Below are 72089 nucleotides of genomic sequence, written 5' to 3'. Positions count from 1 at the left end.
GGCATCATAATTAATGTGATTTGAACCAATTAAATTTTGAAAAGATATTTCGACCCTCTCGATATTCATTAGGTTTAGATTTACATCCATGTAGTAACATCCAAAATGTGATAAGTTTTATAGGTTAAATTAAGAAAATTTTCGACTAAATCATGCAATAACTTTGGTTAGGTTAAAAGGGTGCCTTAAATCAAATCTTTGCCTTCTCTTTTTTCAACCGTGGCTCCCGAACTCTTTTCTCGTGTTTTCAAAGATCTGGAGTTGTCTAAAAAGGGTTTTACCTATTTTTATTAAAAATATATTTTTAGGTGATTTGATACACCTTAACTCAATACCAAGTGGCGACTTCTATTTTTCTTAAAAACCCTTTTTGGACTATTATTTTGGGCCAAAACCGTCGCACTTTTTAAGTCCCATTTTAGGCCCTTTTTCTTTATTTATTCTCTAAAAATCAAAAACTCATTTTTCAAAATAAAAAATCCATTATTCTAGCACCTAAATACTATAGATTTTATTTTTATTTTTTCAAAAAAAGGGGCGTGACAATGCCTACCACCTATTTGAAAAAAAAAATGCCAAAATGAGAAATCAAATTAAATGGGGTTGTTTCTTGTTCATTTAAAGTCATAGTTGTAGTGTAGAAATCGCAAGCAATGTTTTGGTATAACTTTTATAATGGATTAAAAATAAAAAATCTCCCTATGGTATAGCTATCATACAGAAAAGTCCCTTGTGATTTCATATCATACAAATCGGTACCCCTGGTTTGAAGTAAAGTGAATTTTTGATAGAAATCGTCAAATGTAACACGTTTGTATTAAACGCGCTGGAAGGGCGCGTGTTTCTTTCGAAAAATAATTTTGTAACACAAACTTTCACCAGAAATACCTATTGTGCCCTTCACACCTTAATAAAAAGCCATGTTATGGGACTTCGGCCAAAATTGCAGGAAACAGCATTTGCAAGCGGGCAAAGCATTTGCAGGAAACAAAATTGTACTTCTTCAACCTGAGGTTCCAAGCTGCCAAAGGTAAAACTTTAACCATTTGCAATTTGTACATACAATATATTCTTATAGGGTCTATTATAAGGATTTAAAGTAAAAATGTGAACTCTCTATATTTTTTTGTGTAAATATTGAAGGGAAATTAAGGAACCATACCACGATGTCTTCCTCAAGCTCTTGGCCAACCAGTGCGGGAAACGAAGCTAGAGGTTTTCGATACCAGTACAAGATGTGTAATTGTCGAAGGAAGACGAAGGTAAAAATTGTTGAGTCGGAAAATCCATCGAAGGGAATGTTATATTTTGTGTGTGAAAAAGATGAATGTGGATTCTTTTCATGGTGTAATCTAATTTACAGAGATGAGCTAGATCGAGATAACTATATTGTGAGCCAACTTGTTCAAGAACATTCATATTTGGATGGCGTGTTCTCTAAACTAGAAAATTTGGACAATGAGATGTAGAACTTGAAATTGCTAGTTGGAGGTTGTGTGAGGACCCACAAAATTTCCTTCTTTTATATTATTTTATTTTAATTCTTCGAATGCATTTTCATTACTTTATTTTCTTATAAGTATTTTTCAGAGACTTTTATAAGTAAGTACAGTATAAAAATCATTTTTCTAGTATAAGTTCGTTTATGTGACATTAGTAGTGTATATTGGATGTGGGACCCACTAGTGCGTTAAGTACGATATATTTTGACGAATGAGTGAACGTTGCATAAAGGGATATTATTTTTACAAGGTGTTAGGAGATAATTAGAGGCTAGATAGATAAAATGAATCATTGGTAGACAAAAGGATGAGAATGAACTTTAAAGAGCCAAGTGTCACTACACTATTGGAGGGTGGACTTTGACCAAGCTTATTTAACTTTCATAAACTCCAATTTTGACCCAATTTTCTTCCAATCTAAGCTTCCCTTGGCCGGCCCTCTTGAGGAGAAAAACAAGAGAGAGAGCTTTCACCTTGTCTTTCAATTTCTTGCTCAAATCTTGAATTCTAACCATTAGTTTTGTAAATCACTCCATAAAAGTACTAGTCAAGGTAGTTTCCAAAGTAGTTGTGGAGTAAATTTGGGAGGAAGAAGCCTAAGCTACCATCTTTCTTGAGATTTCAAGGTATCTTGCTTAAAAATCTCTCTTTATTCTTACTAATGACAAATTATTGGCTTGTAGTTGTTGAATATGTTGTTTTGTGGAGGATTTCATGGTTTGAGGTAGGGTTATAGTAAATTTCAGATTTATTGGTGATTTTTCTGCCCTTATATGATGATTAATGGTTGGCTATGATCTATTAGCTTTGACATGTGAGAAATCTAGTGTTTAAGTGCTAGGTTATTTTACCTAAAGAAATTTCCAGCTTGTGTTTGAAAATTTCAGATTTAGGGTTTCTAATTTGGCTTTGTTTGTGGTTGGTTTTGGAGCTCTCATTTGGTGAGATATGAAAGGTATTGTGGCCCTAATTATGGGTGTTTGATAGCTTGTGAATTATGGATGCAATTGTGGTCGAATTGAGAAGTGATTGGTGTTGATGTGTGGTTGGAAAAGTAAAGAAAAAAACAAAGGGGAGGTGCTGTCAAAATTTTTATAGGAACTCCTGTGCAGTCTCGGGAAATCTGTTATAACTTGATGTAGAAATATCATAATCGAGTTCTGTTTGTTGTGTTTGAAACTAGATTCATAGGGCTGTTAAAATTTTAGATGCTGGTTCTGTCTGTGTGATTTATGGTGATTTTTCAAAGTTAACTGAAATTGCATACTTGTTCTGTCTTTTACTGGATGAAATAGCAATTTGAGGCTCGGATTTGACTGACTTGTGTTCTGAATCTTATAAATGTGTCTTCTGAGAAATTGTATCCCTTTGAGTCTATTTTTTGACAGTATAAATTTTATCAATTTTGGACTTAAGAATCTTGAGATATGATTTTTCGAATAGTGTTGTGCAAAACTGAAAAAAATCTGTTTTTCTAGGATTGTTCTTACTTTCAATTCCCACTTTAAGTTCGGAGTTGGTAAATCATTTTTAGTATGGTGTTGAGTGGAAGTAAGGTTTGAATGAGAGGACATGGAGTCTTAGAAACCTTCCTTTCTTCATGCATTTTGGCTTGGTATCACTAGCCTTGTAATATAATGTGTGATCACAGGACTCGAGTGAGTTCATGGGGACGAATCAAGGAAAGTGAAGTGTTGCCATTGATGGTGAGTGTACCACTCCCTCCTTTGTTGCTTAACTTGGTTTATTTGTACTTGAAATCTGTGACTGAAATGACTGTGAACTTTGTTTATTCTGAATGAGACGAGAGTGTAGTTTATCACACTCGTTCTCTTGCCTGTGTAACTGATTACTGTGTAAATTTGAATCCGTTATCTGCGCCTGATCTGATGTCGTTTGGAGGTTCTCTAGCGAGGTATAGCCGTTGTGCTAGTTTATTGTGTTGTCCAGCACTGCCAGAGACAAAATCCTGAACTAAGGCTCCCTGCTGAAGTATAGCCGTTGTGCTAGCTTGTTATGTTGTCCAGCACCATCAGGGATAACATTTTTGACTTGGGGCTAAGCTATACCCTGAATTTCTGGTATACTCAAGTATTATCACCCACTGTTACTGTTGAGGTGTTCGGGCCCAATAAAGGGTATGTTTGGTGGATGGAATTTGGTGTAAAGTGGGGTCTACGGACATGTTTGTTCAATGTACGCTGACAAAGAGTCAACGGGTTTGGATCAAATACTACAATGGAAATTTTGGCTCCTGAGAACCACTTGTATTCTTTCCATTTGAGGTGTTTGTTCATTTCCTGATATGTTGGGTATATGTGCCTTGAAAGTGAAATGCCATGATTCGTGACTACTTGTATTTTGGTACCTCATTGAGCGTAAGTTCACTCTCTTCCCGTTATCTTTATTTTTCTTACAGGGAACAACACTTTTGAACCGTGATTTTGAAGAAAGGGTCGAGCTAGTATAAACGTTCTCTTGTTAAGCTCTTTTGTAATCAAAACCCTAATTTGTCTTTTAATCAAGTATCCTGTTTTGATTTGTAAAGTTTTCAGTTGAGATGGTACCTTTGGATTTGTTTGAGATGCTACTTGTAACCGTTGAACGATCGGACGAGCGTGGCGTTTGAACAAGGAAAAAAAATTTCTGGCGGGAACTGTTCATCGAATCCGGCCGTGTATTCGGCCAGTTCTTGGCCGGATATCTGGCCGGATTAGTAGAGAATTTTGAAAAATTTTTGGGTTACTCACTGCCTCGAATCCTGCCAGATCTTGGCCGGATTGTGACGTGACCGCTTTTCATTTGCGTTTTTGTTATCATTTTCGATTCCGTTGAGGCGTTTAATCGAAATACCATTGTACCTTACGGTTTAGAAATTATGTTTTCGACTTAGTAGTCTTCGATTGGTTGTTTGCTTGGGGTTCGATTGTGCGCTATGTAGGGTTTTTGGGATTTGACTCCGTAGTCCCGATGAGAGTTGGGCAGGCGGTCCGCCGAATCCTTTGGTTCGCCTTAGGGGAAGGTGGGACTGTCACAGGTTGTGTTATGGTATCTATATTCTCTATTTTACTGTTGTTGATATCTACCAAATAAGACAATGGAAATTGGTAGGCTGTTGTATGGAGTTTTGTTGCAATGAAATGGAACTGCCCGTTGGTAATATGCATTTTCATAAATCTTAGTATTGTTTTGGTGTTTCCACTAGTTGTAAGAAAAATAAAGTGCTGAAAATTGAATAGCAAGTGGTACACCAGACAAAAAAAAATGGTTTATCACTTGATGAAAAATTTCACATAACATTACCATTAACCTGATTGCCAAGAACTTCATTCAGTAACTACAAAAATAGTAATACATAAGCCAAGTGTATGGAAAAGTAGACAGATATTTCCATCGACAACCAATCATTCTACAATAAAGATAGTTGCAGGCATCATTACAACTAGATGTAATATTCCAAAACGAAGGTCTAACTATGGCTAGGCAAATATTAGGCAGGTAATTAAACTTGGATAGCTTTTGATCTCTTTGGCCTTAACATCAATAACAGTTGGAGCTCTAGCTCTTTTTGCAGGTGCAGTGGTGCCATCAGCCCTGTTACCCCTATTTGTATTTGTACCATCCACAGGCTGCAATTAAAATAAAAAGAGAACTTAGATGTTGACCAACTCAATTATGTTTTTATGTAACTCAATAAATCCAATGTAAAAGTCATACTTGCGATATAGATTGTTTACTATGTGTAGCTTTGGCCAAACTAGCAACTGTTGGTTGAGTGTACACCTTCCTAGCCTTTTTGCTGGTCTTTGTAATACTTCGGGTAGTAGCAGCTCCTTCACAAGTTGGCTGTGGTTCAGTAGATGACTCACCAATTGGTTGTGATTGAATAGATTTAGCTGTACTTGCTTCAGGTGCCTGCAAATGCCATTTAACATTATTAATACATATAGATGCTGTAACAATGACATTTAAGTGTACCAAGGAAATATTACCGTATAAAATTTGGAGTTAGGGTGAATGGGATTCTTGCACGTCCATGGTTATGATTTGGTTGAAAACATCTCTTGCAATGTACTACAAGACCCTTTCAAGTTCATACTTGACCCTTCTTAGGCTCATCCTGTGCTTTTTGACGCAGTTTCTTTGGTCCACCAGGCATTCTCCTAACTGCATGGGGTTTAGGGTCTCTTCTTCGCATGTTATCCAGTAAATATCACTTGGAACAGGTGTGATAGTATGTGCATATGTTTTCAGATATTCTGTTCTAATGTAGCAAGTATGCACATAATCTTTTATAGGTAATCTACACACTCTTATCACAGCACATGCATGGGCACAAGGATAACCTGTTAATTGAAAATATCCACAGGTACATGTCCATTCATGCAAATCTACTACTACACATTTTCTCGAACCACAGTCAACCTCATACTTGTGACCACCGTCCCAGGTCGCAACAAATGTCCTACTCAACCTCTGATTCTTGTCAATCTTTTTTGCTATATTAGGATAGATTTCTCCTTGAAATTTTTGCATTCCAGATCTCTTCGTTTGAATTCTCTGCATCAATCTCCTCCTTATCCATTCAAGCATCCCAATGATAGATAACTCTCTGACTTCTAATATGTAGTTGTTGAATGACTCATTTAGGTTGTTTACCAGAATGTCACATTTACTACTTCCCCTAAAATGTGATTACTCCAAAGAGTTGGTGGAATTTTGCTCAACCATTCAGCAACATCTTTGTTTGCCTTTTCTAGGTCATTTATTGGCACTTTCCATTCCCTTTCATTGCCAGCACTTGCAGCAGCCCAAAACATGTCTTTCATTTCCTTTCCTTTGAACTTTTGATGAAAATTCTGGTATATATGTCTCAAGCAAAATCTATGTTCTGAATCTGGAAGTAATTCATTTGTCTATCTGAGATAAAGGTCCAAGGAATGTTATTCTTTCCCATGACTAAATCAGCCATTAGCAATTCCAAAAATCATTTCCAGGAGTCATACCGCTCTACCTCTACCACTGCAATTGCTATTGGCACCATGTTGTCGTTGCCATCTTTACCAAGTGCTGACAATAATTGACCACCAAATGCTGTCTTAAGAAAACAGCCATCTAGACCAATTATTGGTCTACAACCATCAAGGAAATCCTGCTTGCATGCATGTAAGCAATAATATAACCTTTCAAATGTCCCTCTTGAACCATCAGCTGGTTTGTCAATCTAACTTTTTACAGTACTTCCAGCATTTGTGTCTTGGACAGTGGTTGCATAGTTCTAGAGTTTTTGATACTACTCTATGTTCGTGTCAAGCATCATATCCTTTGCCTTACGCTTAGCTCTACCAACCTTAGCAATTGATACATTGATCATTAAATCTCTTCTGATGTCATTCTTTAACCCTATCAAATCAACTTTTGGGTTATCCCTGATCTTATCAAATCAACTTCTGATGTTCAAATATGTGGCTGTTGCATGCTTGTTTATATATTCTCGAGCACACACGTGCTCACCCTTCAATGACTTTATTTGGAAGGTTTATTCATCTTGAATTGGTGTTGCACGAATCCTCTAAGTACAACCTTTTGCATACTTGGCAATAGTTTTCTTGGAGTAGTTTTTTACCCAAGTAGCTTCATAACCCTCTCTAACTAGCCATTCACACAACACAAATCTAAACACTCTAAAATTAGTAAACTTCTGCCTCACTTTCAACTCAAAGTGTGGCTTCCTAAACTCAACTTCAGGATTAAAGTAAAGACAGTCATCCTTTTCTCCACCACTAGATCTAAATTTCTCCAGTAACTCTTCATCCAGAACTACAGGTTCTTGCCAATTCTCTTCGGTCAGCTCAGTATTCACTACCCTTTCATCTTGTGTTCTCAAATCTGAATCTCCAACTTTTGTTGTGTCTTTTTCAATGTTTATAGCTTCATCTTCTTATGGAATATGTGCTAGCCTTTGAGATGAAACAGGTGGTGAAATTTGCTGAATCACATCAGGCCCTCTAGATTGTGAGGTTTTACAAGCCCTTTTCTACCTCGTAGCCCCGCTTTTAGCAGAACTTTTTTCATCTGTCTGTCCAACAAATGAGAATACGTGCACAGGCAATATGAGGAAGCAATGGTGCCATCACCTTTCTCCTTGTCTCCATCACATTTTTTTAGTATAAAAATGTCTTCATCTTCTATTGTTTTCCACCCATCTTTTAACCATCCCGGCTCTTCATCATCTTCACATGCACCTGTCCCCGTAGTGTTAGTGACCTCACCATCTTCACATGCAATTGTATCAGGGCCTTTATTTTTTATTCCATCACTGACTTTACCATCTTCAGGATCTTTTTCAAATGGCTCATCTCCACTGTAGGCATAAATTATCCTTTCCTTTGGCAAGTTCTAATATGCTTGGTTTATTAATTTAATATCATTATTGTCTCTAATTGGGTGTCGGCCACCTTCCAAATCAACATCTGGGACACAAAACCAAAACGTTACTCTAGTTGCCCCGTCATCTATTTTTTTAAACATTCTGCACAGGCTCACTCTGGATAACTTTTCTTCAGCTCTTTCTTTGAAAATGGCCATGTGGGTTCCTGTGTAGTGGAGCCTTGGTTTTTCTCTAAATCTCCCACTAAAATACATATGTATGTCAACTTTGTGCTCAGATTTCTTCTCTGTTGCTGCATAAGAAGCAATAAAGTTCTCACTTTTTAGTAATTTGTCTACCACAATGACACAAAAAACACATAACAGAACTAGCACAAACAATCTACTTTCACAACCAGCCTGGGATTGGGGACCACATTTGACTACAACATTCATGAACCCATATTAAGATAACGACAGATTATCTACCAACATCAATCTACTTTTTCTTGTGATAATGATACAAATAGAACAGCAAGACAGTAGTTTCATGACACTTCTACTCAAACACAAACATTTAAGAGGTTGAGTTTAGATTAGTGAACCAAATAGCAGATTCTAAAGTTTTCCATTTCCGTACTCAACCAAACACAAAACCCTAACAAATTTGACCTTCAACAATTAAAATAGCAAATTGAGGGCATACATCAAAAACCTTATCTTCACTAACAACATCCATAAAAACATCAAAAATCTTATCTTTGTTAAATAATGGCCTCCCAATTTAATTTAAAATCAATAAATCACAATTTCCCTTCCACAAAATACCCCAAAACCCGAACCGAAATATATGAGGGATGATATACGAACCCATTTTATTTTTTCAATTTTTTACCACAAATCTTCACGTCCTCATATTTTCCATCGATCTTGTTGTTTGATTGAGATAACAATAAAAAATTTTGCTAAAAAATGGCTGCAAAAAGGTTGCTTTCTCTCTCTAGGGTTTGTATCTTCTCCCTCTCTCTCTTCGTTCGTTTCAATAGAGTGAAAGTGCTACATTACTTCAACTATTTTCGCTTATATCATTAGGGTATTTTCGTCTTTTCACTTAGTTCAGTCTATTTTAACAATTTCCATCGAAGATTCACCTTACTTCAAACCATGGGGTACCGACTTGTATGATATGAAACCACAGGGGACTTTTCTATATGATAGTTATACCATTTCTGTATGATAGCTATACCACATGGGATTTTTCTGTATGATAGCCATTCCCTCGATTCCTCACTAGTCTAACGCTAGTGAAGACTTGTAGAAATGAGTTAGTCCTATGCTAGACCTTTTAGACCGTCTCGCGATAGAAATATATTTTTACGTGACATTCATCGCATTTCATACATATTTTTCATTTTCAGAGTCTTTTCTCATCTTGCATGATATTTCCTCTATATATTATCTCCCTTACCCCTATATGTGTGAAACATGACATTTAGACTTGCCTTCCATTTAGAAAATTAGAAATAGACTAGTTCATTTGCTTGATTAGATTAGCGGAATCATCCTTCAAATATGAAAAATGAACGAGTATAACTTTTTAGTCTTAGCACGCTCGTATCTCCTCTATAAAAAGAAAAAATTGAGTCACGAATCTTAGTCCCCCGTACCCGTTATGTTGCATTCCTCTCCTTTAGGTCGCGTAGATTTACTATAATTCTTCTTTTTTTCAAGTCTCATCTTTGCATATTCGTGACCTCTTCTAATGATCATATTAGGCATCACAATTAATGTGATTTGCACCAATTAAATTTTGAAGAGATATTTTGACCCTCTTGATATTCATTAGGTTTAGATTTGCATCCATGTAGTAACATCCAAAATGTGATAAGTTTTATTGTTTAGATTAAGAAAATTTTTGAGTAAATCATGCAACTAGTCTTAACTAGGTTGAAAGAGTGTCTTAGATCAAATCTTTGTCTTCCCTTTTTTCAACTGTGACTCCCGAACTCTTTTATCTTATTTTCAAAGATCTGAAGTCGTCTAAAAGGGGTTATACCTATTTTTATTAAAAATATATTTTTAGGTGATTTGGTACACCTTAACTCAATACCAAGTGGCGATTTTTATTTTTCTTAAAAATCCTTTTTGGATTATTATTTTGGAACAAAACCGTCGCACTTTTTAAGTCCCATTTTAGGCCCTTTTTCTTTATTTATTTTCTAAAAATCAAAAAATTATTTTTCAAAATCAAAAATCCATTTTTCTAGCACCTAAATACTATAGATTTTATTTTTATTTTTTCAAAAAAAAAAAAATGGAGCGCAACAATGCCTACCACCTATTTGAAAAAAATGCTAAAATGAGAAATCGAATTAAATGGTGTTGTTTCTTGTTCATTTAAAGTCATAGTTGTAGTGTAGAAATCACAAGAAGTGTTTTGGTATAACTATTATAATTTTTGGAGAAGGTTTGAATGATTTTAGAAAAGATAATAACTAGCTATAATTTGCTCTTTTGAGCATTTTCCATGCACTTTTTTTTGAAAAATCAAGCCCGGAAATGGATTCTACGTGAAAAATCGAGTGAAGAGATGTATTTTGGTGAGTTTTTGTGAATGGAAATATTGCCGATGACCAACGCCGGGGTTCCAGCGTTTGCCATGGCCGCTTGTGGCTGAAGCTTTTGGTCCACCAGAGAAGAAGAAGAGGGAAGGGAAGAAGAAGAAGAAAAAGAAAAGAAAGAAAGAAAAGGAAAAAGAATGGGTATGCTTCTTTTATTTTCGTATGGACTGAAATTCTTTTTTGTTGGTTTGGCTTGTGTTATTTTGTCTTGGGTTTGCAACATTGGATTTTGAGACTTAAGCCCATTTTTTTTATTAGGTTTGAATTGTAAAAATGGTTTGGGTCGGGATGTCTTTTAAATAAGATGATTTTGCTTAATTTTCTTAGGCTGAAATGACACGGCCCAAATACCTAAAAATAGCCCAATATATGTTAATGTAATCAGAATCCAAATTTTGCAACTTGGTCCCTGATCTTTTGAGTACTTTTATTGTGATCTTAAAATTTTTTATTTTTCTTTTCACTTAAGTTCTTCATTTAATTGCATTGTGATCCATAAACTTTATTTTCTTTTGATTTTGACCCCTAATCTCTTTAAAAATTATGATTTGACCCAAAATTTCTCAATTTTTGTAATTAGGTCCCTAATTTTTATTATATCATAATTATAATTATTTATCTTCTTTAAATTGCAAATCATGGTTCATTTAAAATGCACATAATTTGTAATTTTTAGAGATTTTATATTTATTCACATTTTCTTTTCAAAATAATAAGTTGAATTTGCTATATGTTTACATTTTTCTTTTAAAGTGTTATCAATTAAATTGGTACCTCGACTATTTTGTTGATTTTAGAATATAAATAGAGCAAACTCTACCTCATTTAACCACTAATTCAAGGAAGGTATTCTCTATTATTCTTTAAATTCTTTTTACATGCTCATATGATTTTTTATTATGTGTGATTGCATGTTTTATGTGCCTTTCCTTTTGTTTTATTCATTTTTTTAGCTTTCATTTATTTTATTTATTTAAATTTTGATGATTATTTGGAAGGCATTTATATGCCAAGTTGTAATAGATAGGTTTTCTTTTGCTCAAGAAAAATGTATTTAGATAGATAAATGTAATAGATAGGTTTATTATTTCTAAAAATTTTCCTTCTAGATTGTAGTTAGAACCTCCAATATAATAGTTAGTTTTTATTTGCTTGCATGTTTGTGTGCTTAATTATATGTTTTATTCGTTTTCTTTAAGATTTTTGAATCTAGATATTATACTTACGTATTATGTGCTCTATATGTTTTATGTGTTTACCTATTTTAATTATACTTTGTATGCTTTATTTATTTATAATGAGTGCATGACGTCACCACACTAGTCCAATGCTAATTGTGGTCTTTTTTTTCGATTTCTCACTAATCCAATGCTAGTGAGAACTTTTAGAAATGGCTTAATCCAATACTAGACCCTTTAAGTCGTTTCGCGCTAGATTCATACTTTGTATGACATTTATTATATCTCATACGTTTTTTTCTATTTTTAAGTTATTTTCATTTTTACATGATATTTCCCATACTATTATTCCCTTACTCCCTATATGCGCAAATCATATCATTTGGACTTGCATTTCAATTAGATAATTAAAAAAATAGGCTAATTTATTTGCTTGTCTAAATTAGAAGAGCCACCATTCGAATATGAAAAATGGGCTAGTATGATTTTTTAGTCTCAGCATGCCATTACCCCTCTATAAAAAGGAAAATTGAGTCACGAATCTTGATCTCCCGTACCCGTTATATTATATTCTCTCTTCTAGGTTATGTATATTGATTTATATTATAATTTCTTTTTTTTGAGTCTCATCTTTTGCATTTTTTGTGATCCCTTCAAAGAATCATTCTTGATCATCACAATTAATGTGATTGGTACTAATTAAATTTTGAAGAGACATTTCGACTCTCGCGATATTTCTTAGGTCTAGACTTACAACTATAGAGTAACATTCAAAATATGATAAGTTTTATAGATTAGATTAGGAAAATTTTCGACTAAGTCTCGTAACTTGTTTTGACTAGGTTGAAAGGATGCCGTGGATCAAATTTTTCCCTTCCCTATCTTCAAACGTGATTTCTGAATTCTTTTCTCTTATTTTCAAAAATCTAGAGTCACCTAAAAGGGTTTTATACGTTTTCATTTTAAAATATATTTTGGGTGATTTGGTACACCTAAATTCAATACCAAGTGGCGACTCCTATTTTTCTTAAAAATCTATTTTAGACTTTTATTTTGGATCCAAATCGTCATATTTTCTAAATTTTATTTCTAAAATAAAAATCAAAAACACATTTTTAAACGTTCCTTCCTCTTTTATTTTCAAAAATAGGGCGCGATAGTTTTGGCGACTCTACTAGGAATTTCTAGTGAGTCTAAACACTTGATTTAGTTGATTTTTTTTCTAACCTTTTTACATATCACATTGGAATTTTTTTGTTGCATTTTTCTTTTTCTTTTTTTTTTGTTTTTTAGGATTTTTTATATTTTACACGCGTAATCGTCTCTCGCTCTTTGTGTATGTGATAGATGATTTGTTTACTTTCATTTATATTATTGCGCTTTTGCATTTGGGGTAGGGAAATGTCACTTTAGAGCCTTCAAGTGTGCTTAATAATATTAATCTCTCCCCTTAAAGAAGTACTTCGTACATGCATACAGTATTCCTTTTAACCCTTCATTTTATTTTCTTTTAGTGGTTGTCACACCATTCTTCCCTCTTAGGATTAGGATAGATACACTTGGACATGTGACCGTGGCACGACGTACGCTTAACAATGTCTGAGGAATCTCTCCAACCATCGACTAAGGGTCTTGGGATTGATAACTCTTTGCCAATTGGTTTGAAGATTTGGGAGTTTAAAATCTTATCAAATTTAGATGCATTAGTGAGTTTAATCTTATACATCTATATTAGTAAATCACCTAAAATAGAGTTTATCTTATTCTATTAGGAACACTAAACACGAGTGGAGAGATTCTACCCCTCTCTTTTCTTTATCTTATCATTTTTGCTCCAATGTGTTTGTGCTATTTATCAACTAAACTAACCTTTCTTTGTCTTCTCTTTTCTTACATTCATGAGCTCTAGAAATAAGAGTCCTGATATGGCACTATTTTAAGAACCTACCTTAGTAGATAGATTATTACACGTGTAAATTATAGTTTATTGCATTAATGTCTTAATAATTGCATCTCATTTTAGACCTATTCCGACATATTAAGGGGGCTCCTTTAGGTCATATTTAATTTTTGTTATTGCATATTTATATATTTTAATAAATTGGCATTATGCATTAACCTTAGAGAGAATGCCACATAGGAAATCTTGCATTAGGAATAAACTATCTTTTTGTCTTGGATATGTAATCCAATGAGACTTGCATATTTATATTCTTTGTATCATTCAAAAGGGTAACGCATAAGATAAGGTAGGATCCATTCCTTTTCATGATGATGGAATTGAAGGTGATGGAGTAGTTTTTTCGCCTTAGAATATGAGCCTCCAATATTCACTTTTTGGCCATTTTGTCAAAATTGGTAAAATCGCTTGGATAAAGGACAGTAAATTGAAAAAATTCATAAATAATTACTCATTGTTGAGATAATAAATATAGTGAGGCCAAATCTTGATTTTAAAAGGTTTATATATTAATACATCGCAACGAAAATTGTGAGATTTGAAATTATAAATTGGTGAGCAATCCAGTCAATTTTTGAACAAATCATCAATTTCATCCAATCCATTTGATCAGTTTACTCTCTTTTAGGGTTTTAATCTATGGTTCATTGAAAAAACTAGTCGAAACATTGTAATCCTTTTAAGAGTAGGTTCTTTCACACTAAATTGACATTTAGCATCATTTTATGTGTCAATCAAAGTAATCAATCTATTCGAACTTTGTCCTCATCTTACTAGGTTAAATGTCTCTGCCATTCCAATTAGTTAAATTTTCAAATTGGTTTTTACTCGAATGTCAGTAAAATGATCGGATCCATCAGGTGTTGTATGGTGTTTACCCTAAAGAGTTGCATTTTTCATACTAGACCAACTCTTGGCATAAAAGGGCTCCTCCCAGAGGACATACATATTGAATTTGCAGTTTTGTTTATTAACTCTGGTTATTTTTTCTTTTTCTTTTTCCCTCTCACCTGCATTCATAAAAGATATTTTAGTAAAGCAAAAATGATTTTCTCAAAAAATTTTAAGTATTACTTGATTCTTGGAATGATCCTACAATGTAAAAATATGGAGAATCCATCTGGAAATACTAGTTTAAGGCATCTAAGAGATTTCATGATATAGTTGTTCGTAAAAAAAAAAAATGGAATCGTTGTTTCTAAAGAAAGGAGAGAGAGTGTATATGTGAAAGTGTGTTCTTTAGAAATTTTTCTTTTTCTCATTTGTATTATAGTTGAGCAAAAAATTTGTTTCAAATATTTGCAATAATAAAATTTTTTATTTAAACAATTATTATTTTGTATATATTCATATACATTTCATTCTTTATTTGTTCGTTGGGAGATTTCGTGATGGACTTTAAGAAATAACATTAAGTTGAGATTCTCAATCTCTTGCATGAGATCCCACAGCTGTCACCAAAGATGTCATGCCCCATTTTTGAAAATAAAAGAGGAAGGAGTGTTTAAAACTGTGTTTTTGATTTATTTTAGAAAATAAAGAAAAAGGGTTTTAAATGGGATTTAGAAAATGCAACGATTTGACCCCAAAATAATAGTTTAAAAAGAATTTTTAAAAAAAATAAGAGTTACCACTCGGTATTGAGTTCAAGTGTACCAAATCAACCAAAACATATTTTAAAATGAAAACATATAAAAACATTTTACACGGCTTCAGATCTTTAAAAGTAAGAGAAAAGAATTTGAGAGTTACATTTGAAGAAAGGAAAGACAAAAATTTGATTTAAGATACCCTTTTAATCTAGTCAAAGTTAGTTGCGAGATTTTATTCGAAATTTTTTCTAGTCTAACCTATAAAACTTATCACATTTTGGATGTTCTTATATGGATGCAAATCTAGACTTAAGGGATATCAGGAGGGTCGAAATGTCTTTTTAAAATTTAACTGGTACCAATCACATTAATTATGATGCCTAAGAATGATTATTTGAAGAAATCATGAAAAATGCAAAAGATGAGACTAAAAAAAAGAAAATTATAATATAAATCAATATACATAACCTAGAAGAGAAAATGCAATATAACGGGTTCCGAAGACTAAGATTTGTGACTCAATTTTTCTTTTTATAGAGGGGTAATGGCATGCTAAAACTAAAAAGCCATATTCCCTCATTTTTCATATTCGAAGGATAACTTTTTTAGTTTAAACAAGCAAATGGACTACCCTATTTTTTTCTAATTATTTAAATGAAATGCAAGTTCAAATGATATGATTTGTGCATATAGGGAGTAAGGGAATGATAGTAGGAAGAATATGATGTAAAAATGAAAATAACGTAAAAATAGAAAAAAAATACATGAGATGTAATAAATGCCACATAATGTATGAATCGAGCGCAAAAACGATCTAAAGGATCTAGTTTAGGACTAACACTTTTTTAAAAGTTCTCACTAGCGTTGGACTAGTGAAAAATCGAAGAGAAAGGCGACAACTAACATTGGATTAGTGTGGTGACGTCATGCACTCATTATAAATAAATAAAACATACAAATCATAATTAAAATAGATAAACACATAAAACATATAGAGCACATAACATGTAAACATAATATTTAGATGCAAAAACCCTCAAGAAAGCAAATAAAACATATAAGCACACAAGCATGCAAGCAAATAAAAACTAACTATTACATTAGGGACTCTAACTAAAATCTAGAAGGAAAATTTTTGAAAATAATAAATTTATCTATTACATTTGTCCATCAAAATACATTTTTCTTGAGCAAAAGAAGACCTATCGATTACAATTTGGCATTTAAATGCCTTCCAAGTAATCATCAAAATTTAAATAAATAAAATAAATGAAAGATAAAAAAATGAATAAAATAAAAGGAAAGGTACATAAAACATACAATTACACAAAATAAAAAAACATAGGAGCACATAAAAAGAATTTAAAGAATAATAGAGTGTACCTTCCTTGAAATAGTGGTTAAATGAGGTAGAGTTTGCCTTATTTATACCCAAAACCAGCAAAATGGTTAAGGCACCAATTTAATTGATAACACTTAAAAAGAAAAATGTAAACATATAGCAAATTCAACTTATTATTTTGAAGAAATGTGATTAAATATAAAATTCCTATAAATTACAAATTAGGTGCATTTTAAATGAAGCATGATTTGCAATTTAAAGAAGATAAATAATTGTAATTATGAAATAATAAAAATTAGTGACCTAATTATAAAAATTGAGAAGTTTTAGGGTCAAATCATAATTTAAAGTGATTAGGGGTCAGAATCAAAAGAAAAATAAAGTTTAGGGACCAAAATATAATTAAATTAAGGATCTAGGTGAAAGAAATCAAAAGTTTTAGGCCACAATAAAAATACTCAAAAAGATCAGGGATCAAGTTGCAAATTTAAGATTCTGATTGCATAAAGATATATTGGGCCATTTTTAGGTATTTGGGTCGTGTCATTTCAGTCCAAGAAAATTAAGCAAAATCATCTTATTTAAAAGACAATCAGACCCAAACCATTTTTACAATTCAACCCAATTAAAAAATGGGCTTAAGTCTCAAGACTCAATATTGCGAATCCAAGAAAAAATAGTATAAGCCCAATCAACAAAAACGAATTTCAGTCCATACGAAAATAAAAGAAACATGCCCATTCTCTTTCCTTTTCTTTCTTTCTTTTCTTTTTTTTCTTTCTTTCTTTTCTTTTTCTTCTTTTTCTTCCCTTCTCTATTCTTCTTCTCCGGTGGACCGAAAGCTCCAGTCGTCGGCAGCCATGGCAGACACTAGTGCCGTCGCCGGCGGCCGATCGTTGGCAATATTTTCGATCACAAAACTCATCAAAATACACCTCTTTACTCGATTTTTTCAGTAAAATCTGTTTTTAGGTTTGGTTTTTCACAAAAATGCACGGAAAGCGCTCAAAAGAGCAAATTATAGCCATGTAAGGATCGAAAACAATCTAAGAGGGGGGTGAATTAGGTTATTTAAAAACTAATCAAATTGTGAGACTCTTTTTCCTCAATTCGAAACTTACCCTCTTTTCTAGATGACCACACAATGTAGCAATTAATGAGAGATCAAGATTGCTTGTGAGTAGAAGAGAAAGACAGTTTGTATTTACAAAATAATAAGTAGTAGAGAAAGGATAGCAAACCAGAATAACTTCCAAACTCTTCTTGAGTTTGAATACGCTTTATAGAGCAAGTTTTTTCAAATTGATCAATTACAACCAATAGTTGCCCCAAGCCATACTTGGTCAAGTTAGGAAGTTTTACTATCACTCAGATAACCCTCACAAAATTACACTGTTGAAGTAATTTTCTCACACAAGAAAAGCTTCTATGAAATTTACACAACTAAGAGTACAAATCTTCTTTGAAGAGTATTTTCTCACTAAAATCACTCTTGATATGATGTAATCTCAATGTGCAAAGTTGTCTTGAAGTGGTTGACTTTGCTCTTTTTATAGGAGACCAAAAAATTCCTTCATTAAAGCTTCCAACGGATAAAAGGCAGTTGAAGAGTCAACTAGCCGTTGGTAGTGTCGGACGTCCGATGAATATATTTTTTGCGTCCGAACGCAGGCAGTGAGTTCAAAATTTTTTTTAAAATTATTTAGGACGTCCGGTACCTTTAATGTATGCGTCCGAAGATAGGGAGTGAAACTAAGAATTCTTCTTCAATTCTTTTCGGACGTCCGGTGAGCCAAAGCTTTGCGTCCGAAGTGTCGCAATGTTTGTCGGACGTCCGGTGCTCTGATAATGAGCGTCCGATTGAAGTTAGTGAGTTTAGAAGGAATAACTTAATATCTTCGGACGTCCGAGAGCGGAGTTCTTCATGCGTCCGAAGTTACGCAATGATTGTCGGACGTCCGATCCAGTTTTCTTGTGCGTCCTACAGCAGCTTCAGTATTCTTTGTGCTTAGTTTTTGAACCTGTTTTGCATCATTTTTGAAAAGGTCTATTGAGAAAATATTAGTAACATTCATTTGTTTTGTAATCATCAAAAGCTACGGACTGAAATTAACAATCTTTCCCTTTTTGATGATGACAAAACAATGGATGGAGGAAAATAATTGAGGCAAAACTCCCCATTACTAAATGCATAATTGGACCAAAACTTCCCCTCAGAATAATTTCCTCTCACGTATACACTTAATAAGATTGCATATCCATTTCTCTCCCTTTTTGTCATCATTAGATCAACCAGAAACCAGTATCCAACAACCAGAACCCCAACATCATCAATATTATCAGCAATTATCAACAACCAGAACCCAGAAACCTAACAGTGATAACAACAACTATCACTGTCAGCAGTCAAGATCATCAACATTATGAATATCATCAATATTGACAGTCAATATCAGAAATCAGAGACCAAATTGAATTAAGAGTTAACCTAATAAAGAATAATTCACGAAAGCAATATCATTCAAAATATAAACGATAACCAAATAGTTTTACAAACCAGCAGAGGAAGGGAAATAGAATCCTTAATACAGAGCACATGAAATATTTAAAATGCAAAAGATGCAAAAGTCTATTATGAACTACCATCCTAATCATGAAGTGCAATTGCCTAGAAGTGTCTAAATGGTGATCTTGGACGATCCAGGCCTCCTCCTTACTAGGCGAAACTGAGCAGGATCCACTTCTTCTTCTTCAGTTTCCTCATCATCATCCTCTTCAATTTCCTCTTCGATTGCTAGAGCCTTTCCCTTGTCTTGTGGCTGAGAACTGGAAGCACGAAACTCTGGAGTGGTTTCAGGACGAGGAGTTTGCTCAGTTCTCGATTCCTTTTGGTGTACATTCTTATTATTTTGAGGAACAGGAGGTACAAGCAAATTTCTTTTGTCAATGAAAGTGGCTTGTTGGTCGGGTGGCATGGTCATCATCAGACCATCTTCAAGGAGTAGGATGTATTGTTTGAGGTTCTCAAGCAAAGAAATGACTTCAGAGTTAGATGAAGAGAGCTTAGTGGCTGATCTTCTAGGATGGATAGTAAAGGATGAGACATACATGGACTGATCTCGAGGAGTTCTAGAGGAGACAGGTGTTCATGATGATTCTTTCTCCTAGTCTCCAAAACAGTTTCCTTGTAACACCATTTTTCATCAAAAAACTTCAGATTTTTTCTTTCAAATATGTCTTTCAAAAGACAGTGGATGTACTTTCTTTTGGTGATTTGCCAGTGAAGAAAATTTTGAAATGAGCAAAAATTGGGGTCAGAAATTTTTCATAGAAAGTTTTTTATGGATATCAGTGCTGATTTTGAGTAAGAATTTGCACATAACAAAGCCGAAATCAATTCAAATTTTTTCAAGAAAATAGTAAAACAGGTAAAACTCTATTTTGTTGGCATCTGTCCTATGACCATCAGTAGGAATCAACAGATTTGAAATTATAGAGAAGATGATCAAATTTTGAGGATTGAGATCCTCCAATCTTGTCTCAGCAGGAGTATTAAAATAAGTTTGAAAATAAGTCATCAGTTTTGCAACATGAAAGTCATGATAGGCAGAAAGAAATTCTTCATATGAGAAAAAATTAGCAATTTTTTCTTTAAAATCATCTTCAATTTTGGTTTTCAGAATAGTGTTGACAATGTCAGAATTTAATTCTATATCAACAGAATTTACTCGTGAGACTAGATCAGTGTGAAATTTACCCTTTCTAAGGTTGACAAAGAATTGATGAAGCATATCAGGGTAGTAGGTGTTGGGAATGGTCAAAATATGAGTCCATTTTTTAAATTCAAAGAGCTTAAGGACAGGTTCAAGGTCAAACTTACGGAATTCATGAGGGATAATTGTCCGTTGGGTGATGAAACCCTTCTGAGAAATCCATTCGAACCTATCCCGGGCATCATCGTCAATGAACTTTTGGCAATGGGATAGGTTCCACTGCAATCTGAGCCTCAGGTTGCTCCCTGGCAGTTCGTTTCCTCTTTCCACTTCGTGGAGCATCATGTACATCGGTTTGTTCACCAAACCTTGTTCTTGGTGACTTTCTGGTAGAAGTCTCAGTAGCTTGCTGGTTCTCAGCATTTTGCTCAGCAGTCTGCTGTTTCTCAATTTGCTCAACAGAAAGATCAGCAGTTTGCCTTTTCTTAGTTTGAGTAGTCCCCTTCTTTTTAGCAGACCGTTTTCCCTTTTTACTATGAGATTTAGTCCCTTTTCTGGGTGATTTCGTGATGGATGCGTCAACATCAGTAGGTTGCTCCAGTTCCTCTTCACCATCACTGACGGGAGGCAATGCTGTGGGCTGTTCCTCAGTTTGCTCAACAGAAGTAGTTTGCCGTTCCTCTGAATGTTTCTTTTGGGCCGAACCTTTCCCTTTTCCACCATGTTTTTTTGTTCCTCTCGTTGGTGATTTGGTGGTGGATGGCTCAACAATATCAATGTCTTCATCCCTCAACTTGAACCTTGTGGCGCGTCCGGCACTGACAAACCCTTCTTTAATTCTTACCATGATGAAATGCAGGATGTTTATGTTGCAGAGTACGATGAAAATGTGTATGAGAGTAACTTAGAGTGCGAATGGATTACAACAAATGTTTCTGGACTCGTCCAAAGAGAGTAAATTTTGAGTGGTTAGGGTTACGGGTGAGAATTGAGATTTATGGGGTGGTTGGCAGTTAGAGAAAGTTATGAGGGGTAATGAACGGGTAAAATGAATGTAATGATTTTGGACAAATCAATTTCTCAAAATTTGTTTAGAAGAGAGATGAATTTTGAATTTAAAATTTGGAGAGGATGAAGAGTTGCGTCTGAGACAATGGTAAGAAAAATGAACTGACTGAAGGAAAGGATTGTCTTACAAGATGCAATTTTTGAGTGTCGGACGTTCGAACGAAGTGAAGCATCCGACACAACCATCCGAAACAGAACTTTCGGGAAAAAATGATCAAGAATACTGTCGGACATCCGTTCATCAGGTATCGGACGTCCGATAAAGTGTGACCAGATAATTTTTCAAAAAAACTTCTCAATAATACCCAATTTTGTTCTCAAGAATACAAACTGATCTAGTGGAAGGGCTTTTGTGAGAATGTCAGCATTTTGATCTTTTGAACAAACATAGTGCACACAAATTTCACCTTTTTGGACGAGATCTCTAATGAAATGATGTTTTATGTCAATATGCTTTGTCCTAGAATGTTGACTGGATTTTTTTGTCAAATTTATAGCACTTGTATTGTCACAATACACAGGCACACAATCATATACTAATCCGAAATCATTCAAGCTACTTTTCATCCACATCAATTGAGCACAACATGCACCAGCGGCAACATATTCCGCTTCGACCGTAGACAATGATATAGCATTTTATTTCTTACTTAACCAAGACACTAAACAATTACCAAGAAAGTGGCATGTACCACTAGTACTCTTTCTATCTACTCTACATCCACTAAAGTCAGCATTCGAGAAATCATAGAAAGGAAATTCATGACATCTAGGATACCAAAGACCATAATTCAATGTTCTTTTCAAGTATCTAAAAATTCTTTTTACAACAAACAAGTGAGATTCTTTTGGACAAGATTGGAAACGAGCACATAAACAAACAACAAACATGATATCAGGTCTACTTGCAGTTAAATAAAGTAAGCTGCCAATCATACCTCTATATTTCTTTTCATCGACATTTATACCTTCTTCATCCTTGTCAAGTTTGGTAGATGTGCACATTGGTGTTCCAACTTACTTTGATTCCTCCATACCAAACCTTTTGAGCAGCTTCTTGGTGTATTTAGCTTGATCAATAAATGTTCCTTCTTGAGTTTGTTCCACTTGAAGCCCAAGGAAGAAATTCAATTCTCCAATCATGCTCATTTCAAACTCTTTTTGTATAATAGTGAAAAAATCCTTGCACAAATACTCATTAGTAGCACCAAAAATAATATCATCAACATATATTTGCACAATTGGTAGATCATTGGAACATTGTTTGGTGAAAAGAGTGGTGTCTACAATGCCCCTTTTAAAACTATTTTCAATCAAGAAACCACTTAAGCATTCATACCATACTCTTGGAACTTGTTTTAAACCATACAAAACTTTTGAGAGGTTAAACACATGATTTGGAAACATTTCGTTCTCAAAATCGGGAGGTTGATCAACATATACCTTTTGATCAATAAAATCATTTAAAAAAGTACTTTTAACATTCATTTGAAACAATTTAAAATTTTTAAAACATGCAAATGCCAAAAACATTCTAATAGATTCTAGTATTGCTATAGGAGCAAATGTTTCATCAAAGTCTATTTCTTCTTCTTGAGCACACCCCTTAGCAACTAGTCTAGCCTTGTTTCTCACCACTTCACCTTTGTCATTCATTTTATTTCTAAAAATGCATTTTGTGCCAATGATAGGATGATCTTGAGGTCTTTCAACTAATGTCCAAACCTTATTCCTTTCGAATTGATTTAGTTCCTCTTTCATAACTAAAATCCAGTTTTCATCTTTCAAGACATAAACAACATTTTTTGGTTCAAAATATGAGACTAATACAAAATTATCCATCAATTGTTTAGAGGAGGAACGAGTTCTGACCTTCTCGGATGGATCACCAATGATGAGTTCCTTAGAATGGTTTTGAACAAATTTTCAAACTCTTGGAAGATTGTTAGGTGTACCAACATCCCGGTTATTATCTTCCAGTACTGGACTAACTTGAGAACTATTTTCCTTTGAATTATTTTTTGGTGAAGTACTGTCTTGATAATTGATTGTGAGTTTCTTTAATTCTTTTTGAACACCTGCATCATCATCTTTACTACAACTTTTGGAAATATCACCATTAGATTCATCAAAAGTGACATGAATAGCTTCCTCTATAATGAGAGTCCTTCAATTATAGACTCTAAAGCCTCTTTTATTTTCACAATAACCCAAAAAATTCCTTCATCAGATTTTTTATTAAACTTTCCTTGATGTTTAAAATGAAGCATTTGCAACCAAAAACTTTAAAGTATCCAACAATAGGCTTTTTATCAAACATTAACTCAAAAGAAGTTTTGTTTAAAATTGGTCTCAAGAGAACTCTATTCATAGTATAGTAAGCTGTATTTATGGATTTAGCCCAAAAATATTTTGACAGGTTGTATTCACTTAACATGGTTCTTGCTGCTTCTTGAAGAGTTCTATTTTTTCTTTCAATAACTCCATTTTGTTGAGGAGTTCTTGCAATAGAAAATTCATGTGTAATTTCATTGTTATCACAAAATTCTGGAAGGCCACAAAAACGTAATTCTGAGCTATTATTACTCCTGATCTTAATGATTTTCAACCCAACCAGATTTTGAACTTTTGCAAATAATGAAACAAAGTTTTTGAAGACATCATTTTTGTGTGCAAGAAACATCACCGAAGTGTATCTAAAATAATCATCAACAACAACAAAGCAATATTTTTTGCCACCTAAGCTAGCAGTTTGTGTAGGACCAAATAAATCAAGATGTAAAAGTTTCAACGATTTTGAACTGGAAACACAATTCTTGGGTTTGAAGGAAACTTTTACTTGTTTTCCAAATTGACAAGCATCACAAATTTTGTCTTTTTCAAAGTTGATTTTTGGTAAACCTCTAACAAGTTTCTTTTTGAAAATTTCTTTTAACAAATTCATATTGAAATGACAAAACCTTCTATGCCACAACCAAGGATCTTCATCTACAGCTTTAAGACATTTAAGGCTGGAAGAATCAACATTTTCGAGAATAACTTTATAAATGTCATTCACTCTTTTTCTTTTGAAAATAATATTAAATTTTGAATCAAGAACAAGACATTCATGCTTTTTAAATAGCACAAACAGATTTCTGTCACACAATCGACTAACACTCAACAAATTTTAACTTAGATTATCAACTAGAAGAATATTGTGAATAAAAGTTTGACCATTCTTACCAACATCTCGAACTCCAACTGTTTTGGATTTGTTATCATCTCCAAATGTTACTTTTTCACTTGATTTTGACTTGAATTTGATGAATTGTGATAGATCACCAGTCATATGTCTTGAGTATCCACTATCTATGAACCATTTTGATTCCTTAATGACATTCACCAAGCTCATCTCATCATCACCAATGGCCATGGAAGTCATTTGAGCAGATTCCTCTTCTTTTTCGACTTCACCTTCTCAGTTGCAATCATTCCATATAATTTGAAAGTTGTTGAATTTTGGTTTTCGTTCAACATTTTCTTCCTTCTTTTTCTTCATTGGACACTCACTCACGTAATGTCCAGATTGGCCACATTTAAAATATTTATCAGTTTACTTTTTATTGAACTCTTGCTTCCCTTTATTTCTTGCATTGCCGAACTGATTTGGGAATGAGTTGCTGTTTCCTCATTTTCTGAACCTTCGTTTGTTGAGGATTCTCTTGAAACTTTTTGTAATGAGAGATAGATCACTGTCATCAACATCCGCATCTTCTCCATCCAGAGAGGCAGAATCATCTTCATCTTGTGATGCCTTTAGAGTAATGTTCCTTCTTACTTTTGCATCCTCTTCCTCTTGCACTTTGGGCTTAAGTTTCAACTCATAAAAAGTTAAAGAATTTATACGAGATTCAATAGGTAAGGAATTTAGATCTCTAGTTTCTTTAATGGCAGTCACTTTACTCTCCCAATCCTTGGATAAAGCATTCAGAATATTTCTATTTTTCTCACCTAGAGAGTATTCCTTTTCCAACACCTCTAAATCCTTAATGAGGTCATTGAATCTACAATACATCTTATCAATATTTTCATGAGGTTCCATCTTGAACGATTCATACTTGGTAATCGGAATAGATTTCTTTTGTTTTCTCACATTCTCACTCCCTTCATGGATTTCTCTAAGTTTGTCCCAAATTTCTTTAGCGGACTTACACCCTTTGACACTAATGGATTCATTTGAATCTAAGGCACTATACAACACATTCATAGCTTTAGCATTCAAGGTAAGGTGAGTTCTGTCTTCGTCAGTCAACTCATTTCTAGTTTTTGGTCTCGGTCTATGAGTGATTTCATCTATTATAGAGGCATCATATGGACCTTTATTGACAATGAACCACAACTCGATATCAATAGATTGCAAGAAAATGATCATTCTTTCCTTCCAACTCACATAATTGGATCCATTAAATATTGGGGGTCTAGTGACGGATTGTCCTTCAAAAAATAAGGCATTGTTGGTTGTTATTTTTACTCCAAATCCGATTGAGCTTAATCTCTAGAAAACTAAGCTCTGATACTAATTGTAAGGATCGAAGACAACTTAAGAGGGTGGTGAATTAGGTTATTTAAAAACTAATCAAGTTGTGAGACTCTTTTTCCTCAATTCGAAACTTACCCTCTTTTCTAGATGACCACACAATGTAGCAATTAATGAGAGATCAAGATTGCTTGTGAGTAGAAGAGAAAGACAGTTTGTATTTGCAAAATAATCAGCAGTAGAGAAGTGATAGCAAACTAGAATCACTTCTAAGCTCCTCTTGAGTTTGAATACGCTTTATAGAGTAAGTTTCTTCAAATTGATCAATTACAACCAATTTTTGTGTACAAAAGAAAGATCACTTCCTCCTTGCCTTAAGCCAAACTTGGTCAAATTAGGAAGTTTTACTATCACTCATATAACCCTCACAAAACTACACTGTTGAAGTAATTTTCTCACATAAGAAAAGCTTCTATGAAATTTACACAACTAAGAGTTAGGAAGTTTTACTATCACTCAGATAACTCTCACAAAACTACACTGTTGAAGTAATTTTCTCACATAAGAAAAGTTTCTATGAAATTTACACAACTAAGAGTATAAATCTTTCTTGAAGAGTATTTTCTCACTAAAATCACTCTTGATATGATGTAATCTCAATGTACAAAGTTGTTTTAAAGTGGTTGACTTTGCTCTTTTTATAGGAGACCAAAAAATTCCTTCATTAAAGCTTCCAACGGATAGAAGGCAGCTACAGAGTCAACTAACCGTTGGTAGTGTCGGACGTCCGATGAACCCATTTTTTGCATCCGAATGCAGGCAGTGAGCTCAAGAAAATTTCTTGACTTATTTAGGACGTTTGGTACTTTTAATGTATGCGTCCGAAAGTAGGGAGTGAGACTGAGAATTCTTCTTCAATTCTTTTCGGACTTCCAGTAAGCCAAAGCTTTGCGTATGAAGTGTCGCAATGTTTGTCGGATGTCCGATGCTCTAATGATGAGCGTCCGATCGAAGTTAGTGAACTTAGAAGGAATAACGTAATATTTTCGGACGTCCGAGAGTGGAGTTCTTCATGCGTCCGAAGTTACGCAATGATTGTCGGTCGTCCTATCCAGTCTTCTTGTGCGTCCAACAGCAGATTTAGTATTCTTTGTTCTTAGTCTTTAAACTTGTTTTGTTTCATTTCTAAAAAGGTCTATTGAGAAAATATTAGTAACATCCATTTGTTTTGTAATCATCAAAAATTACTGACTGAGATAACAAGCCAGTTATTATCTTTTCTAAAATCATTCAAACCTTCCCCAAAAATTATAAAAGTTATACCAAAACACTCATTGTGATTTCAGGCCAAAATTTTACCAATGGCTGACATATTCATTGCAAGGAAGAGAAAGAAAAATCAATGTTAATGTGAAAACTCTCTAATTGAAACGAGGAAACAAAGAAATGAAAACATAGGCCAATGGAAGTTCTAGCCTAAACTCTTAATCAAAGCTGTAAATGGGAGCAAGAACTTCACCGAGGCTTTATGGTGGCTAGATTAATCAATTATGATGACTAATGGTGATTTTCGGAGATAGCAGTGGTGTTGGCCTAAGCCACCAGCGATTTCCTTCTCTTTCTCCTCTGATTTTGTCTTTTCCCTTTTCTTTTTTTATTTTTTTCTGTTTGATTTGTGGGAGAGTAGAAGCAGAGAGGGCGACGCCGGGAGAGAGGTTTTCTTTTTGTGTGAGTGTGTGACAGTGTTTTTTTTTGTGTGTGACCTGTCCGAGTGGGAGTTTTAGTATGTGATTTTTTTTTCTAGGAGCCGAACCGAGAGTTCAGAGAGGGAGGAAAAAGTGGTCCATTTTTTTTCTTCTTGGTAAGTGTGTTAGGATAAAAACTTAAAATTAATGGTTAGGATAAAATAGGATTATGCGTCCTATTCCCCTCCCTTTGATCCATTTTTGGTAGGTGTTAAAGGATAGAATTTGGATGATGAGTTGTTCTTGTACTATCCAAAACTTGGAGAAAACGAAAAGCAAGAAAAATCCATTCAAAAAATCTGCCCAAAAATTTATTATTGCTGGTTCATTGCATGAAGAAGGAGAAATCGCGTGCGTGCACTGCAGGCGCGCATGAAACCACAAATTTTTTTTTCTTTTTTGCACAAACCTACAAAACAAAAATTAAAATAATCATTCAAGCAATTTAAGTGAAAAACAACACATTTGAAATTAAGAAAAATTTGGTGTCTACAAGTGGCTCTACACTACTACTCAAGGATGTCAAGCATGCTCCAGATATTTGCTTGAACTTGATTTCTATTGGAAACTTGATGATGATGGTTTTGGTAATAACTTTGATGATGGTAAATGGTAGCTCAGTAAAGGATCCCTAGTTGTAACTCGAGGTATGAAATTGAAGGCAAATTTGTATTTGTTATAAGCTTCAATTTCTAAAGACGCTGTGAATTTGGTGGAGAAGCAAAATTCACTTGAGTTGTGGCACAAGAGGTTGAGTCACATTAGTGCAAAGGGAGTTGAGACTTTGGTGAAGAAGAATGCTCTTCCGGGTGTGAAGAATGCAAGTTTGGAGAAGTGTCCTCATTGTCTTGTACGAAAACAATATCGAGTATCTTTCAAAACTTATCCTCCTCACTGAATCCGCAATTTGCTAGATTTGGTGCATTCAGATGTTTTTGGTCCTTTAAAAGTATAAACTTTTGGGGGCGCATCTTACTTTGTTACTTTTATTGATGATCATTTCAGGAAACTATGGGTTTATACCTTGAAAACAAAAGATCAAGTGCTTGGTAAGTTTAAAGAGTTTCAAGCTTTGGTCGAAAAGCAAACTGGAAGAAAATTGAAATGCATCTAAATAGATAATGGGGGTGAGTATGAGGACCATTTGAAGAATATTGTAAGCAACAGGGAATTAAATAGCAGAAGATGCCTCCAAAGACTCCTCAGCTGAATGGTTTGGCCGAGAGAATGAATAGAACATTGATGGAGAGAGTTAGATGCCTACTTGCAGAGTCGAAATTGCCAAAGTCCTTTTGGGGTGAAGTTTTGTATATTATTGCTCATGTTATTAATTTGATTCCTACTGTTGCTTTGCAGGGTAATGTTCCAAAAAATGTTTGGACTGGTAAAAACACCTCATATTCTCATTTGAGAGTTTTTGGTTGCAAAGTTTATATTCATGTTCCAAAAGATAAGAGGTCAAAGTTAGATACAAAAAGTAGACCATGCATCTTTGTTGGTTATCGCCAAGATGAGTTTGGTTACAGACTGTATGATTTAGTTGCGAAGAAATTTGTGAGAAGCTGTGATGTTGTGTTTCTTGAAAACCAAACCCTCGATGATATTGAGAAGACAGACTCTCATATCCATGATAACCTCATAGATTTTAAGTTAGTTTCTATATCACAGTTACCTAGAAGAGCTGATGGAAGAATTGATATGCAGCATGATGATGTTGTTGATGACCAGCATGATGGCGATACACATAATCCTGTAGATGTTGATGATGATCAACTCACTCATTCTATGGTAGATCCACAAGAAGCTCCACTCAGAATGTCTACAAGAGTTAAACAACAATCTACTAGATATTCTCCAAATGAGTATGTGCTCCTAACTGATGGGGGAGAGCCTAAATACTTTGAAGAAGTTATGGAGAATGCAGACAAGCCGCAATGGTTGCATGTTATGAAGGATAAGATGAAATCCTTGTATGATAATCAAACATTTGAGTTGTTAAAATTACTAAAGGGTAAAAGAGTTTTGAAGAATAGGTGGATTTACAGATTGAAACAGGAATAGGGTTCTTCAACACCATGATATAAAGCAAGATTTGTTGTTAAAGGTTTCAGTCAAAAAAAAGGAGTTGATTTTGAAGAAATTTTTTCGCCCATAGTTAAAATGTCTTCAATTCAAACTATGTTAGGGTTAGAAGTAAACCTTGATTTAGAGATTGAGCAAATGGATGTGAAGACGGCTTTTTTTCATGGTGATTTGAATGAAGAAATTTATATGGAGCAGCCAGAGGGATTTTAAATGAAAGGAAAAGAGGATTATGTGTGCAAGTTGAAAAAAGCTTGTATGGCTTGAAACAAGCTCCAAGACAGTGATACAAAAAATTTGAGTCTGTTATGCAATGGTAAGGCTACAAGAAACTCACTTCTGATCATTGTGTGTTTGTACAAAAGTTTTCACATGATAATTTATTATTTTGCTGTTCTATGTTGATGATATGCTCATCGTTCGTCAAAGTGCTTTTAGAATTGCTAAGTTGAAATAGGAGTTGAGCAAGTCTTTTGCTATGAAAGACTTAGGACCAGCAAAGCTAATTCTTGGTGTAAGAATTTTGCGAGACAGGAAAGTAAGGAAACTTTGGCTATCACAGGAAAAGTACATTGAAAAGGTACTTCAAAGGTTTCGAATGGAGAAGGCTAAACCTGTTAGCACTCCTCTTCCAACGCATATAAAGTTGAGCATCTCACAATGTCCCTCTACTGGAGAAGATAAGGAATATATGAGGAAGGTTCCTTATTCATCTGCGGTTGGTAGTCTCATGTATGCAATGGTGTGTACGAGGCCTGATATAGCTCATGCAGTCAGTACCATGAGCCGATTTCTCTCAAAAATTGGAGGAGAACATTGGAATGCCTTGAAGTGGATTTTGAGATATCTTTGGGGTACTTCAGATTTGAAACTTTGTTTTGGAAGTGAGAAGTTAGTCTTCACTAGTTATACTAATGCTGATATGGCTAAAGATGTTGATACAAGGAAGTCTACTTCGGGTTACTTGATTACTTATACAGGGGGAGTAGTTTCTTGGCAATCTAGATTGTAAAAATGTGTTGCATTATCAACCACTAAAGCCGAATTTTTTGCAGCTACTGAAGCATGCAAGGAGTTCCTGTGGTTGAAAAAGTTTCTAAGGGAACTTGGTTGCTCTCAAGAGAGATATAGGTTGCTTTGTGACAATCAAAGCGCAATTCATCTTGGAAAGCATCCAACTTTTCATTTCAAATCTAAACATATTGATGTGAGATATCGTTGGTTACATGATGTGTTGAATGAGAAGTTGATTGAACTTAAAAAGGTACATACGGATGATCATGGTGCTGATATAATGACCAAGTCATTGGCAAGATGGAAGTTTGAAGTGTGTTGCTCACTTGCCAGGATGGCAAGTTCCTCCACATAGTCGGGAGAGGGGAGATTTGTTGGGATTTTGGGCTCCCAACTTATGTGGAAAAGTCCAAAATTAATGGGTAATTATCTAGGCCCATTAAGGAGTTGCTCTACCTATTTATAGGTCAAATTAGGTTTATTCCAAAGGCAGAAAAGTGGAAAAAATGCAGAAAATTCTGGAGAGAAATTTCAGCAAGTTTCTGGTTTGAGCAGTTGCAGTAAATTGCCCGATTGACATAGCAAACGATGTCTGATCAGCCTGAAATTTTAACTAAAGGTAGAGGACATCCAATTCTAATTATGGATGGTGGAGATCGGATTTCAACAGTTCAATCTTTAGTTATAAATTTTGGACTGCTGCTGTTTTTTGGTGAAGTTTTTCACAGTTTTTGTTCTTTATTTGGGATTTGGTGTCTTTGTTGATTGTTTAAGGCCATATCTCAATTGTGTACTTGTTGAAAGTTGTATTTTACTTTTAATTGGTGATAGTAGAGTAATTTGTGGTGGGCTCAAGAGACTCGTGGTTTTTCCTCTTCACTTTGGAGAGGTTTTCCACGTAAAAATTCTTGTGTCTTCTTGTGGTTGTTTTTTTTGTGTTCGTGGGTTAATTTATCTTTTGTTAGTTGCTGATTTTTTGTCTTGCTTAATGCTCATAATCTGTTCTAACAAATTGGGGAGGTTTTCGCTGCTCGTTGTGGTTATTCAAAACCCAGTACCTCTTAACACTTTTTGATAAAAAATAAATTCATTAACGAATTGTAGAAAATCGTTATGCAGTACCTCGACGTGATATGAGTGTGTGATTTTCTTTTTTTAAGGGCTAAAATAACTTATTTTGGTTTTTTTAACCCATATTGTAGGGTGGCTCTAGAAAGATATGAAATATCTTCCTCCAAGTCCTACATACGACTTTCATCGAATACGACTTTCCACAAAATTCAATATGTATCTATGAGATTGAGTATGAAATTCTGTTTACTTACTTTAAATTGAGTATCCCATTCCTACTAGGATTAGAAATCTTGTATTTTTCATATCCATACGATTGAATCCTTAGGTTTCTGAAATAGTGTAAAAGAACTGCTTCGAATTATTGCTATTTGACTCGGACCTATTCTAAAAAAGTTGAAGTATTTCGAATTATTTGTTGACACATACAAAGTTAGGGAAAACCTTTGAAATTATTCCAATGTTGAACCTTGGACCTACAACAGTTCTGAATCAAATCTTTTTAGAAAGAAGATTTTTTGTCTTATGGTAGCCTTATCTAGTCTCCTTATGAAACTTTCGTATACTTCACATGCCATTATCAAATAATACAAGTTTTGGATAAGAATCTACAATGCACTATAACGCCTTTGTTAACGATCCTTTACTCCAACAGCATATAGGGTTCCTCAAACAATGTGATATCTCACACCAGATAAATCCTTAACCTTTCCCTTGCTTACTAAGAATACAAAATGTTCTTGTAAATAATGGCCAATACCGAGTATATCGGCAATGATTTCAAATCCAGAGGTTAATCGTACTCTTTCAACTTTACATAAAGCAGAGTTTGGTATTTGATTTACGTCATTGTTTTAATGGTGAGTTAAACATGCACTAGAAATAATAGATTTGCAATTTAATAGATACAATATACCAAAATTTTTTTAAATAGATCTGAAAAATACAATAAATTTTCAAATTATTTTCTAATAAGATAAATCATTGCATCTCCTTTCTATGCATGTTACAATTTGCTAATCAACGGCTTTAAGTTCCATGATGAGAGTTGTTGAGATAGGCCTAAAACTAAAAAAAAAAATTCAGATCTAAAATAAATTTGGATGTAACAATAAAATAAAATAAAAATAAAATTCTCATTAGGAACCCCTGTGAGAAATAAAAAATTCTCACTAAGAAATCTTAAAAGAGACTTTATTCGAAAAATAAAATACATGAAATTCATGGATGGGAGACATTTGGTGGTCTCCTTTTTGAAAAGGAAAGCCTTTTGAGAAGCGGAGAAAAAGTAGAGAAAACTGAAGAAAATGAGAGATAGAGAGAGAATTTTAAAAGGTTAAGCCATTTTGAAAATGGATCAAGGGTTTTCATGAATCTGATGTTAAAATTCCATATTTAGGTTAATTGTGACTTGGGAAAACATTGGATTTGAGTTAAAGTGATTTGGAAAGAAGAAAAATGAACAGTTTTTGTCCGATTTTCTTGATTAAACTATTGATGAATCTGCCTTGATAGAATAAAGTTAGGCAACCGGTTGGCCGATCTAGCTAGTTGCTCTCTATCAACCCTACATCATTTTAGTAAATAGATCATATCTTTGTTTAGGAAATTCAGAATTGAGTGGCGTTTATGGGTTTGAAACTAGACTCAAAGAGCTTTAAGTCCACATAAAAATCTCACCCTATTTCTATACCTACAAGAGTCGATGAACCTTTAAAATTGACTTATATGTTTCTCTTAAGCGTGAAAATGATCTTTGCGATGGGTTATTGATTGAGTATAGTGTTTAGATTCCTTTTTATGATAAATTATCATAGTTAAGAATCTTTAGAGTTTGAACTACGTACTTTTAATATATTTAGGTGGGAAATGATTTCTATTGGAAGGTTTGGAAATGAATTGGATGCTAACACGCTTGGTGAGATAAGTAGTTCATGTACTCTTCATCTTTGAAAACATATTTGTCAATCTCTCGTAATTTTGAAAGCTATTTTGTATATTAAAAATGGCATAAGCATGTGTATATTATTGATGTACTATATATATAAGATCATCATTAAATAAGAATGATGGATACTACATTGTTAAGCTCTTCTATAAGGCTGCTTTTGACAGGACTAACTCCTTATGTGGTAGTTAGCATTGATGAAAATGGATGTTATTGTTATCATTGAACGGGATAGTCGTATGGTAATTAGCATCATTAGAGGCTAACCGTTTTGTAGTTAGTACCTTAAAACACGGTTGGCTAAGAACAGGATATCCATGGTCAATTAATAAATTTAAATCTTGAGTTTAGTTGTGATGATCTACATTGTAAATGCTATTGTCTACATTCAAAGAGGCTTAAGATAAGGATTGAGGAGTCTAGAACTTGAAAGTGGCTGCAATGAAGGAAATAGAAGTTTATTTTTAAGTGTTGGCCTTCCTTTGTGTTAGGTTTATGAGTAAAGAATTATGTTCCATATTGATCGGAGAGATGCAAAAAGAGTGGTTAATATATAAGTAAGGGCTCAAGACCTAATGGTTTAAGCTTTTGGGTCAGAATTAGGTTCCTGACTTACATATTGGGCTCTTTGGTGGATTCTCTCGAGGTGTTTTCTCCTATCAAATTGGTATCAGAGTTTTAGGTTGCGGGACTGGGTTATTCATAGACAAGTGGATTTTTCTCGGTGAAAATTCTCTTCTTGGTGATGGATCAAAGTGCCATGAAGTTTGGTTGGTGTTGGACTAGGTGCGCTATGGGTTTGGCAGGGGTCCGATTGGTGTTAGACGAAGGAGCCAAGGGTTGGCAGCGGTTCAGAATACAATTTGGATGTTGAAGAAGAGTATGTCCATATTTGGGAGAAGAGGTAACCTCGGTGATAAAGGTGGGCTTGCATTGAGTATTAAAGTGGGTTCGAAAAAGGGCTTGTAAATTTGAGTTTAATGTGACGGGCTACTCATGAAGGGAGAGATTTGTTAGATTCATTAGTAAAGGATTATGTCCCATATTGGTCCGAGAGATGGAAAAAGAGTGGTTAATATGTGACAATTTCTGAGTAAATTGGCTGAATGCCCTCTTACTTGATGATCATTTCCCTTAAATAAGAATTTCTGTACAATCTATTTTAGGTAGTCATCTATACATAGCTAATTACAGCTAATGCCCTAATTACTGATATTCTATTCTAGGTAAGTATATATACACAATTAATGAACAAATCTTGGGCATGATTTATGCCATAATCTTTGCTACAATTTCTGCCATCATCTTATGCCATAATCTCTTCCATTGATATCCCCCCTCAAATTGATGCTGGGTGATCAACTAGCATCAATTTGTCAACAAGAAAGTGATGTCTAGGTTTGGAAAGAGCCTTAGTAAACACATCAGCAGTTTGGAGAGCAGTGGTGATATGCGGAAGAGAGATGACATGAGCATCAAATGCTTCACGAATAGAGTGACAATCTACTTCAATGTGCTTGGTACGCTCATGAAATACTGGGTTAGCAGCAATTTGAATAGCACTAGTGTTATCTGCATGGAGCAGAGTAGGCTCAATTTGAGGAAACCCAAGTTCACCCAACAATCCACGAAGCCAAACAATTTCAGAACACGCAGAGGACATGGCCCGATACTCAGACTCAGTAGAAGACATAGACACCCGATCTTGCTTCTTGCTTTTCCAAGAAACGAGAGAGTTACCAATAAACATGCACCAACCGGTAATGGAACGTCTAGTATCAGAACAACCAGCCCAATCAGCATCACTGTATGCAACCAGACGAATAGGAGAGTCGACTTGAAAGAAAAGACCTCGAGCAGAAATGCCTTTCAAATAGCGAACAATGCGACGAACAGCGGCGAGATGTAGGTGCCGAGGGGCTTGCATAAATTGACTGACTTGTTGAACAACAAAAGAAATATCAGGCCGAGTAATGGTCAGATAATTGAGACTGCCTACCAGCTGTCTATATAAAGAAGGATCAGATAGAAAATCACCCTCATCATGACGATATTTAACATTCACCTCCAAGGGAGTATCAACTGAACGACCATCTTGAAGGCCAGCCAAAGCAATTAACTCTTGAATGTATTTATGCTGGTGTAAGAAGATACCAGCTGAGGTGGAACGCACCTCAAGACCTAAAAAATACTGTAAAGGACCCAAGTCCTTCATATGAAAAGAAGTCTGAAGATGATCTTGAAGCTTAGAAATCAAGTCAGGAGCAGTCCCTGTAATAACAATATCATCAACATATACCAGAAGCAGGACAATTCCTTTAGGTGTGTTGAAAAGAAACAAAGAGGAGTCATACTGACTTTGGACAAATGAGAAATTAATAAGCGTAGAATGAAACTTATCAAACCAAGCACGTGGAGCCTGTTTCAAACCATAGAGTGATCGTTTCAACTTACAAATATCAAATGAAGGTGTAGAAAATAACCCTGATGGTGGAGTCAATAAATTTCTTCTTTAAGATCCCCATTTAAAAAGGCATTCTTAACATCCATTTGTCGCAATGACCAGCCCTTAGAAGCAACAATAACTAGAACAAGGAGCACTGTTGTCATTTTTGCGACGGGTGCAAATGTCTCCTCATAATTTATTCCATATTCTTGTTTATTACCAAGTGCCACCAACCTCGCTTTATATCGATCAAGTGAGCCATCAGACCGTAGCTTAATGGAATAGATCCACTTACAACCAATGGGCTTAACACCACTAGGACATGGAACAATATCCCAAGTATGATTCTCCTGGAGAGCATGAAGTTCTTCTTGCATAGCTTTTACCCAACATGCATGCTTAGTTGCTTGAGAATAAGAGGTAGGAACTGCAGTATTAGCTAAAGTGGCAGAGAAGCCATACCTAGCAGGAGGGTGACGGATACGAGAAGATCTTCGAAGAACCACTGGAGCAAGCATTGGTTCAGGGTCGGGGAAGGATTTGTGATGATGGGGCCCTACGTCGTTGATAGACAATGCCGGGTTTAAAACGCTCAATTGGTGGCGAGATATCATCAAAGCTAGAAAGAAGGACACGCTTGGAAGGCAAAACATGCTGCTGAAAATAGTACTCATGCTCAAAGAAAATTACATTTCTAGAAACGCGGAAACGGTTAGCAACAGCATCATAGCATAAAAATCCTTTCTGAGTGGTGCTATAACCCACAAAAGCACACCGAACTGATTGGGCTGTAAGCTTGTGACGCTCATGAGGTGGCAAGTGAACAAAACAAACACAGCCAAATGGGTGTAACATGTGATAATCAGAATGGACACCAAAAAGGCGATAATAAGGAGAGTCAAAACCCAATTGTTGAGAAGGCAGATGATTAATCAAATACACTGCAGTTGTCAAAGCTTCAACCCAAAATTTAGACGGCACTGAAGACTGTAAGAGTAATGTTCGAACAATATCCAACAAGTGACGGTTTTTACGCTCAGCCACCCCATTCTGTTGGGGCGTATAAGGACATGATCGCTGAGAGAGAATGTCTTTATGTTGCAAGAAGGCTTGAAAGGTATGTGACACATATTCGCCACCATTATCAGATTGGAAAATCTTAATAGTTGTGAAAAATTGTGTCTCAATATAAGCCACAAAAGTTTGAAAAACAGTAAATACCTCAGCTTTGGTGCGCAAAAAATATATCCATGTGAACCGACTATAGTCATCAATGAACGCCACAAAATATCTATAATGCGCATGTGAAATGACAGGAGTAATGCCCCAAACATCACTGTGTATTATCTCAAAACATGCATTAGCACTACTACCATAAGTAGGAAAAGGTAAAGTTTTGCTTTTTCCTAACTTACAAGTAGAACAATCAAGAGACAATGCAAGAGTAGAACACTGATCTTTTTTTCCAAGAAGACCACGCTTCATCAAATTAGATAATATCACATTATTTGGATGACCTAATCGCCTATGCCAAACGTCAGCCTTATTTTCAACAATCATAGAGGCTAAAGATAAAGGTGTAGGAATAGCAAATTGCAACGGAAATAATCTTCCCACTTTAGGCCCCCTTGCGATCACTTCCCCGTCATCTGATCCTGCACACGACAACCATCATGAGAGAAGTTGACAATGCAGTTATCATCCACCAACTGACCAACAGAAATTAAACTAGTAGACAACTTAGGAGCGACAAAAACATGACAAAAAGAATGTCCAAGATCACCAATGGCTGTAATTGGAAGATTACTACCATTAGCAATATGTATATTTTATCTACCAGTATACTGCTGCAAATTCTGTAACGAATCAGTAGAGCCGGTCATATGATTGGATGCTCCAGAATCAACAAACCAAGTAGAAGAGATTGTCTTACCTTGGCCCTGAAGCCCAAGGGCAGAAAATGCTGTGAGAATCATCTGTTGGACTATTTCTGGAGTAAGAACAGCCTGATTGGTGCTTGTGGTTGTAAGTGGAGGATCGATAACAGTAGGATCTGGAACTGCAGCGTGAAAAGCTTGAGTTCGCCTGTTTTCTGGTCGTGTAGGACAGTCCTTGATAATATGTCCATTCTGTTTACAGTAATTGCAAAATTTCTTACCACAATTGCGAGCAATATGTCCAAACTCCTTGCAGCTGTAGCACTGCATTGATCCCTTTCCTCTATTCCTCTCTTGTGCAGCATAAGCAACATTGACCACTTCTGATGTCCCTCCAGATGCACTTAGAACAGATTGTGTAGCCAATCGCTGTTCTTCCCGTAATAATTCACCAAGACAAACATCCAAAGAAGGAACCGGATTTCGATTCAGCAATCCACCCCGAGTAACCTCAAATTCTGATCTCAGTTTCATCAAAAATTGATCACGCATACTAACTTCATGAACCTGTTGAAGGCTGCCTAAGGCCTCCTTAGGTACCTTAGAGTAGATAAGACCAGAATATTCGCTCCATAAATTAATAAATCCAGAATAATATTGCTCAATAGAGAGATTACCTTGACTGAAGGTACTAATCTCGTGTTCAAGCTGAAATCGTCTTGCAGTATTATTCTGATGATATATGCGCCGCGATAACCCCACATCTCCCTAGCTGTACCAAATGAACGCAAATTGTTCACCATATGAGCTTCAATGGAAGCTAAAATCCAAGAAATAATTCTAGCATCCTTTGCCTCCCATTGACCAAGTTCTTTCTCATTTTCGGGAGCAGGAGAAGTCCCATCAATGTGATCCCAAAGCTCCTTCCCTTTCAGAAACATTCTGAATCGAAATTCCCAGGCCGCATAATTCTTTCCTGTAAATTTGATAGCCGAAGTCTCTGTAGGTGAGCTTCCAAAAGAATTCTCAATAGACATTCTTAAAAAATGAGAAAGAAAAAAAATTCAATGCAATTTTGAAATCACAAAATTGATTGAAAAAAAATCTCAAAGCCAAAATGTTGATTAGAAATTAATCAACCCAGAAAACTAAATGATTCAAATATTCAGCTATGGATTCAAGAGACTAGCTCTGGTACCATGACAATTTCTGAGTAAATTGGCTGAATGCCCTCTTACTTGATGATCATTTCCCTTAAATAAGAATTTCTGTACAATCTATTTTAGGTAGTCATCTATACATAGCTAATTACAGTTAATGTCCTAATTACTGATATTCTATTCTAGGTAAGTATATATACACAATTAATGAACAAATCTTGGGCATGATTTATGCCATAATCTTTGCTACAATTTCTGCCATCATCTTATGCCATAATCTCTACCATTGATAATATGTAAGTAAGGACCCAAAACCTAATGAGTTAAGGTTTTGGGTCAGAGTTGGGCTCCTGATTTACATATTGGGTTCTTTGGTGGACTCTCTCGAGGTGTTTCCCCCTATCACTTTGACCTTATAAACATTTGATAATAATTGTGTATATATCTGTAATCAGGTTCGATCCTTGGACTTGAATTCGTAAATGCATATCATGACTATATTCACTATGGTTGTGAAGGGAAAAATGTTGGCTTTGGTTGTAGACTAAGTGGATATTTTGATGGATTTGAAATTGGTTTAGCTTCATTACCTTGTGTCTTGTGAATTAGTCACAGAGTACAGCAGTATTGTGTTCCATGGTATGGGATGTGACAATATATCTCTTCAAATAGGTGTTCCACCAAATCAAATTAGTTTTCTAATATATCTTCAAATATGTGCCCCGTGTTTATACACATGGTTACAAGCTACTATATATGTAATTCAATTACATCAACTTTATACCCCCACCATTCCTTAACTGTAGAGCAGAAAAAGAATATGCAGGGGAAAGAATGATTGTCAACATCATAGCTTGACAATCTGCTATAAGTCCTATTCTACTTTGCAGTGAGAAGTATGTTTGCAAATCATGATTCAGGGATCAAAGGTTGGGACTTGATCTATTGGAGCAAAAAATGCCCGATATGCTGTTCTGTCCAAGATAGTTCTGTAAGGATCTTCCTCCCTTTTTCTAAGCAAGTAGGCCATGCTGTTTTCAACTTCAGACTTTATCTGGAGATACAGCTCTCTTGCTTTTTCTCTGTCTTTCAACAACTCTTGCCTTCCTTTTGTCTGAATAGGCTTCCCAAACAAATAGTACAAGCGGCCAGGAACCTTAGGCAAAAAGCCTGGCAAATGTAATTCTTGGTTTGCAACCTCTCCAGTCGCGTGAGCTCTGCAACGCAACCACATTGGTTATTTCAAATGTTCATCGGTGGAAAATCTAGTTGTCTAAGAGGCTTGAGAAGAACGGTATGAGCGATAAAGGGTCATTACCTTGCTCTAAAATTCCAGTCTTCGTTCTTTTTTCTAATGTAGTCATTCAGCACTGGGATCTTCATCAAGTCATTATAGTCAAAGACTAACTGCAATTACAAAAGAATTTCACATCAGAACACACTTAATGAAACATACTGCTGTTCACCACAGGCTGCCACAACTGTCCGTCGTGGTCCACATTTAACCTTCTGATTTAGCCAAAAGGAAAATTAAATCGGTGAAACCTAAAAGCTTTCGATTAGCTATAGTGTTAGAAGATAAAAAATCAATACAACGCGTTTTAATGTGACATGATTGACATATGCCATTGATACTTAAGGACACTGTAATGGCTTCTCCCTGCTAATATAGCCTCTTTAGCTTGTATAAGGAAATTGGAACAGATATTGCCTTTTGATAGGTTGAAATTCCATGCCCATGTGGAGAATCATGGAATACAAAGCTAGCACAGATTCCTGCATCAGTTTGTGACCAGCATGTGTGTTGTATCCTTGAGCTCTATTGTATGTCTTATTTAACCAAGGAAAGATTGACAAAATAAATCAAGAAAGTTTATCTTGTAAAGGGAGTAAACTTACTTCTGCCATGTCGTCCTCTCCAATGACTCCAAATGGTACAATTGTGGCACCAAATTTAGCTGCCATTCTCACAAATTCTGGCTGATCAGGCCAAAACAACTTGTACGTTTCACCCTGAGAAAGTAAGCAAGAGCATGTATTAATGCTGGAAATGACATTATGGATGAGAACAACAAAGTGAAAGTCATCAAAACAAATAGTACACGTTTTCCTGTTGCTGTGGGAAAACAAGGTCTCAATCAACACCTGCAGCAAACAGGGGCTTGTGATCATATTAAGCAATATCCAAGTAGCAGTGGTGCAAATGACTACTTAAAAATTCATTGTCATGCAAGCTGAAATGTATGACAAGCTATGGAAATTTGAAGCAGGGCATATGCTAAAAACGGGCTATACATTTTGATAAGCCATCCCAATGCCATCAGGATGATTATGTGCAGTCTCTTAACATGCATATCAAAGTGCATTCCTAAGGATTTAACTAAGCCATAATCTCACAAGATTCAAAAGGGAAATACTTAAAGCCATCTGAAGTACGGTAGATTAGTCACATTTATTAAGAGTTACTGTGAAATACCTTACGATGCAAAGCCTCACGAGCACCACCAGGATAAAGAAGAACATGTGATTTTGTTTTGAACAATTTGAAAAGGTTGGTTGCACTGACGGGTGTTGCACCATAAATTTTAAACGTATCAAAGAATGTAAACTCTTTTACATCAGTCTCCACCAACTGTGAGAATAGCATTGGATGTGCTATACCACGGACCAGAATTTTCCTTTGCCTCAGGAATTCTTCAACAAGAGAAACAAGTTCCAAACCTAACAGCATGTGATAACCAACTAGTATGACTGGACCTTCACTTGGAACCCCTGACAAGCCTCTCACTATCTTCCCATCCTCCAATGTGGAAAACATTACCGAGCCAATAAGATACCGGTAAATTCTGCAAGAATTGTCAAGAGATATCAAATTTTAAAGTCCAGAATGACCTAAGACTTCTTCCCAACCCAACTGAGGCTTCACATACTAGCCAAAATCAGTGGTGCCGCGTGGGAGTTAGGAATACATGTAATGACAATGTTCTATTTCCATGCTGAAGAACCTTAATGCAGGTATTGCTGATAGAAATAAGCATTTAAATTTGAGCATAAGCTTTTGTAATACTTAAATTTTCTGGATATATTTGTTCAGATGCTCAACCAAGAAAGAGGTTCAAAGGACTAATGATGACTTTCAAACACCAACTTACTCGTTAGATGTGAGGATAATGTACCTCAGAAGAGAAGAAGACACAGAAAATGCGACACATGGAAAAAGTAAAAGAGAAATATTTATTAGTAACACGTTTGGAAGTTTAATTATTGATATTTGGAAAGCCTAAAATAAGGTACTAAGAAAGCGGAACCATAATTATTACAACAAGAGGTATAAAAAATTGCTACAGCACCTTAAAAAGGTATTGACAGAGAGAAGTATCAATGCAATCTGGTACAAGAAGTCTCCAGTTGCAATTTGGGAGGGCAAACAGCGGTACATATGCTTGGACATTTATAGACATTATATATGAAGGACCCTCTTAATGATCCAAAAGGTTGAGGAATGACTGAACCACCTAGCTCATGAAAACGTCCAACAGCAACACACACACTTCATGAGTTCACAAATTAAAAGGCTCACAAATGGTTTATTGCAGATTATCAACCACAAATATTAGGCTACATTTCAGAAAAGTTTAATGGAATCTGCAAGAAAGCCCATAGACAAGCATGATTCTTCCTTGCCCCCCCAAAAGCTACTATCTTAGGTCCTTAACTGACTACTTGCATCAGACACGCTTAATGTCAAATTCTCTGACTACTACAGGAAAGCAAAACTTACTTTTCATCACATTATTCAACTGTTTGCCTTTTCTATTAAGAATTTTTCAGAAACTTAAAGCTTCCAAGAATTATAACTTGTCTAATTCTAAACAAATTTCACCTGCAGTGAAGTAAAGATGCCAACCTAAACTCCGCCCAAGTTGAATAATATGTCATTGAGAAAGTATTCCAATTTTTCCTTTGTGAAGACCATTAAAGAAAAAGTTGTAGAGCAGAACTACATCACATGACGCATACTTACTTATGACTCTCAAGTGTTTGCTTGAACTCTGAATCACTAGGAGGTAAAAAGTCCATGACAACATCATGCTTTCTTGACTGACGATATTTGAAAGCACCTTTGATAATAGTCAACAAATTGACCCCATCTTCCTGCATGACGAACTCTTGCACTTAATTTTCAAGACCTTATACGGTGAATTTGCTGCAATACATCTAAGATTTGATTAATAAAAAAATTTATTGAAATTTGCAACAAATAACCCCATTAAATGCCTGGGATAGTAATGCTATCAATTGGATTCTATGCTATAGCAACTTGGAGTGATAGTTTTTGTGTGTTGACAGATGGGAGATTGCAAGACAATTTGATCTACATGCAATGAAGCATATGTTTCATAGCTTTGATCTGTAGTTTAATGCATTTATTCCCCACCAAACAGGCCATTTTCTATGAAGAGTTTAAACATAAAAAACTGAAGCTCTGGGATAAGACCATTTTGGCACAAGTTTTGTGTAGGCTCAAGAGTAACTCAAAATGTTTTGCGAAAATTATTTTCGTTTGACCCATGAAGCAGCCAAAGATTTTAAGCAAATTTGGCTAAATTTTCTTTCTCACTTTTTATAAATAAGTTTTTACAGCCAAAAAAACTAAAGCTGATCTATTTTCAGGCTTGTGTTTGCTACTGTACTAGGTCCTCCTATGGACATATCAAAAACCCTTTAAACCCAGTTACCCAGATTCTTGTCGGACCCATTCTGGAATGGTACATTGATGTTTGATGCTCTTTCAACCAAGTAGAAGACTGACATGATTACTGTTACATCTTAATCTCTAGGATAAGGGTTAATTCCATTTTGTCTCCTCAAACTATGCACGAAATCCCACTTCAGTCCTGAACTTTAAAATGGGATACTTAAGCCTCTAAACTACAAATTATGTTCCAGCTAAGTAAAACCGGTGACAGAATCAAAAAACTTAACAGCGTATTAGAAATGTGGAGAACACGCTTCTATAGCATGATTGTGTAAGTGTTACAAACCAAAAAAAAAGGGACATAAAAGTGATTTCATCTTTTGTACTTGATTTTCACACGAAAACTACAAACTACAAAGCAGACTTAAATTTATTACGACCGAAGTATTCATTTGACTGTAACAATTACTTACAAGAGGTAAAATTGATTTGATTGGCAAACAAAAATTTCTACTAATGGGTGGAGTGTGTGGAGGGTTTGCGACTAGGTGGTTTTCTTAAAGGGATGGAATTTATTGATTGATCATTGATAGGCATAGGCACAGCAGAAGTATGCGATGCGATGAGATGAGATGAATTTGGTAGTCCATCAGCATTCAGTTACCGTCGGAAGAGTGGGAATTTTGTGGGGGTGCGACTGCGACAACGACGCCAGGATTCACCAATTGGTGGCCCTGAGCCATCACCAAAGACTTGTAGATCTCGACGATCATCTTCTCGTCGTACTCTTTGAGCGGGCGCAACCCAAACCCGCTGATGCCCTCCCCAGGATATCCGGCAACCCTGCTGTTGACGAACCGGCTGCTGGCCAGCTTGGTCATCAAATTAATGTAGGCATCCCGAAGTCCCAGGATAAATTTCTTGGGCGAGAATCTTAATCTCAGTTTCAGCTTCAGCCTGGGAGTCAACCTTATCCTCCAGAACAGCCTCCTCCGGCTTGACCCGTTTTCGGCCGCCAACTCCACCACCCTTCTCTTCCTTCGTCGACTACCGTTCCCATCTAGTTTCTCGTATCCTCTCCTCATCCAGTAACCCTTTACGCCCTTGTAAGCAGTGGTTGTTACCCCAGTCTGCTTTGTAGTTTCTAGCCATCTCCCTTCTACCACTTGGGTTGTGTCAAACTTCGGCAGTAGTTCGGATCCGACGAAGAAGCTACTGCTATTGGTGATAATGCTACTTAGGGAAGAAAAAACTGGAGAGTGAATGACAACTATAAGGGGAAGGGAAAAGAGGTTGTCTACTGCATCAATTGGTTGGATTCTTTTCGGTGAACTCCATCCTTTTTTTCTTGATATTGGTAGGAAAAGTTGAGAAAAGGGCCTGATGGAAGAAGAAAAAAAGGAAAAAAAAAAAGGAATGATGAAGAGGGAAAAGACAACAAAAAAAGAAAAAGATGAAATTTCTTTTATGTCCTTTTTTTGGCTTATAACACTTACAAAAGATGAAATCACTTTTATGTTCTTTTTTTCCGGTTTGTAACAGTTATACAATCATGCTATAGGAGCGTGTTCTCCACATTTCTAATACGCCGTTAAGTTTTTTGATTCTGTCACCGATTTTACGTAACTAGAACATAAATTGTACTTTAGGGATTTAAGTGTTCTATTTTGAAGTTCAAGAACTGAAATGGGATTTCGTGCATCGTTTGAGAGGACAAAATGGAATTAACCCCTAGGATAATCATACTTAAAAAGCATTCAATTACACCAAAGAATATTAGGTAATATATAACATAGTGACAAAACTCAACAGTTGCATGGACTGATGTTTTGCAAAACTGGTTACTAGAAGTGAACTACAAGTTATTAAGAGATTTGTGAAAGGTAAAACCTTCATAAAATTTTCTCAAAGAGCAAAAAAGCATAAATTTTCACCTACCAGTAAAATGGCATGGCTATTGTCCTTGAAGTATTTTACTTTGCAGTTTCCTAATGACCTTTCAAGCCTTTGTGCTTCATCACCACTAGGAAGCATATTATCCTGGCCACTGGAATGAAAAGGGCTTGTTAGAACAATTTCTGTCCAGAAAAGAAAAGGGAAATTTCTTGCAAGTTACATCCAAAGACTCGCATGATCACTGGTTAAGGTTTGTATTTGTTATTATGCAACGGTGACGTATCATATTTTATTCATTTCAAATTTATGACTTAAAAATATCAGTCAAGATAGAATCATCTTTAAGAATAGAGGGATGCATAACACGTAAAATTCTGAATGTGCAGCATTATCTTATGTTGTCAGAGCACAGTCAAAGTAGCCAGTGGATCCTTACACAAAACTGGTAAATGATAAAATGAAGAAGGTTTGTTGCCATTTTCATTCTTTACATTTATTTTGTTAAAAATTGAATTAAAACATCTAAGTGGTCAAAGAACTGAGAAACAAAGAACGCCCCACCTACTCCACTAGCTGTTGCCTGTTGCTTAATAGACCCAAGCATTATGCAAAGTAAGATAGTTAGACAAAATATATTCTTCAATAGCTATTCCTACATTATTCATTTCTCTTCCCCCTTGATTTTCTTTGTTTCAACTAAAGGTAGACTTTGAAATGTACAAAAAGATTAAGGGGTATTCATACCAGTAGTTCACTTTTCAACTAAGAAGGATAGAGATTTATTGTGAAAGCAGTATCAAAGGATGTTTACGGATAAACACCTAATCTGCTCTCAAGGTGATCACTCCACGAGATATTCAAGAAAGCAAAAAACAAAAGGAAGAAATATTATGCATGTTAAAGCTTGTACAGATCAAGACAGGGAAGAAAACCTTGCAAGCACTAGTACTTCAGCTGTAACAGCATGAAGACGGGAATTAGCATAACTGGCAGCCGATCTAAGAAGTTTGAGCTTCCAGAGAAGAGTGTCCTTTGGTATAATATCAGCCAATACCTGAAAGAAGTATTGAAAGACAACTGAAATCAGATAAGTATAGCCTGATGTGATTTACCCTTTCTAAATTGATATGTATCCACAAGCGATAGGGAGCACAAAATTCGAGTGTTTGGAATATATAGGTAATGTGGAACTCTCAAGTCAAGAAGTCCATTTAGGAGTGCCATAAGTATAAGCCCTGCAATCTAGACCATAATCTCATCTTGGTTCACTTTAGCTGGATTTTGATTCAGATACATGATTTCATGCTACGAAGTCTAGAATATGGTTTTAATGTTAGGAATCCTTGTGCTTATTTGTCACATTATAGTTTCGGGTTTAGGGAATGCAAAATGGGCAATGTGAGAACAGATTGATGTGGTCTCTCTTCCCTCATCTTCTCCTTTCCTTCTACTTTTCTGTCCATTTTCCCTCATCTTATAATCTAAGATCTTAGCATCGATATCTTCTCTTTTACAAACTAACGAATGAACAGCCTCTGTTACGTCCTGACTTCCTTTTAAAGCTCCTTGTGGTATAATTGCTATCTTGTTACATAACTTAATCTGTTGTTATATCCGTTTATTGCTCAACTTTCGCCATCAATTCATATTCTATTACTTTTAAGGTCAGCTAAATATCTTGATCAGTTTTTTTCTGGTTTTTGGCATCTATTCCTACTATCATGACTATGTCATGGAAGTCATTACCTCCAGGAACATATCTATCCACTAACTATATAGAGACGTAAATTACTACTACAGGAAATAAGGAGCATTAAGGAACTCATAAGCAGTTCTCCATCATTCCAATGCTTTCCTAGATGTTTCTCAATATCTGACGGAATTCTCTGCCTCTGTGATCCCTGTTTATGCCAATTAGTTTGTCAGGACTTGTCTCAAAAGCTTACTCAGAGAAGCCTAAGAAGTGAGACTGCCATCTTGAAAGCAAAGAAATTTATACATGGCATTAAAACTCTTCAAATTAACAAACTACTGAATCCACTAATATCTATATTAACTTGATATGATGTGCAAGTAATCTATATGATATTAACAAGAAAAGAGACAGTTCAGAAAAAATTGAGAAAAAAAGAGGGTTCTAACAGAAGGGAAAATGTTATTAAAAAATATTTTTTTGCAACTCACTGAAAGTCGTGGTAACAAAGCTGTAAGATTGCCAGCCAAATGTTCTAGAGCTATTCGTGGAGGAAGAGTAGCATCAACAGTAGCCATTGCCATCTTCACTGGTTCACCTGATACAACCATAGGATGCTATTTCATTTAGAGCAGGGAAAACGATAAGCACTTGACATCGCCAACTAAAACAAAATTGAAAGGAAAAGGAAATTACAGACGGCATCAAATGATTAAAACTTTCAGGAGGATGGATAACCATCATGGCACCAAAAGAGACAAAAAAAAAGGCATTTACAGCAAATTTAGAAGGGTTAGTTCTTCAATACCAAAAAAAAAAAAAAAAGGCAAAAGAAGGAAGGAAAGAAAAATGATTCTCTCAGAAAAAATTCATTTCTAACTTGAATCATCTGCATAATTGCTTTGCAGAACTCAAAGAATTTAATGACAGAATTCAAGGAGAAGAAAACATTTTGAGGCTTTCAGTAAAACTAACAAGTGATGTTATATTACTCTTTTGGATAATGGTTATTGGCCTTAACATCTACAAACTAGGCGTTTTGACACGTGGCATACAATATCAATAGGCTGTGGAAATGTGCGAAACCATGCGGATATGAGGTTAGCAAAGAGTATTTCTAGAAGTAAGCCTGGAAGTTTTTATGGTAATGATCCAAAGGAAGATTTCCCAGTTCAGCAACTTGTAGGGTGTCACATACTCTGCAGACAACAACTTCAGCAGTCCTTCCAAAGAAATGCTAGCATAACTAGCCAAACTATTCTTGAGAGTTTATGCATGCCACTACACAGTTGTGGTTTATGGTTTATTGAACTCACAGTGAGACATTTATGTTGCAATTGCAACAACATAGGAGCTTTCATATATGGTTCAGCAGATGTAGCTTATGATGTACCCAATCACCTTAAGCTACCGCAACATATTTCGCAACATGTACAATTAATATAGTGAACTACATAAAAGCGATGGTTCTAAAAGCACAAAATGTTAAAAGATGTCTTTATGCACTGGGGTAATGCTTATGGAGGCAGCATGTAGGACCATATCTAGAGAATGATCAGAGATTAAACCATGTAATATTTCAAGATTCTATGCTGAGACTGTTGAATAGTAAACTTATGTATTTAAGAATTCTAACGTACCCATGACAAAGCTTAAAAGGTAAGGGACTGTAAAATGAAGTTCAATAGGTATAGCCTCCAAGAAAGGTAGCAAAGGTTGCAGCTGTGACCTATTAAATGACGTTGCTGAAAAAAATGGAAGCAAACAATAGTTACCAGGTAACATGTAAATTTAATCAGCAGAGACTCAAGATAAAATAGAATGATGGACTGTCACTTAGACATACCTGGATTAGCTAATACTAATACAAGATCAATGACCGGATTACGTGCAGCAACTGCAAGTGCTAAGCATCCTCCAAATGAATCTCCCACAAGATATATTGGCTTATTTGGAGACGAAGCATGCTGATTCCTCACAGTTTCCTCAACAAAGTTTACCATGTCTGTTTACAATTACGGTATTGGTGAATAACACAAGCATAAGATATACCTCATCCTTCATCCTCATTTACTATAGGAAGGAAATCAAAGATACCAGAGAGATTATTTCACAGTTAAGCCAAATCTCATTGAGAAAATGAAAGGGATAGTAGTTGCTATTGTGGTCAGAGGAGTAAGTTGTTCAAATGGTATTATTCCCAACATCTTTTGAATCGCAAGCATTAATCATTTGAAAAAAAATAAGAATGATGCATTGGAGAACCATTATCACACAACCATTTCCCAGTAAAATAGTAGCTCTTCTGAGGAATTTGACTACATGTAAGAGGAATATATCGTGACTTCGTACAACAAGTAACTCGTTTAATCTCCACCTACCATTTCTTAAGTTCCCCAACTGCAGCATGTACAAGGAACAGCTTGATGATTATCCCAAGTTGTATTACAGGCTGGATCTAGCCTCGATCTTACTGGTAATTCTTGATTGTGAAGTATCAGGCACAATCTATTCAATACAATGTCCAATAAGTTTACTTTGCTACCATCCTATCATGCCACATTAATCCACCGGTGAAATCCATGTAACTGCTTTGCCAAGCACAAGCAATTTTGGTTTTTCATAGTCAGTTGCAAAAATCATCCCCAAAACTAGAGTATTGATGTTTAGGCTCACAATTCTAAGTCTTCCAATGATTCTTTTTTTTTTTTTTTAATTTCAGACCAATTGTGGTCTCATTTAGTCATTGAGAACCTTTTTTTTGCAAAAGAATTAAGCAGTTCGTTCCTCTAGAACCAAAGAATGAAAAACATGATTGAGTAGTTAATACATCCAGGTCATTTCAAATGCATGATGCCACAAATCATTTGCTCATAGAGACACAATTTGATGCAATTCTCCTGCTTTATAACCAGTATTATCTTATAAAGCATCAGTGGTTGCCGAGATTTGCATAGCATTTTGCTGCTTTTGAATTTGACCAGTTCTTCATCTGTGAGATTTGATACTTCTCCCATAGAAGACTCAGTTTTCAAGAGAAAATTTTACAAGCTGAAGGAGCATGTTATATATTAGAGCTTTCTCAGTGTCTTTCAATATTAACCTGATAGCTCCATATGTCTCTCGTTCAGAAGTCAGAACCTTATATGGAATATTGTCAAAGCCTAAATTTGGAGTTTTAAATCATCAGAGCAGTACTTACAAGGGGAAGAACTATCACCCAAGAGTACGTGTTGGTGGACATAAACAGAAGATAACCAGACAATGGGAAAGTGAGGAGATCAAAACCTTATATCACCTTGAGATAATAATCTGATAGAGCAAAACCTTAAATCAATATATAAAGATCATCAGGATGTGATCTACTCTTTAGTAACCAAAATTTTATGGGTTAGGAAAAAAGAGAAACCATCTCCAAACAAGAACAAATTTTAATTACCTTCAAATGGTGTTCGATCTTTCACAGGAATGTGAAGGCACCATACCTCAAAAACCCTGCAAGAGTGGTCATCCATTAGTAATAAGTAATGTAAGAGAAACATTGACACTCATGTAATTGTACTCGGTTCTTTAAGTTCCTCATTTAGCATATATTAGTCTGAGAATCCAGTACAAAGATCATAAACCTCCTCAATACAGCAATGCAGATAGATGGACAGAAAGTTCTACAACATTTGATTCCCAACTTTACAGATGGAAACTATGTTAAGGATATGAGTCAATTATGTGATTGGAATTCTTTTTCAAGTCCTTTTTTCTACTCTTTCATGAACTTACCTGCTTTTCTATGCTTGATTCGAATAATAGCTATGAGTCCCTGGAAATCCTGGATCAGGAGGTCAGACAGGTTCTGAGTTTGCATGAAAAAAGATCATGGTAACTTTTGGAAGTCCTATTTGGATATCAACAAGATTTGAAGAGAAATCTGCTAACTCAGAAGAAGGCTACTCGAATGAAGCAGGCACATAAAAGTCCCCTCCCCTCACCCCCTTTTTTCCCAAAAGTCAACTAGTATTGCTGTAAACATTGTTACAAGGTATGTATATCAGCTGAAGCAAACGCTCCATCTACAAAAGTCTTTGATATTCACAGCTAAGAGGTTTCAAACCACTCTTCATCTTGGTTAATGCATGAAGCATTATATTTTCTATTGTAGTGAATGATAACATATGCACAACCTGCCTCCTTGGTAAAATGATGAAAGTTCATAATTATGGGACGATAGTAAGAAGGATGACAAAGTAATTAGTTGTATGGGTCGATCAATATGTACTCCAAGGTTCAAATGAAGCAATTTACATCATTCCAATTTTACAATCTAGACATATACCTAAAGAATTAATGAACCCTGAATTCTTTTCACTCAATACACATCTAAGTACCTCATTGAGTTGACGAGGAATATGACTTGGTGTTTGTGTAGCATTTATCAAGAAAAGTAGATTAAATTCTCTTTAAACAGAGCTACTCTGGCTTACAGAACGAAAACTAAAATAATTTAAGCGAAGACCCTAAGAAGACTTTGACGGAATCAAAGTATGATACAAGGTAATTGAGAAAGTACTAATTTCAGGTGAAAATTGATTGCTACAAGTTCAGTTCTTAGACCAGGTGTTCATGCATAGTTCAAACCAACTAAAATGATAGTACCATTTACTATTTTCAGTGACTGCTAGAAGCCTAGAACTAGTTAGTCTCAGAAGTATACAAGAAAGAGTTTATAAAACCAATAGTGACCTTCCTAGAGCATTGTGATGCAACATGAGCCCCAATCCAAGGCCATCCATCCCTACACAAACCAAAGCAATATGCAGATAAGTATCCTAAACTAGGAGGAAAAGCCTATTTAAAACTTCCAGAAAGCAAGTAAAGCTCTTACTTCATTTCAAATCTTCCGTACAGACCATAAGAACATAAGCTAAAATCTAGACTAATCATGCATCTTCTATGCACTTTCTACAAAAGAAAAGTAGCAGTTCGAGTTCAAGACTACTGGCAAAGCATCATTTACCAGGTAGAAAGAGAAGAACAGGTGAATTCTTCAATGGAGGACCACATTCTATAGGTGAAAACCACCTTGGAGGTCCACCATCAGGCTTAATAACATCTTTTGCTGAGTCCATGTAATCCTTCACACTCCGAGTTCCATACCCATCATCCCACAACGGTTTCAGCTTTTCTTGCATAACTTCTTCCTCTCCCTTCTTCTTCTTCTCTCTAGTACTTGCACCAGCAGGTAAATGACCAGTCCCCCTATCCATCATCGGATTAGTTATCTCCTGCTTCTTAGCTGAAGAAACTCCATTAAGTCTAACAGTATCAGTCGACAAGATAGAGGACTCCTGAGCTGTTGAACATCTAATTTGAGCTCTGGATTGAGGCTTGAACTCTGTTAAAGCAAATGAAGAAGATGCCCACAAATTACGCATAAGTGAAGCCATGGTTTCCACAAACCAATGGCTTCCAACTTGGCAACTTCAAGGTTCAGAATGAGCAACGAATAAGCTCCGGGCCCAGAATTTGTTGTGTGCTTATATGCAAACCAATTCTAATATAGTTTGAAATGCTCTAGTATGTACACAGACAACACTTGAAAAAAAAAGGGTTACAATCAAAATTGGTAGAAATCCAGAAATCAACGTGCAATAGCACAAAAAAGATTTAGAACCTCTGTATTTTCTGTTTTCTGCAGGTTTTTTTTGTCAACCATGTAAATGTAAAATTTAGACTCCATTGGTTCAAGAAAGCACGGAAATAGAGGGAACAACCAAACAACTATTTTCTGGGGTCATAGAAGTTCAAGAAAACAGAAATGGCTTAAGCAGACAATGGTTGGACAATGGACATGCAGTGTATTACACACACATATAAATGTATATATGTATGCATGTGTGTAAGCATACACGTGTGTGTGTACATATATTAGGTGAAAACTGATACATGAATGCAGCAAGAAACCAAAAACAAATGATTATCTCAAACGTGGGGCCTTTTTTTTTTTTTTGGAAAAAAAAGTGGGGCTAAGAATGATGCCGACAGAAATGATATGAACGTGGAGTTAATGGGATAATCTGAGTTTATAGAAACTAATCATCAATGAGAATATTGCTGCATTATTATTGAATGTAAATCTGAGATTAACCCCAAAAAAGGGTAAATTGCATTTAATTCCTTATAATTTTACATAATGTCAGATGACTTACTTAAGATTTCAAAATAGTCAAATAATTCCCTGTAGATTTATATAAAGTGTAAAATAAACAAAATACACAATCAATTACGACAATTATACGAGACACACTTCGAAAGTGGGTGTGATCAAATCGTGATATCTACTTAATCCTCCTATAGTTTGTATAAATATTTATTTTATCCCTTGTAATTTTTGCATTTATCCACATAGTCTCTCGCAGTTTTATATAAGGTGATTAAGTCGTTATCTGATTTAGTATTTAAATAAGGGTAGTACGTACTAGTATTTCAACTAACGACATTACATAGGTTATTTTCCATCAAGTTTCTACTTTACATGAAATTATTGAAGGTAAAATGGATATTTTAAAATGTTAAAGAAGTCATGTGGCAATAGATAAAACTATAAGGGGATTATTTGTAAGTTATCCAAAAAAGATTTATCCAAAAAGGATTTATCAATCCTTTTTTGTTTCCTACCTACATCACTTCTTACAAAAATCTATAGGATTATTTCCGTAACAATACCACAAGTGCAATTTGTCTAATTTTAAGGAACAAAAAAAAAAAAAAGAATTTGTGCCATCTTTAACTCTTAAACTTGTAAACTACAAAGCAATACACCATACTTTTAAGTCAATTGCTTAATGCTAATGGATCATATTTTAACGTATATTACTTAAAAATTGACCATCTTCAAATCATTCTTTAACTATCCGAATGCTCATTTTTCCATTTTTTCTATTTACTTTGCTACTTCTTTTCTTATAATTCACATGACATGTACATTTACATCATGCACAATAACATAATACCAAGACATTATACTTTAACGTCTACAATACACCGCAAACACATCACAACTTTATGTATATCGTTCAAAATCAACTTTAAATCGCTTTTTGAGGAACCGACTTCTCTTTTCTCCCTTTGCTATTCACTTTTTTTGCCCTTTTCTTTTGCAATCCAGAAGACATATTGACTTACACTCTCACAAATAAAATAAAATACACATACATAAATAAACACATTCACATAATAGTTGTACATCAAATATTAGATCCATGCATATCAAAGCTCTACTCTCCACTCCTGACAAATCAACGCATATCACATGATAGTCACGCAGATGCTTTTGCAGAATTAGAAGAAGAAGAAAGTTAAAAAAATAAAGGAGAAAAGGGGAACGGATTTTTTAGATTTTTAGTTTGGTGTCAATTTTCAAATATTGGAGTACTATATTTATGGTAACCAAATAAGTACATTAATATTTGTTTAACTTGAAGTTAAAATAACAAGAGTAATTCTAGACTCCTCGAAGAAGTTAATCCGAAATCATTTGGGGAATGACCTGGTTGAGTAGGATTTATTAGTGGTGGGCATTGTTTTAATTTACTATCACATGTAACAAGAAGGAATTTGGGAGAAAAATCACTTTCCAAATAACAAATCAAATTGTTTGGATAGCCCTTTTCTTAGAAAAAAAAATTGTTACATCATACACACGATTTTATATCACTTTTTTTTTTCTAGCTACCTCCGTTTTCACACATATCACATCTTAAAAATCACTACAATATTATCTAAAATATTCTTTTCGAATAATCTTCGATTTAAACACTTTTTTAACCAAGGTTATTTATTTATAAATTCAAAGTTTGGGCCAATAAATCACGAAGGATTTGCTAAAAGAATTTCTCATACAACATGACTAAAATTTTGACACCTAGACAAATTTCAAAACATGACTAAAAATCCACCAAAATGGGGGAAAGAGTGTGCCATTGTGTATGAGAATATCCCCTTCCCATTTTTGCTTCTTTTTGAGAGGTCTAGTATTTATTTCAGGTAATATATTACTTAATCTATTTGAATCCTTCACTTTCAACCAAACATGTAAGCATGGAGTAATATTTAATACGAAATAAAAGAGCTAGAAAATCCTAGAATATCTCACCACCTTTTGCTTCTTTTAGACTAGTAGTAATATATATTAGTTTTGCGTAGAAAAACATATATTAGTTCAATTATGGGGTGAATATGGATTTGGAGGAAGATTTGATGATTTAAGCAATTGTCAACTGTTAGAGAATACAACTATATTCCGTTCTTGTCTGCTTTTGTTCTTGTTTGGTTGTATTCATTTTAGCCACTGGATGTGACTATTCTTTTTATATGTCATATGTTTGGGGTAGGGACGGTCTTTTTGATGACCGTCCCTTCAGGATTTGGGGTAGGGACGGACCATCCCTGAGCAGTCCTCTCACAAAAGGAAATGAGAGGACTGCAACAGGCCACGTACAATGGAGGCATCAGCAAAGGAAAACGACGCTGTTTTAGTAAGTGAGTAGGGAAAAAAATAAAAAAACATTTGAGGGGCTAACGGGCTCCGTTAAAATGCCTTAGCTGTCCATTCCAAAAATTCCCGCTCAAATTAATGAGGCACGACTCTTCATCTGAAATTTTCAAATGAAATAGAATTTGGTCTCCCTCCAAAAACATATCTTGTGAACATTCATTCACAATTTTAGAGTATCAGCAAAATAATATCCCTACCCCAAATTGGGATGTTTCAGATGAGAGGTTTTTGGAGAAAGTGTTGCAGAAATATAGTGTCATCAATCAGTATACTGAGGGAACACAAGAAGTAACTGTTGTGGGACAAAAATTTTTCATAAAGGCTGGAAAAAGGCAGAAGTTGGTGAGATCTGAATCAGAAATTGACTCAATCGAATTGGACTAAACCCCAAAGGTAAGAATATTGCAAACTCATTGCACTATTTGGCTTGTTTTGCGACAGAAGAGGGATGAATTTACTTGCATGATTTTGTTCGTACAACTTGTTTAAGACAGTGTGACATGAATAATGAAATTGGAACTCTGGCAAAAACTCCTAAACAAGGAAATCATATGGGTAGCACAAATTAGATACATTGTGAGCCAACTTAAAGAACGTATGCACAGGGAACTTATGCATGCCAAGTGTTTGTAAATTTGTCTCAATAGATGAATTAAATGACTTAGGATGTTTATAGATATATAAAATAACAGGGAGAGTGTGAAGGTAATTGTTACTTGCTTTTTTTTTTTTTTATCCTTGTTGCAGGATAGCAGTGACACCGTATAGTTTAAACTGAATTACCGACTATGTATGGGCGCTTACATCACAGTAGATCGACACATACAAAGATAAAAGATAAGTAAAGTGAGTTATTGTAAATTACACGAATGAAATAGGGAGTACAATACTGCAATGCCTGACTCACAATGCGTACATTTATGACTGTAAACCGTAACTGTCATCTAACAACATGTATATTATTCGAAACCTATTATGCACAACTGTGACACTATGCGACCATTACTCACATATATGATTTTGTCATAGGTTTTAGCATCCGGAAAGTCTACCTAAACAAGGATTAGGATGGTTTGACAACATCAAGAAGGTACACTTATTGCAAGGTATCCCATAACATGATTACAATGATATTTGCCTACTCGTAATTGCTTTTAAAGTATGGTGTAACTTGTTGCAAGGTATAAATTTTACTACTTGTAATTGCTTTTAAAGTATGGCGTAACTTTGGATAACTTGTAAGATTTTGCCTAGACAAGGTATGTGATGTACACCGTATTTATTGGAACGTATAGCATGTTAGTCATTAATAACATTTATATCAGATGTTTTTACTAGATGGTTATTTGTTCCAATCGTCTATGAAATTGACCATTAGTGCTTATGAGAGTGTATTAAATTAGATAGATAATTTACTTCAATGAATGGCAAGTACATACATACTTAGTGAATGTACAATTTGATTGAAATAATGTACACCATGTAACCGACCAAATATAATGTGTACAAATTATTGAATATGCGATTAGTTGTCCACATGCATATTGCAATTAGCCGTTGCAGCCACAACTTGTACTGATTTTTAGTAAATATTTTTTATTTGTATGAGTAGCACTGACTTGTCTGTAAACACCTTATACAGTGTGATGTATAAATACAATTAGTTTACGAAAATGTACATCATTTTAGGTATTAGTTACTTGAATGTGTATATCTATAAAAGATAGTGCAATGGTATGCATACCTTTGGAAAGGTTATTGGTGCCTTGACCAACTTGGGCATCTCCTTACAAGCTGCAGTAGATGTGTAATATTACTTGTATGAGTAATACTAATTTGCCTATAAGCACCTTATACGGGGTGATCTATGAGGTACAATCAGTTTATAAAAATGTACATCATGTTAGGTATTAGTTACTTGACTGTGTATATCTGTGAAAGGTACTGCAATGGTATGTATAACTTTGAAATGGTTACTGGCCTAGATAAGGTGTGTGATGTACACCATATTTATCAGAATGTACAATATGTTATTCATCAATACGATGCATAAAAATTGTTAAACATGTAGTTATTTGCTCACATGCATATTGCAATTAGTTATCACAGCAATATGCATAGTTTGCAATATGCATGGTGCGATAGTATGGATACATTTGGAATGGTTATTGATGCTTTGACCCACTTGTGCATCTCCTTACAGGCTGCAGTGGGTGTGTAATTTTATCTATATGAATAATACTAATTTGTCTATAAACACTTTACACGAGGGTGATCTATGAGGTACAATCAGTTTACAAAAATGTACATTATGTTAGATATTAGTTATTTGACTGCATATATCTATAAAAGGTAGTGCAATTGTACATATAAATTTGGAACAGTTATTTAGCCCTTTGATCAATTTGTGCATCTCCCTATAGTAGATGTGTAATTTTACTTGTATGAGCAGTCTTTGTTTGTCTGTGAATATCTTACACAGGGTGGATCTATGAGGTATAATCAGTTTACAAAAATATACATCATGTTAGGTGTTAGTTACTTGACTATGTATATATGTAAAAGAGAGATTAGATCGTTGAACCCATCGTTACTTGACTATGTATATATGTTAGGTGTTAGTTACTTGACTATGTTAGTTACTTAAACGCTACATCGTTGAACCCATCGCAGTTGTGAGTATGAAATTTGGACTGCATCTTATAATGTGTTAAATTTTTTCAGCATCATATCTAAATTGGTATTATGAGTTAGTACACTATTACTGATGTCTTCTACACTCCTTCCACTCCTCCATGTTATTGGTTGCAAGAAGTAATTTTAAAAATGGGAAAATTTGACAAGCAATCTGATGCCAGCTTATCTGCTAAGCTGAAAAAGCTATTCAAGGTTCGCAATAACAATACAGGGGCTGATCTCGCGAATTGTGAGTGGGTATGCAATTAGCACCTTTAACCCAAGGCTTTTTTATTCGATGTTGAATATTAAAAAATGTAGAATCAGGTTACATACCTTTTCTGTGTAACTTTTTTTATACCTCATTCGTTTCAGATACTTGTCCCGGTATGCACAGAGGGATATGGTTTGTCTACAACTTTGATATCTCACAGAGACAAGTGCACCTGCTAGATCCTAATAGCGATCAAGCAAAGAGCAAAGACATAAGTGTACTTAATCGACTAATATGTTGGACTCACCCAAATGCATTACAAGAGAAGAGGACTATATTGTAGTGTTTCTAATCTGTTTGACATAATCTTTGGTGCTATAGAAACGTGCCTTGGGGTTGGACGTGGTGACAAAGTTTGGCAAGGAAATTGATTTCTCTAGTTTCTCGTTTGCACTTGCCGATGTCCCTCATCACTCACCAAATAAAGTGTCAATAGTTTTACTTCTCACATGTTTAATTGTTAGAGCTACAAATATTTTATTACAACATATAAACTCCAACCTCCCTAATGTGAAGTCAACATGAACAGTTGTGACAGTGGTGTCTTCATCATGACATTCCTAGAGCATTGGAGCGGAAGGTTGGTTGTTCGGCTTACAGAGGTATTATAATTTGCCTATGTTTTTTTCCTAGTTTACATCTGGAATTGTGGAAAATAGTTGTTACCATGGACATGAAAAATTAATATTACGTTTAAATTGGATAGGAAAATGTTGGCAAGTATCGAGTGCTGTACACAGCTCGATTGTGTACCTCAGCAGAGAACTCTAAGTTTTCGGACAGCTTTGCAAACCTGGAAGTACCAAAACGGGCGTGATAGGATGTTGGTAATGCCTGAACTTCATTAAGTGAGATGTGACTGTAGTTTGACAAAATTAGATCTTCTCCCATTTGTACATTGTTATGTGTACATTGTTGCTTTTGGATTGGTGTAGACTAGAATCAGGTCCGATGAGAAGGACTACGTTAACCTTGTTGTATGTTAATGGAACGTTTAAATTGACAGTCTTCATATGTACATAAGTGTACCTGTTGTTAAATTTGGATGACGAACATATCACAGTATGAGGTTCATACATGTCTCCCCATAAATTGTTCTGAAGGTTACCATTGGTTAACTGTGTTTCAGACAACACCACATATCATCACTCATCAATTGAAAGCATGCTTCTCTGAGAATTTTGGGGTTACCATTTTTTCCCAGCTGTAGGGAATGCATAAAGTAGAAAATATGACTTACTTTTTGATGAAACTTATTGTAACATCGGAGCCTTGTAAGATAATTACCTTGCTTCTTCCAAATATTAGAGGGTTTGGACCAATGACACCATTTAAATCGACTTGCTCTTAACTTCAATTCTCGCATGATATTTTTTAACAACAAAGCGTAAGTCTATGCCAACAATCGGGTTATAATGAATAGATTTGTGGCCAAGAGTTGTTATGGAAAAGGCAATGTCACGTTTGGACCCAAAAATAGCTTTCGTAGTTCAAAGTGTGTTACACAGAGCACATATAAAGTTACAACACCAACATTGTTATACACCTTCTTGACCCGATTAGCAGCGATTACCAAACAACTTTGTTAGTAAATTGTTTGCATTATTATCATAGTAGAGTTGGAAACATATGCGGCTACAACACAAACTAGCTTTTCTGTATCTTTAACAAAAAAAAAACAGCCTGGGATTTCATACGTGTTCATTTCCGCACAAAATATTAGTTGCCAGTTTACATCTTCTAACGCCCCATAGTATCACGCGCCCACTTGTGTGACTAATCTCTTCTCAACAGCGCTCCATTACTTCATCCTCTCACTGAACACTTTGCCTAACATAGCATCAAAGGAAAGGAGTTTTACGCCGTTCACATGTCTTCATTTAGTAATATTGGTGGCGGAAATAGTGAGTTAAAGGTACTAATATCGATAATGTAACTGTGAAAAAAGGGCTAACCTGAAGATCGTGGAGTCACAGAAACCAACGAAGGGCTTGCTGTACTTCGTTTGTGAGACAAAAGCTTGTTCTTTTTTCGCCTGGGCTCATCCAATAGGGAGGAATGATGAGTTTGTTCAGACTAACTATTACCCCACCTCACCTAATCGACAAGTAATAAGCAGAGAAAGCTCGTTCGACAGTCCCGGAACGGTGCTCCATCAATCAAACACTTTCTCGCATCCTGTGCAATGCATCCAGAGTGATATTCGACAAATGAAAACCTTCTTGACGATTTCGGTATCGATCGCCTTGCTGCTGCTAATAATAGCAGTTTTTCGCTGACCCCACATTAGCTAGACTGGAAGACATATGAAGCGGACTTCGCTGGTAGTTTGTCGTAGATGTAAGCTCATTCGCACAGTCTGTGACATCCCTGTGCTGTTGAATGAAGACACACCAATTTGTTTTACAAGTTATTGGGAAGTATTAAGTGTGTTACTTACATCTGAATTCACTTGTGCTACTCAATTGTTCTATGTTAATGACATCAGCAAGCCTACCACTATTATGTTTATTGAGCTTAACGAGATTGTATGGTTACCTGAATACACGAGCTTCATATTGCATAGTGGAACAATAACAACTCACTATGATGGTTAACACCAAAGTGCATATCTAGTCACAATTCGTGCGTTCTTACTTACAGCTTTGTTCGTTCTTAGTTACAACAATGAAAATTAATTAAGTCTCTGAGACAACCCTAACTACAAATTACTAGAGCATTGGACGAAATGGACGTACGAATGGCGAGCAGAGTGTTAAAGGGTTGGATCATAAACTGACCAAGGGCATATAATGTTACAATGCAAAATGTTGGGCCACCCAACAAATAGAAGAAGGTAAAGTGTAAAATTATTTAGAGCATTAATGTGTATGCAGACAGTGAAACGTATCGTCAATACTGTGTAACTCTGTATGCACGTGAACCCCAATGTTGGTGTATAGATCCTTTCAGGATAAAAGCTGCCAAAAATTGTGCTAAAATCTGTAACTGATTTGCAACACGACGTAACACGAAGCAAGACTATCGGTACTACAAATTTCACGGTTTGTACGTAAGTATTCTGATCCGACATGGTTCAGGCGCTGCATGTGAGTCTACAATTTTCATTCCCGTGATGTACTAGTTGGTCTCATATGCGTTGGGGTCTAATATTTTACCATATTAGAGGATATTGCGGACTATAAAAGTCCCTCCTTGCAGGTGTATATCCCTTACACAGACTCCAGTTTGTTCGTTCCCCTTTCATTTTCGATCGCATTATTATTCAACTTCACACTTTCAATTTCTCTTCATATTAAAGTGGCAATGGACCCGTGTACTCAATTCATTTTTTGTTATCTTCAACCTCCCTACAACAGGGATTACAGTCTCATCAATACAGTGTTCAATTTTATACCAAGCTCTTGGGAGCCAATTAAATGCATCCAGGTTTGCTTGATGTTTGGGAAGATCTCACTATTTTAATGAGATGTTCAAGAAGGTCTCGCTACATCAAATATTTTAGGGTTCAAAATGATCATTTATGTATTCTCATTAGACACTTAATAAAGTGTCTAAGAAATTTAATGTGTCGGGGGGAGGAATTATTGTTTGTGCCAAAGGCAATTGCACAAACAAGAGAAGAGGAAAGGTTCATCGGATGTTAACTAGTTGTAACATCACTAGTTGTAACATCGGGGAATGTCACTAGTTGTAATATCACTAGTTTTAACTAGAGAAGACGAAAAGCTGCCGATTGCAAATTCATTAGTTGTAATGAATTGTAATATACACTTAACTGGTTGTAACTCAATCTGTACATCTCGTTATGACTATTTGTTGCATTTTAAATATTAGTTACCCCACTTTCAAATTAGTTGTTCCAACGAAGTATCATGTTCTTCTGCGAAACTGTTACTTGGCATGTGGTCGTATGGAACCAATCCGAGAGGCCAATTGTAACTTCATTTCCGTACTAAAGGAGTAATACCTATTGAAGTGCTTATAATACTTATCGTTAATACAACTGTAAACCACATGTCTAAGTTTTAACATAGACGAACATGACAAGGTGCTTGTACAAGCACATCAATAAATTGTAACAGCTTATTAACTTCTTGTAACGTACATATGCGGCATTCTCTGCAAATCTGGTGCTAGACACCTAATATCTAAAGTAATTTTAGAGTTACAGTTAACAAGCACTAATTCATTAAGAGATTATACATTAAAACAATCTTACAATACGGAACCGATCGAAACTGAGCAATATCTTCTCTGGACAAGTACGAACATCAGTAAATGAGGTGAACTTGAGAGACGGATATTCTGAACTCAATTGTTTGGAACAATCAATTGTTTTGTATTCATAAAAATTGTAGGTACACATCATTCATCAACCTGTAACTGAGGAGAGTTGACGTCAACAGTTAGTCGCAATCCCTGGGTGTTATTTCTTTCCCGAAATGCGTAACGATAGCAAATCAGTCAATACAGTTAATGGAACATATCGTTAATGATATATGCTATCGAAGTATCCAATTAACAAGAGACCATAAATATGTGATGTAATGATAAAAGTTTGTCACCTGGGATAATAGTGAAAATACATGTATACATCCTTATCACAGTGTGTTGAAATTGCCGCACGCTTCGCTTACATTGTACAATATAACTATTCAACTGTCAACAACTCAATAGCAATGCCTATATTGCTCAGTTACATAGCTAAATTAGACTAGACATTATAACAAAAATGATATTTCAGACATTAAGATATCTCTGACAGAGTTATGCTTGAAAAATATAAAAAATTTGGGGTGCATCCATCTGTAGGGACACTTCCATGAGGCCCGTGATTAGCCAATCGGTGGATTTTCGGATAATACAAAATAATATGTCATTAAAGCATTATATATTAACTACAAAATATGCATGCTTTGACAGCGTTCGGGTGCCCACCATTACAATTAAAGAAAAAGTAGCTCTACGATACGAAAAAAGGACTTTATTTTATCTACTAAATGTATACATACCGTTGGACTTTCCTCGATTTCGAGAGCAACAGCGTTTGGAGAGCCATTCACTTACTGGCTCATTAAATGCGTCTACGAGTTTTATATGTGCCAAATAATTGTGTAAGACAAACAAAAAAGGTATATCATGAGGGATGTCAGCCGTAACAAAATCATCACATAATGTAACATCATCATAACTAATTGTGCTGTTAGAAACATCCAAATAAAAGTTAAAACCATACCCATTTTATACTAACCGAAACTGAGTCAGTTGATGAACGGCATCCCATAAACATGTGTTCATCAAATGAAATTGATGTCGACTCCGATTCTGAGACCTATATTATTGACATGACAATAATGTTATTTTATAGTGAATGGTACTTATGGATTAGTTAACCGCACAACGATAACATTGTTGTAGCATAAATGTTTACCATCATAGTTATTGGATCCTTACCATAGTCTGTATAGTCCTTAACAATCTAGATTTTCTTTTTAATCTGTCAAATTTATCGATCCAACTTCGCATCACTTTACTTCTCTTCCCACCGGCACATTTTTTAATGCCTCTTGCGACTACTGCCTCTCCTATTTCATTTACAAATTGAATCTTACCACGTTCCTCCACATTCAGATTTTTAGGATTTTGTTCAGGTTGCTCTTCGTCTTCTGAGAGGAGGAGCTCAATTCTCTTTGCCAAATCGGATATGATGGTGATTACTACTTTGCTGGTGTCCTCCGATATTGCTACTCGAGTTGCGACCTTAATCATGGCTGGAGCGAGCTCCCGATAATAAGTTGAAATGATTAATTTTCGATCTTCAACAATTTCCCGTTCTCGCCGATCAAAACAGTCTCCAACCCGAGCTTTTTTGTCCATCGCCTCTTAACGTATTCAAAGGAAATTGTCTTTATGCCCACGATAAACACGATAACGTATTCAGGAGGAATTATCTTTATGTCCCTCTAAGTAACACGATAACCATTTTAGCTACACACCCGATTTTCGTCGACGCTCGTGTCCTCTTTGGCATCATATCACCTTCGTACATGCGCTTCACACCTTTCTTGTAGCAACTATATCTCTTAGACGTGGTCACGCAGTCTTTGTCTTTATTCAGATAATCTTTGCGTACACTAAAACCCATTTTAAAGACATATTTGTTGTAAAACTTGTACGTATCCTCTTCACTGTTGAACTCCATTCCTAATTCAAGGGTCCTATCTTCTGCCAGTTTGTTGCAATCCATTACTTCTGCTCTTACCAATTATGCATCAAACACCATAATTTGCAACACTTCATGAATTGTATGTACATAAACAACAAGATAAATGTATATTACCATCCATAATGTGTTATGAATCACACATTATTCGTATACCAAATTCTATTATTACGCTTATCAATACGATTAATGAATCACATCGCCTTACTTTTACTCTAAGACAACGACATTATCTATATACTAATAGAATTCCATATACACTAAGTTATACGGACTGTAATGTATTGGTCACACGATGTAAGTCTATTTTAACTGTATGTATATCCACTCTGCTGATTATATAGGTTCTAGGTTCTTTAGCTCACTGGACCTTATGTCATTCGTTAATGACAACCGCCTAAGCCAACTCCGCATTTTCTACTATTTCTACATTTTGAGGGTCAAATAAGCATTTTTTACTCATTGTAATATATTTCTTATATCATGTAATTAACTTACAACACCAGGTACACCCTTTTATTATTCACATATATGTCTTTTCCTCTACTTCACCTTATTCAACTCTACACCTCCATTTTATACACACTGCATGGTCAGGAGAGGGGCAAACTAAGATTGCGTGATAAGCATGGACCAACTACTGGATGCGCAATGATTCATATCAATTGTAATACGGTGGTTATAACCTGTAACTTATGTACAATAGGATATACATTTATTCACTTGTTAAATGTGACTTGGATTCTCTCATCTTTCCCTAATTCCGCTCAACGCTTTACTTAAATACATACCCCTGGGTCTTCGGATAACTACTATCCAATTATACTCCATCACTCAAAAGATGAATGCTCACACACACACACACGGCCACAGTTGCGAACTTGGTTCAGTCACGCTACCTTGGTCTGCTAATACGCTTTATGTTTCGTCGAACTCGGAGAGCGCAGTTGCTTCTGCTATTAAGTTGAACGACAAATTCTGGCTTCGTGAGATGATGATTTTCCTCTGTGTGCTTTTGCCTTGCCACCTGCCTTGCACTTATTCAAAATGGATACAACACTCTCATACCTAGTTTCAAAATGCATATAACACTCTCACTGCACTGTTTGCTTTCTTCCTTATTCCTGCAAGACCATACCCCAAGTCTCTCCACCCAGTTCTCTATCAATTGCTCCCTTCAGCAGGATGCCTACTCTCCCCTCAGTTTTGTTTTGTGCGGCTAATTCAAATTTTCAACTTGATTTTCAAAATTGAAACTCCTTCGTTTGGTTTGTCATCATCCCGTTTAGGTTAAACATTTTTTTTTGGAACGGCGTAGTTTTTGGGGCCTGTTGAAGGCTTCCTGACGTGGACTATTTCTCGCCTCACATTTGGGTCTTGTGAGGAGACCGTATTAGACCGCTCCTGCCCCTAATCTCTCCTTGAACGGTTCCCTCACAAAACTGAAGAAGTGGCCATCATCAATCCACGTTGACAAGGTTCAAAATAGAGTCATTTTGATTAGTGAGCAGGGAAAAAATTACTAAAAAAACATGTGTGAGTTTAACACCTCCGTTACCAACTATTGAAACTCAATTCTTCAAAATCTCGCCCAAATTGACTCGTTATGACTATTCATTTCAATTCTTCAAATGAGGAACTCTTTTTGGTCTCCCTCTAAAAAGTTGTTAATATTCATCTATAACTTTAGAACTAAGGCAATAATCAGTGAGTGGGAAAGTTGTAGACAAGAGATGGAAGAAGAGCAGTCAAAATACATTTAGGAAAGGAAAGAACTACCTATTGAACGAGAAAGTCTTGGAGACCTAATATCTATAAAGGCTTGGCGAAGGTCAGGATCGAACAATGAAGCTAAAGATGATGAAGTCCAAAGTAGTGATACCCAATCGCATCTATGTAAACCCTTCAGGTAACAATATTGCAAGCCAATGACATAATTTCCATTGTTTGGTGAATGGCATCCCATGATTTTATATCATGGTTGTGGAAACCCTATGGATGTTAGCAATTAGATCCGTTCATGACCCATATGGGAGAGTAAAGTAGAGAGAAATTTTGCACACCAAGTATTTGTAAAAAAGAAAAGGAGAACTTCCAAACCAATTAGTAAAAGGAGTTGTTAGGAGGGGATAAACAGGGGTCGTAACTCTCGCATTAATAGCAATAGTATAGTCATTATATGAACCAAATGGGTAGGGGAGATTTTAGGTTGATAAAAGAACAAGGAAATTTTAAAGTCAAAAATTTTTTTGTTTTGTATGGGTGGGTAAGCAGGGAAGCCTTCTAATGTGCATAGTATTACTGGGTATTTATGATTGATTACATTGAAGTAGTATGAGACACACATTAAGAGTAAAGGAAAGAAAAGTGAAAAACTTATGATAGATTACAAGATGGTCTACTAACTATGCATAAAAGCTAGAAGAGGAAGGAAAGTGCATACACTATTAGACACCATTGGGTAGTGCCTCATGTTTGAAAATTAGTAGTCAATCATTCTATAGCAGTGTAATAGGTGAAGTACATTTCTTCAAACTTCATTGGTATGAATATAAATGTTAATTTGCATGTGTTAGGTCGAATGTACATATTGTTGAATGTGACCCATTTAGTGTAATAAAACAGTTATAAGATGTTTTATTAGTAGTATGTCTGTACATTATATTGGACACCTGTTACTTTTTGTGAATACATAGTGATAGTGAAAAAATATGTTCATGTAATTGTAAATTAGTAATCAATTAACGTAATGATCTTAAAGAATGATCAAAGTGAAGGAAAAAAAAAATAAAAGGAAGGCAGGGAGGAAAGTGCACATATTAAACATTAATATTGGTTGTTATCTTTTGTTTGAAAGTTAGTACCTAATCATACAATAGCAGTCTAGTAGTTGAAGTGAATTGTTTAAAAGTCAATTGGTATACGTATAGATTCTAATTTATATGTGTTATACTAAATGTGCATAGTATTTACTATGCCTTTCCTAGTTGTAGAAAATGGTTACAAGATATCTTAGTTAGCGTGTATATACATCATGTTGGATAACTATTATTATCGGTGAATAAATAGTGATACTAGACAAACACTTTCATTTAATTGTAACTTAGTAATCAATTAACATAATCATGTTAAAGCAAGGTCGGCAGGATTTATAGTGGAAGGGAAATAAATAAAAGAAAGAGAAAAGTGCACACACTATTACATTGATAGTTTGTTATCCCATGTTTATAAACTAGTATCTATTTCTATAGTACCAATCTATGGGATTAAACTTGATTGGATAAATGTAGGTTGTAATAGATATGTATTAGGTTAAATGTACTTATTATGATTTTATAGCGTATCATGAATGTTGGGTAAAAATCTTAAGCGAACCGGTTAGCTCCCACCTTTTCTCCTCTTCGCTTCTTCCCGACCGGTTCGCTTCTAAAGAATCTCTTCCTCTAAAATTTTTACAAATGACTTGAAAGAGATTGAGATTGGAGAAATGCTAGCTCAGGAGTTGTTTAACTTGGCTACCCAATGTCATAGAGGATTCTAAAGATTGAAGATACTTTGCATACGAAGACCAAAGCATCATCCAGCAAGCCCAAATCAATGAACAAAGGGAAAAAATCACTACAGGAAACAAAGGTTGCAAATCTAGAATCAAGCGACAAAAATTCTGAATATGAATATGAGAAAGAAGGAGATGACGACAAAGATGCCAAAGAAGATAATTCCGATGAAAATGATGATGAGGGTATAGATGAGGGCATAGATGAGGGAGCATCTGGAGCCAAGCAATTTAGGATTCCTAACTTAAAATGAAATAAACTGTTCCTGATCATTGTAACATTACCTAAACAAGTTGTAACTCCTTATTAATTGCTTGTACAAATTCACAATACAAGTGTGATAAATTTAGCAGCTGTTTCTATGGGTTTCATGCATAATAATCGCGTATCTATTATGTACTTATATAAATAGTTGACATTATCTTACAATCAGTTCAAACAATGTTACATTCATTCCTTGTCTACTTTCAACAATTTACAAATTCAATCAACATGAATATGAATAATATTTAATAATTTGTAACAATTTTATAATTCTCTCTGAATTCTATATGGTTGATTTACCGATGTATCAAACAACAACTTTGGCCAACATGTATATAGTGGCCGAACTCCATTCTCACCAGATTGTTATCGATGAGTCGATTTCTAATCCATGGTTATATCTTATGCATATTTTCTACTATTGTAAATATGGTTAAACTCAACATTTCTTAAATTCTATTAAGAAATGAGGACTGGCTGCTACCTTTGATGGAGATCTTGGGCACCAATAGTTGTCAGTAACAACCATTCTGAACAATGTAACATTTTTTGAACAAGGTATACCTTTACGTGAACTACTTGTAAAACTTAACAATAGAGACACAATTATTACATATGAGACCCATATGAACAGTAACAAAATATCACAATTCTGTTGTAAAGATGTACAAGTAGTTAAGGAGTTACAATTTTTGCAGAGAGAGTTACGCCGTTCAGGGACAGTTGATTTGACAACTATCCCTGCCCCAAATCCATTTGGAGGATGTTCTAGTTTTGTAACGGGTAGTAACTCAATTTCAACTACTTGTATGTCTTAGTGACATAGATGTTATATACAACTATTACTTGTACGTCTCAGTTATTATTGACTCACAGTCACGTGGCACTTTCTGATGCTTACATATCTTATGAAAATCATTACTGACAAAGGTTATATGCCATTGAGTACAATCATTCCTCAAAGGTGTAATGATTTACCAATAAGTTATAAGACATATGTAACTATTTGTAATTGCTCATAATAGTGATGCAATTACCATATCTGTGACCCATATCAACACTAGATAGAGCATCACATAGTTATTGTTTAGTTGTACATGTCATGCACTGTATCTAACAACTTATCGAAATGGCATTATACTATCCATGACACGATTCGCTAAGTTAATCAACAATTCGGAAAGCAAACAGTAGGCAGAAAAGTGAATAATAGCAATATTGCCCAACATTCATATAGTTTACTATGTAATTTGTATGGTTACAGCAAACTTGCTTAATAATAATTGACTTCTACCAATTGGCACTGTCCAATTTTTTTATATATATTATAACAATTTGTGATATTTTTGAATATAGATGTAAAAGTGCCAAAATCGACTAAATTCTAAGAATGCAGGAAATGGTCTCAATTTTGGAATCAAATAGTACATTTGTCCAAAGAATTACAAATGTCTAGAGCATTGCCTTTAAAATTTTGAACTTAACTCCTGAACTCCATACATCTTGTTTTGTTCTCTTTCTTCCAAGATGGAACCGGCAATAGATAGCCATCTCAGCAACACATAGTTATGCTCCAGCTTTAACTCCAACATGTGGTGACTCCATCCTTGTCTTTGTTTAAGTAGTCCTATCGAACACTAAATTTCGTAGCAAATCCATATTTATTGCAGAAACTATACGCTTTGTCTTCTATATCAAACTCCATTCCAATTTGTGAAGACTCATCTTCTGTCCATTTCAAACATTCCACTACATGAATTTTATTTGCTTAGAGTGTATAAATTCATCCACATTATGTAAACATTTCATAACAGAGTGTATAATTGCATGCATATCTTGTTCATGCTATCTTAGATCATGTGGAATCAAAACTGTAAAATAAGTTAAAGTACATTGCAATTAAGGACTCATGACAACTGAATCCAAGCTATCAATTAAGAAATTGGACATCCTAACAACCCAAATCCGACCAGAATCAAAAGAGATAAGTCCAAATAAACCAAAACAGGATGCAGAAGAAATGAGAACTATAATTCATTCCTCAAAAACAGCTTTACTCTAGAGCCACCAGTATATGTTACCTCTTTCGGCCATCAACAAGAATAAGCGAAAAAAACTATTGCTCTCTGTTCATATTTACTCTTCTCGTACCTAATTAATAAGCCAAATCATCCAGGAAAAAATTCTAACAATTAGAGTAAATTTATACCCATAATATTAAATATATATAATTGGAACAATCTTTCCAAAAGACAAGCAAACTTGTATAGAAGCAACTAAAGGTGATTGTTATGCATTACAAAATAAACTATCTAGCAAAGAACATCCAAACATGTGGCATATATAGGAACAAAGAGATAATAGGATCACAAAAGAACTGTTGTATAATATAATATAATTTTTTTCATAAAAAACACAGGTAAGAGAAGAGGCAACTATAATGTACAAATTATGGTGTCTCTCAATCCGATTATGCAACAGAATACCCTAGTATGTACAACATAACCATTACTACAATAATTCTAATCACGTGTTATATCTTAAGATTTTCATATATCAACATGATGACTAAATAGTGCTCTAACAAGACATACTTGTACATATACCAAAACTCAATGTAATACTCATGAAACATATTGTGAATATTTTATAACGTTGCGTATAGACACCACATGTATATATTTGCTATTTTTCACCTTACATCTACATATCCAGGATTTAATCCGATTAACAATGCTTATATATTAACTATTATGATAGCAACAATTTTTTCACTTGTACATTCAAATAATCGCACTATTCTTCCTGGGTAACAATGTGTACAATCAGACGAACACTCTGAACATATAGAGCGTAACTTCTTTTCCATTTAGATATTAGTTTCTGTTAACATTGCTACCACTACAATTTCTATCCAATTCATATGATAATTAGCATCATTACCTTCATCAATCTCTACCGCATTGTTGTAACTATTTGCTCACCCTATTATAGTGTCTACTGTCTTGACCATTATTGTGTGCTACAACTGCAATAGCCTTTTCTA

At 35.1% G+C, this 72089-nt stretch overlaps 1 protein-coding gene across 1 annotated transcript; it reads right to left on the bottom strand.

Moving 5' to 3' along the window:
* Positions 1-39882: 39882 nt before the first annotated feature.
* LOC113732704 (phytyl ester synthase 1, chloroplastic-like) lies at positions 39883-53334 on the bottom strand. Its single transcript, XM_027258632.2, has 13 exons — positions 52507-53334; positions 52233-52284; positions 50935-50990; positions 49342-49500; positions 49136-49240; positions 47987-48093; positions 46735-46856; positions 45845-45953; positions 43232-43362; positions 41684-42053; positions 41107-41220; positions 40526-40614; positions 39883-40424 (listed from the first exon to the last, which is right to left on the bottom strand). Exons 1-13 carry the CDS (start codon positions 52934-52936, stop codon positions 40124-40126), a joined length of 2145 nt encoding a protein of 714 aa, XP_027114433.1. The 5' UTR covers positions 52937-53334; the 3' UTR covers positions 39883-40123.
* Positions 53335-72089: the final 18755 nt, after the last annotated feature.

The sequence above is a fragment of the Coffea arabica genome, chromosome 2e, assembly GCF_036785885.1.
Source record: "Coffea arabica cultivar ET-39 chromosome 2e, Coffea Arabica ET-39 HiFi, whole genome shotgun sequence".
Lineage (NCBI taxonomy): Eukaryota > Viridiplantae > Streptophyta > Magnoliopsida > Gentianales > Rubiaceae > Coffea > Coffea arabica.
Note: the sequence above shows the minus strand (reverse complement) of the source record. Positions and strands in the feature narration are given on the sequence as shown.

What these genes read in the sequence shown, in the direction of transcription:
- LOC113732704 (XM_027258632.2), bottom strand. Translation starts at nt 52,936, where the DNA reads ATGGCTTCACTTATGCGTAATTTGTGGGCATCTTCTTCATTTGCTTTA. An exon ending in GAGAGGACGACATGGCAGAA is followed by an intron (nt 40,615 to 41,106) that starts GTAAGTTTACTC and finishes TTGTAATTGCAG; the next exon opens with TTAGTCTTTGACTATAATGA. An exon ending in GACTGGAATTTTAGAGCAAG is followed by an intron (nt 40,425 to 40,525) that starts GTAATGACCCTT and finishes GTTGCGTTGCAG; the next exon opens with AGCTCACGCGACTGGAGAGG.